General features: G+C 37.8%; 4 protein-coding genes across 8 annotated transcripts in view; all 4 read right to left on the minus strand.

Moving 5' to 3' along the window:
* Positions 1-222: 222 nt before the first annotated feature.
* Positions 223-36,849, minus strand: rapgefl1 (Rap guanine nucleotide exchange factor (GEF)-like 1). Its single transcript, XM_079874800.1, has 15 exons — positions 36,357-36,849; positions 21,244-21,322; positions 18,401-18,551; positions 18,119-18,216; positions 17,326-17,438; positions 15,809-15,976; positions 15,510-15,607; positions 14,523-14,645; positions 13,295-13,473; positions 12,587-12,677; positions 12,156-12,206; positions 10,956-11,043; positions 6,949-7,013; positions 5,321-5,375; positions 223-477 (listed from the first exon to the last, which is right to left on the minus strand). Exons 1-15 carry the CDS (start codon positions 36,736-36,738, stop codon positions 353-355), a joined length of 1,866 nt encoding a protein of 621 aa, XP_079730926.1. The 5' UTR covers positions 36,739-36,849; the 3' UTR covers positions 223-352.
* Positions 36,850-53,587: 16,738 nt separating this feature from the next.
* casc3 (casc3 exon junction complex subunit) lies at positions 53,588-65,673 on the minus strand. Of its 3 annotated transcripts, none has more exons than XM_079852591.1 (13): positions 65,458-65,673; positions 64,570-64,594; positions 64,276-64,328; positions 62,535-62,729; positions 60,453-60,598; positions 60,117-60,293; positions 58,109-58,944; positions 57,961-58,022; positions 57,114-57,222; positions 56,841-56,957; positions 55,993-56,198; positions 53,926-54,087; positions 53,588-53,659 (listed from the first exon to the last, which is right to left on the minus strand). In XM_079852591.1, the coding sequence occupies exons 1-13, from the start codon at positions 65,641-65,643 to the stop codon at positions 53,621-53,623; spliced, it is 2,313 nt and encodes a 770-aa protein (XP_079708717.1). In that variant the 5' UTR covers positions 65,644-65,673; the 3' UTR covers positions 53,588-53,620. The 3 variants fall into 3 exon arrangements, with proteins under 3 accessions (XP_079708717.1, XP_079708718.1, XP_079708716.1); XM_079852592.1 differs by having other exon boundaries at positions 53,965-54,087; positions 64,276-64,331; XM_079852590.1 differs by having other exon boundaries at positions 64,276-64,331.
* A 1,136-nt stretch (positions 65,674-66,809) lies between these two features.
* Positions 66,810-71,444, minus strand: msl1a (MSL complex subunit 1a). The gene is made up of 9 exons (XM_079865858.1): positions 71,312-71,444; positions 69,947-70,684; positions 69,572-69,771; positions 68,991-69,235; positions 68,838-68,902; positions 67,862-67,929; positions 67,641-67,765; positions 67,487-67,559; positions 66,810-67,380 (listed from the first exon to the last, which is right to left on the minus strand). The coding sequence occupies exons 2-9, from the start codon at positions 70,568-70,570 to the stop codon at positions 67,290-67,292; spliced, it is 1,491 nt and encodes a 496-aa protein (XP_079721984.1). The 5' UTR covers positions 70,571-70,684; positions 71,312-71,444; the 3' UTR covers positions 66,810-67,289.
* The window catches only part of LOC307155298 (major histocompatibility complex class I-related gene protein), a 3,434-nt gene continuing 2,656 nt past the window's right edge, over positions 71,312-72,089 (minus strand). The window contains exon 6 of one of the 3 annotated variants that reach the window (XM_079865881.1): positions 71,312-72,089. This exon is cut by the window's right edge and continues 3 nt beyond it. Coding sequence is in view for 2 of the 3 variants with exons in the window: in XM_079865879.1 (XP_079722005.1) it covers positions 72,058-72,089 (32 nt within the window). In the remaining variant the exon portion in view is untranslated. The other 2 variants (XM_079865879.1, XM_079865880.1) reach the window with 2 other exon arrangements.

Raw genomic sequence — 72,089 nt, forward strand, 5'->3', positions numbered from 1 at the left:
TCTGAAGGCCCGGATGAAAAGCTTATTTCGGTTTGGTTCAGTTCAACTGATGGCAGTGCAATCAGGACAGGTTTCCCTTCAGTCGTGAACGGCGAAAAAAATAAAAGCAGAAATGAATCCAGATCCCTATGCGTGGTCATAATTAACATTGACACAGAATCACTCAAAAGCACAATTCACACCATTTTCATGAGCAAATGTCCTCGTTCAGTGATTCGGAGGCGCAGCCTGAGATGATTGACAGACCAGCTGGGTTGATCTGTGACAATGGAGAATGAAGGGTTGGGTGTCTGGGTTTATTGGAGGGAACAAGAGGTTTTGTAGATATGGCTTGTAGGTACGCTTGGTCCCTTCACATGTCTTTTGGCTCCAGCTTGCTGGACATCTCAAAAAGCAGGTTCTGATTGTCGATGACCTGCAGCTGCCGAACATACGCTTTCGTCTGGAGGTGAGAGGGGGACGGCTCGGCCTCCATTGCTGTGAGGAGGAAAGAAAGAGAGACAAAAAGAAATCAATTAAAGTCACTGGAAGAAAGAAATCTAAAGAAACAGACAGAAGTCGTAAAATCTCAAATTCGAATTTGTAAAACCTTATAATTATTTATCAAAATAAATGTATGTAATATTTATACATTGGAGGTCAAAAGTTTGGAATAATTGCGATTTTTTTTTTTTTTTATGTTATGTTTAGTCTCTTATGCTCACCATGGCCATTTATTTGATCAGAAATACAGTAAAAACTGAAATATTGTGACATATTTTTACCGTTTAAAATAACTGTTTACTATTTGAATATATTCTAAAATGTGATTTACTTCTGTGATGCAAAGCTCAATTTTCTGCATCAGTACTCTTATCCTTCATTGTCACATGATCTTTCAGAAATCATTCTAATATGCTGATTTGAAGCTCTATTATTGGTGTTCAGTTAATAATAATGGTTCTTATTATTGTCAATATTGAACAATTATTTTTTAAATAAATGAAACCTGTTAAAAACTAGCTAAAAAAATGCAATCAAACAATCAGGAGTTTAATATTCAGACATATTTTGAGAACAGGGATGCAAAAAAATGAAGCTAGTAAACAGCATCAACCTGCTCTTTTGCAAAACATCTGTGTTCCGCTGAAGAAATGATCTGTATTGAGTATGGGGTGATACTGTGGCTGACCACATGGTGGCGTGGTAGAGCTGAGATCCCGGCATTCACGTGCTCAGCTCACAAACGCTCATGTCCAGCTGACCTGACTTTACACACACAGCATCCGTTGCTAAGACACTTTTTAAAAAGAAAGAGCGAAAAAAAAATTCCAAGAACAGAGAGCGAGAGCGAGAGAGAGAAAGGAAAGCAAGCTCTTTCAGTAGCTATGAATAGCTGCACTTTGTCCTCTCTGATCTCAAGAAAAAAAAAACGGTCTCTCTGACTCTGCATCAGATTCTATGGGAGGCGTTTTCTGCCTAAATGAAAAATAAAAACTGTATGCAAAATATGTGCCAAAATTGAGGCAAGACCACCAATATTAAAATGAACAGGCAAACGTGAAAAAGAAACTGCAAATAATCTTTTTTTACCAAGCTTACAATGCCCTACTCTCATGTAAAAGTACATGACTATCTCTTTCGGAAGGTAATCCGTGGCACTGTCCACTCACCATAATATATGTATTAGCATACGTATTAGCAAAATTTTACTGTATATTTTTTATTAAATAAATGCAGCCTTGGTCAGTATGAGCCCTCTTTCAAAAGAGTATTCCAGTAGTGTAGGCTACATTAATCTTATGTTGAGGATGTTAAAATATTTTTTTGGTACAAAACCAGACAAGAATATTGACTAGCAAGATCAATTTTGCAATATCTTGAAAAACCTTTTCATAGCTCAGGAGATTTAATCATGTTTAATGTATCACTGTAAAAAGTGTTCAGTTCACTCACTTAAAAAAAATGAGTAAACCCGTTGCCTTCAAATTTTTAAGTAAATAAACTTAATGCTTAATTGAAAAAAAGCATGAAGTTTATTTACTTAATAATTTTAAAGTAACTTAATTTTTTTAAGTTAAGTCAACTTATCACTTTTACAGTGATGCAATGCAACTCAGATTTTCTCAGATGTTTCATAAAGGAACTTGATATAAACAAAAATTAAATGTAGATAGCAGAACCCTGCCGATAATGTGGTCTTGGACAATTTTACAGGCTATAGAATTTCAAATTGAAATATGAGCATTTGCTTGAGCGTCTCATTGATGCCTTGGAGCAGCATTTGAGATTCTAAAATAATTTCCTTGGTGATTTGTCTTCCCTAACAGTAAAAACAGATGACAGAACTGATCTGAGATCATCAGCTGTGGGCTGCAGCATCCTTCCTTTGACACGTTGACAGCAGGAGAGCATTAGAGACAATTACAGAGTCATTAAGTCTCGCATCCGAGCAGCTCCCCCAAAGTTCAAACCCGCTCTGAGGGAAATGGAGTTGTGCATGGTCTAACAAATGTCAATGGCTGCAATTTGTCCATAGAAATTGATGCCCTCTGGCCTCGGCACGTCACCCAATGAGCCTCAGCCACCTTATAGAAATGTCATTGCAAATGGGGTCCGGTTACGTGGGTGACAGATGGAATGTCACGCAACACCTGCATAAATTAACAGCGTCTGATGAGATATTATCTCACAATGTAGTTTTTTTTATGAATGTGCGCTGATAAAGATAATGGGCTGCTGTTTTTGGTGCATCTAAATGCTGCGCATAGAGAAAAAAAAAAAGATTGTTTTAAAAAACTGAAAAAGTGGCTGGGCATCAATCCCTCTAATGGGAATGGATGAGGGCAATCCACTCAGGTAGATGGAGGGAGAATGAGCCCTGATAATTACAGAGGAAGAGTCAGGGAAATAAGTGCCCTGACGCACGAGACCTGCTGCTCGACTTCAACAGCCTGACAAACTCCAGAACAAAGAATAATACTAACATAATAGCTGAAAATAGAGCATATTTTTCTTAGTGATTCATTTCAAAAACCGAGCTGACTCATAATGCTGCTAAACTATGGTGCAACATTAACAAAAACCCTTTGAGGGAAGCCGAAGCGACTCCAAGGCCATATTGGCAATAAATACACTTCCATTTAAAAGATTGTGGTTGGTAAGATTTTTTAATTTGTGGGAAAAGAAGTCTCTTCTGCTCACCAGGACTGCATTTATTTGATTAAAAAAAAAATACAGTAATATTGTGAATTATTATTACAATTTAAAACAAATGTTTTCAATTTGAATGTATTTTAAACTAATTTGTTCCTGTGATGGTAAAGCTGAATTTTCTTTGATTTCCAGTCAGATTTGATGGTTAAGAAACATTTCTGATTATAATCAATGTTGAAAACAGTTGTCCTGCTTAATATTTTTGAAGAAACCGTCATACTTCTACTTCAAGATTCTTTGATGAACTCTAGTAAAAAAAAAAATATATATACCAAAATGTATTTTAAATACATTTATTTCACACTAAGTATAATACAAATCCATTAACATATTTACTGATATATCGCTTGAGACTTACTGATATAAATATTATAATTAAAGATTATTTGGAGTACTTCTTTATTGTACAATGCCCATTTCTTAATATTGAGCCTAAAATGTGTTTAAATATATGAAGCCCTGAAGTTTTAAAGATTTAATATCACTATTAGTAAGGATAGTATGATCTCTGTAGAAAGTCAGACAAGTCGATTATTAGTGGATGTCATGATTATTTTGAGAACTATTCACTACTATTATAAAAATTCAATCACTATTATTTTTATGAAAATAAAAACATTTTAGAGGAGTCTCAATCCAAAAATCCCATCTAAATCTCTTTTTAAATAATAAATCGTCTTTGAAGCCATTACCAACCATATCTGTTTGTTTGTGTGTTAACCACTTGATGATCATAGAAATGATGGTTTGAAATGATGGTGATGATACAATTATGCATGACAACCTCAAAACAAACTTCGCATAGAGAGGAAGGGGAAGAGAATCTTTTGCAGGGCGTGATGGTGCAGATGCTCTTTAAAGGCACGCCAGATGATGCAGCATGACACCAATCAAAAACTGTGTGGGTGCGTACGGATTCACGACTTCTCAACCTCACGCAACGTCATGCTTACCATGGAAACCATGTTTTGTTTGTGTGATTGTTAAGATTTGAATCTAGGGAGTCTTGAATCTCCTAAAAATAATTGTAAAATAGAAACTGACATTCAACTAATCTGAGCTTCAAGAAAACCCCAAGAGTAAAAGAGCTCAAAGGTCAGCACAAAAAGGTACCTAGTGCACATTTTGAACACCCAATGACAGCATCAACACAAATAAAGCAGAGTTATTAAAGTTCATTAAAACTAAGGTTACGTTTGCACGACAAAAACGTTTTTAAAAAGTTTTTCCTTTGCGTTTTTCGTGTACGGATGACAACATTTTCAAAATGATCGAAGAATGATTTCAAGAATGGCTAAGTATGAGCCAGTATTTGCCGATGTTCTTGTAAAGAAACGCTACACACTTATAGACTGAACACGTAATACGCATGTGCATGACGTCACCGTTTTCACAAATTTACGTTTTTGTAGTTTGAGACGACAACGGTAAAATTTGCATTTTCAGCATTGTCATGTAAATGAATGGCCAAAATGCATACAATTTTAAACGGCCCCTAAAATAGAAATAAAAATGAATAAAAACCCATAAACACAAATTATAAAACTAGTAAAAATTACAAACAGCACACAACAAACTTTTTTAAAACACTAAATGTAAAAAGAAAGAAATAATAATAATCATAAAAATAATTCAAACCATTAAAAAAAAAAAACTATAATAGTATCTCAGTGATTATAAATAACATTGCATTAGTGAATGTTATTACTCATAATGCACATGCAAACACATGTACAACAGCAAATCGTACTGTCTGTGAACATAAATAGTTTGAAGTGCTGTCCAGCTGTTGCATGTTTGTGTATACACACGCTGTGGGCATGGGCATGTGCCTTTGTGCTTGTGTGTGTGTGTGTGTGTGTGTGTGTTTGAAGTGGTGCCCTGTGGCTCGTGGCCCCGAGGGCTGTGCTGTCCTAGACAGATGGGCTGTGGCAGGGTGGAGCAGCAGTCTCCTAGAACTAATCCACTCAGACAGGTGTGTGTGTGTGTGTGTGTGTGTGTGTGTGTGTGTGTGTGTGTGTGTGTGTATGTGTGTGTGTGTGTGTGTGTGTGTGTGTGTGTGTGTGTGTGTGCGTGCGTGCGTGCGCACGTGTGTGTGTGTGTGTGTGTGCAGAAATACACATACCTAGCTGAGTGCTCCTGTACCGCCTGATGCTTCGTACCATCTCAGCCACTTTGTGCTTGGTAGAGAAAAGGAGACGGAGATATGATTGACACTCATTCATTAATGATATACAATGACAAAATAATGTACTTGTGGCCACTAATTAGCTGTACAGGATATCTTGATCAGGGCTTCATATAGTTCATTAGATTCTTTTTTAACGATTCGACACGGGGTGAGGGACGGGATACACAATGTTTGGAAAACAATTCTTATTGCACTCACTGGCCACATACACACTGTAAAATTCAGGAGTGACAACCACATTTAAATAAGGGACTGAAAACAATAAATGATCGTTGTGTGTGTACTGTGTACAGAAAACGGCCCGAAATTTCGATGATTGACAGCATGGTAACCATAGTCTCGTGTGATTGGTATCCACTATTTTGACAAAAGTAATAATACACGACCAAAAACTTGTTATGCAATTTGAACTAAACCACCGTTCACAGCAGCCCAGGCTCATTTGAAAAACATATCTGTGGCAACATTTTTGCAAAACGCAAAATACATTGCATCGTGCACATTTCACGAGTGTCAAAGTGAAATGTCCAATGAGTATTTGTCCGGGACAGATGGACGTAAATATGGAAACATTTTATCACGTTGGAGTTTGTACTTCTCACCGCAGTTCTGAATTGAAATGTACGGTAAGTGGCGCTAAAAGCTTAATGCCCCATCACTTTTTTTAAATAACGTACACCAACACTAAACCCTTAACTTACCCGATAGTGTTAACAAAATCAAATGTGACATAAAAACGCAATCTGAACCATTGCACTTTTTGAGCTCTTTTATCGTGACTCGTCTTTCGCGGGATTCGTACCCGAACATGTGGAGTTGGTAAAGTGATGCAAGCTCCAAAATAAAGATTATTTGTTTACAAATCATGCACTATGGTAAAAAGTGTTTGAGGTCATAACATAATATTGTGCAAAGAGTCGCATGAAAACAAGTCATTAATCCATAATCTGCCCCTGTAATCATAATTGTGTGTGAAAACGATTAAAAGTGCTTGCTGTTTTACTTCCTAGTGTTCGTTTCTGTTGGAAACTGCAGTGATATGTAGCTACATATTGGTAGTGGTACGTATTTTGCTTTTTGCAAAAATGTTGCCACAGGTATGCCAACATTTTTCCATTGAGCCTGTGAAGGTTTACACAGGCGTCATGTTTTGTTTCTGTTTGTAAGGGTGCTTCAGAGCGCGCTCTCAAAGTGTTGCCATGACCACTTATTCTACGCGTTTTGGGGCTTGTTTGGGTTCGATTCATTAAACGATCAAGTTTGTGAGGATATTAAAGTGGGAAGATGTGGGTCACGATATTTTGGTATTCTTTTCAATATATTTAGATTTATCTTGGTTTATTATGGGCTTGTTCTTGTTCGCAATTTCTCGAATTTGAAAAGGTTCCTTTTAGCAGAAGGGATCAGGTTAGAGCTAGTCTGTAGAAAATATAATTAAAATAATTACAGCTTTTTTTAATCAAAACAGAATTCTGTGGTTTGCCCTCGTTTAGGTAGCTAGGCAAATATGTGTGTGCATTAATGTAAGCACATCATTACTTCCATTATATGTGCCAACTCACCATCTTTTCAAAATTAACCAGCTCCCCATGGAAAGACTTACAGCTCTCATGAAGGAAGGTCAGATCTGCAGAGAGAGAGAGAGAGAGAGAGAGTGAATGCATAATAAAGGGAACTGTTATGTAATGACATGCCATCATGCCATCACTCGTTCAGCCAGGCGTCTTCTTTCTGGCTGAGCTGAACTGAAGCTTGACGCTCACACGCAAGAAAAGAGAAAAGAGAGAGAGAGAGAAAGCGAGCGAGAAGGAGACGGAGAAGTGAACAGTCATCATGTCATGATGGGTGATCTGTCAGTACCTTGGCCAGGTCTGGTGAAAAAAGAGAGATAGAGAGACAGCGAACATGAGAGAAAAGGAGAATGTTAGAGACACTACATGCTGTCAGGATGAGTGTATTGAATACAGATGTGATTGTGTAAAGAGAGAGAGAGGCCGTATCGGCCAATAAAAGTTGTTATCTGCACACGACTGTTTGAGCCCTGCTGTTCAGCTGTTCTGTCTGCGCGTTTCACAACTGTGCAGCCCTACTATATGGCGGTTTTGTTGATAACTGAGACCAGTTCGGACTTAAGGAGGTGTATAGTGAACACTGCTGTTTTAAATTGTTATACTATTTCACAGATAAGTCAAATAAAATGCAGCTTTGGCAAGCAAAAGAGACTTCTGTCAAAAACATTTAAAAAATCTTACCAAACGGTAGATTATATGTACACTCCCAAACTGAGTGATTTGCGGATCGATTCAAATCAATCATTGAAACGAATCAGTTCAAGAGTTATTTGAATGAGACATCACTAATGTAAAGAAGGACGACCTAAAAAACTTAGATTGGTGTTTTCCTTTAGCATGCTTTCTGACTGCAATCCTTTCTGAAATGAATTAAGGATGCAGTATATTATATAGTAAAACGTTTTCAGTACGTTTTTTTCTTGCTGACAATATTTACAGTATGCAACCAGTTTATTGCTCATGGACTGTTGCCTACAATATTGCATTATATTGTGTCTGAGTCCAAACATTTAGAAAAGTCTTGTAAATTCTTTTTTAAGGTTTGTGATGCTCATAGCATGGCTTCATCTGTAGTCTGACGGTGTTTAACGGATTTGAACACTGTTTCCTCGATGGCCTGCAAGGAGCTGTGAAAGTGTGAATTGTTATGTGTCTGCTTGGATAAAGATGTTAGAATGATGTTAGTAGTTGACAGACAGTGTTATTTGTGTTCAGAAATGTCATCTGATCTGAAATCCTTTCAATGTGAATACAGCAGGAGTTGTATATGTATATGTTCATGTGTAATATTAATGCATCCAGTGTATTAGGTTATGCTCATTATGCTGTATGCCTGAGGACAGTAGCCACGTTTTATGTTCATCATAAATTTAGATGGATAATATGTTAAAAAAAATCTTCTCAAATGATTTGGGTGATATTTCAGACTAGGCGATACAATTGTGACCTTGGAAAGAAAGCTGAAGAAGTCGTTTGGGATGTTTGTTTGTGATGGCGGGGCGAAATGTGACACGTGTTGCATTTTTTATGCTTGGCTTTTTGTTGAAACCGCCTCAGAGAAGCAGGTCAGGAGGTGAAGCGTGATGAACTCCTACTCCTCTTTCGCTCCTCCTCTCTTTCTTAAGATTTAAGAAGCTATATTGGCATTTAAAATACTTTTTTATATCAATTTAAAAAAAAAAGGAAAATGATAATAATAATTAATTTTGTATACAATTTTTGGAATAATAATAATAATAAACTGAGCAGTTCTAATAGGGTCCTCAGGCTATAATAATAAAAATATTGGTTTATTTTCACAGTTGAAATAATGTGCTAATTGATTTGTATTTGACAGACAAAAATAAGTCAATTATTGTAATGTTTAATATCATTTATATACTATTTATATTATTTTTTTCAAATTTCATTTTAATTTGTGTTTTAGTAAGTTAATTTTGTGCTTTTGTCTTTTTTATGATTATTTTTTTAAAAAAATGATATAGCATTAGTTTTTAGCAACATTTTTAGTAATTTTAGTACTTCAACTTTTCATTTGGTTGCAACATTTTAATTTTCATTGAAATTTTTAATACTTAATTCATAGAGATCTAATACTTATATTTTATTTTATTTCAGGTTTACCTACCGAAAACATTTGTAATAGTTTTAGTTTTGGATAACAATAATAACCATTTTCTACATTCATATATTTTAATATGTAATTTATTCATGTGATGTCAAAGCTGAATTTTCAGCATCATTACTTCTTGTAATGAAAATCTTCAACGTCACATGTTATGTAAAAAAAATAAATAAATAATAATAATTATATATATATATATATATATATATATATATATATATATATATATATATATATAAATATTTTTTTCAGAATTATTTGATAGATAGAAAGTAAAAAAAAAAAACAGCTTTTATTTGAAATAGAATCTTTTGTAATATTATAAATGCCTTTACTGTCACTTTTGATCAATTTGACGAATTCCTATTAAATATTAAAATGTTGCGAGGGAACTTCTGAGAACACTTCAGTATTTTATTAAACATATCAGTGTTTTGATCAAAATGAATCAGTCTGCTAAATATGAATTCGAGTTTTCAAATTGCTGGTCCTGTGTTCATTGTTCTTGAGCCTGTTTTTCCTAACTGTAAATCAAAATGGTTTGTATTCTGAAGCCTGTGTGTCTCGTGATAGAGATGTGTGTGTCAGACTGAAACGCAGAGCAATGCTCAGCAAAGACTTTGATGCTCAACTGATCCTGACAGGCTTGAGTCATGAGCACCTACAGGGAAGGAGACCGGGAGTGAAAAGACATGGAGAGAGACTACAGATATGAGAGAGGACAGATTGGACAGGACGTGTGTGTGTGTGTGTGTGTGTGTGTGTGTGTGTGTGTGTGTGTGTGTGTGTGTGTGTGTGTGTGTGTGTGTGTGTGTGTGTGTGTGTGTGTGTGTGTTATATATATATATATGTACTGTATAATTGACAGTGAAGACTTGTACATTGCTATAAAATGAATCCTGAAAAAAGGACCCATGGTTTCCACCAAAAAAATTTGAAAAAAATAAATGTTTCTTGAGCATCAAATCATATAATGATTTCTGAAGGATCATGAGACACTAAAGACTGGAGTAATGATGCTGAAAATGCTAAATGCTTTTGTCATCACTGGAATAAATTACAAGCTAAAATATATTACATAGAAAACGGAAAAAAATATTTCACAATATTTAAATTTTTACTGTATTTTTGATCAAATGAATACAGCCTGGGTGAGGACTTATTTAAAAAAAAAAATTTTTAAGAATGTAAGAGAAACATTGTAGTATAAGATGCTAAAATGTGTCAATACATTTCCTGTTTTAGCCATTACTGTTTGAGAAAATGTGCTTTGGGCCTTCATCACAAGACCTTTGTGTAATTATATGTGTGCTTTTCGGGCAACAATTTGTGCATATAATGAAACTTTTTAATGAATTGCAGCAACAAAGTGTGGGTCAGGTTTTGCTTTTATTGTGGAGACCAAATATCCCCTTAAGCATGGTAAAATGACACAAATCCTATATTGTGGGTGCACAAGGAAACCCATAAAGGAGCTAAATAATGTCTTAATGGCAATCTAAAAATGCTACAATGTTTCCGTAAGGGTTAAGTTTAGGGTTAGAGAAGAGAAAATAGAAAATATGATTAGCTCAGTAAAATAAAAACAACAGAAGTTCTGTCATAAATACACATGTTTGTGTGTAGGCGTATCACTAATGTGTTTGCATGCATGTTGATCGCTGCTGTATGTTTGGCTGCGGGGGGTCTGCAATCCTGCATGTAAAGATCTGCACAACAGAGGGGCGTTAATTAATGAGGCGGGGCCTTTCAGACCCACTTCAAATCACAGAGGCCGCCGCGGCAGGAGGCCACTTTATAGGAACACATATGGACAACAGCTGAAGGAAGAGACGAGAGCACACTGGCGCTACTGTACATGCGAGGGACTCACCCTTTAGCAGCAGTGGAGTGAAGGGTATGAGTGGGGCTCTCAGGCTTGCTAGAAGGTCTCGGTAGGACTTGTGGTTCCTCGAAGGGTCCTGTGGCAAACATAAACAACATCAGCATTACAAATGCTGTCAAACATGTAATGTCACACCAGCATTCAGAGTGACGAAATAATGCATCGCTCTTTCAGAGCTCAAGAGACTTCATGGAGTTAACAATTATGCTGCATTCAAGTGCTAACTTAGAAATAAAGTATTTATATAAAGTCATACAAGTATTTACTTTATTATAAGTACTGAGTAGAATAAGGATGCAAATAGATCAAAAGTGACAGTAAAGTCTTGTACATTGCAACACATATTTTAGTAACACTAACCTTTATGTAGCCTATAATGCATTATAAAAGTATTCATAATGTATGTTTTAATGCATTATATCTTTTCAGAAATAATTGTAACCATGCATTATAAAATTTGCAGATTCATTGATACAGCTGAAATTGGTTGTTTGTCATGTGTTTTAATGGATTTTAATTTCTAAAGGTGTGTTCAATGAATAGACAAGCATTATAATGGCATAATTAACAAGGCATAACAAGGCATAATTAATGCTTTAAAAATACTTTTATAATGCATTACATATACGGACTTGTAGTAAAGTGTTACCAAAATTTCTATTTCAAATAAATGTTGTTCTTTTTAATTTTAATCAAAGAGTCCTGACAACAGTTTCCACAGCAAGCACAACTGTTTTCAATTTGATAATAACAAGAAATGTTTCTTGAGCAGCAAATCATCATATTAGAATGATTTCTGAAGGGTCATGTGACACTTAAGACTGGAGTAATGATGCTGAAAATTCAGATTTGATCACAGGAATAAATTACATTTAAAATAGATTAAAAGAGAAAATAGCTATTTTAAATTGGAGTAATATTTGACAATATTACTGGTTTTACTGAGAAATCAATGAGAAACAATTGAGCTCATTATGAGATCTCTAACTTTTGATCTTTGCAAATCTGAGCACAGTTCAAGACATTATTCAAATCTGTTCAGAAACTCTAGAGGAGTCTTTTTTTTCCCAAGAGAATGTCAGAGACCAAAGCAAAAGTCAATGTTTGCTCTCCATTTAATCTCATTGCTGTCTAGGAGAAACAATTGAGATATTAAAGACATTGCATTGGTGATTTTTCTTCGCTTACCGCAAGGCTCTCAAACTGCTGAAACTGCTTTCGGAACTTTCCTGGCAAACCCTGCCAAAACACACATACATATGCAATTAGTAACCAACACATTTCAATTGGCAATTGAATCTCTATTCGGAATCGGATGGATGAAAACCAACACATATGCAACACATATGAGGCAAAAAAAAAAACAGGATTTAGGGGTTTTTGATTTTATTTAAAAAAGCATGATCGAGGACAGGTGGACATGGAAATATTTCCTTCGGAACGGCAGAAGCTAATTCAGATCCGTTGCCATGGCAACTGATAATAACCTCCTGCCAAGAATAACACTCGGCGGTTCTTGGGAACGAGAGTAGGCAGAGGTGCTAAGAGACTGTGTGTGAGTGTGAGAGAGAAAGAGAAGTGAAAAAGAAAGCGGGAGATTAACAAACAAATGCACTCACTTCCCAGGTCAGACGTAGGCGGCTGACTGCAGGGTTGTCCAGTCCCAGAACCAGCGCCAGGAACGACAGCAGATCCTGCTGCTGTTTACATCTAAAACACACACACACAGGAATGAGGCAGTGTTACTTGGATAAAACATAATAAATGTTAGGTGAAAAACTTAAAAACTAAGAAGTCAATAGTATTAAAATCAGCATTAAAAATTATTAAACTGACTAAAACTGACATAAAAAAAACAAGTTGAAGCAATGTAGAAGTGGTAAACCATGACAAAGCACATAAGGACTATAATAGTAGATTAAAAAAAATCCTTAAATAACACTAGAATGTGAATAAGAGGTGAATAAACTTGAAAAAGCAAGTACACTTCAGGGAACTTTAGTCAAGTTTTCTTTCACCAAAAACAGATTAATTTAATTTTACATTCAGCATCTTTCCAGTGACTCTTAGAATAAAGCAGATATTTATTTGCTACTGCACCTTTAAGACTATATGCAAATTAACTCTGCTATGATTGGCTAACCTCTTTGTATGTGAAATCACTGCTCGCACACCCTTCTTCAAGTAGCTGAATACTGAACAGGTGTTGATATACGTGGGTGGTCACATGTTAACGTTCACGGTTCTGACGATTCCTGAATAATTCATTTTTGTCACCTTCATAAGCGGATTTAGCTTGTACTCTGCACAAACACATATACACTCACAAGGCTGCAATCTTTATGAACTTTCGCAGTAGCTGTATCCTCTTTGGAAGCGACTGGCACTGCAGGATCTCTGTGGCGACCCAGTGCTGCACTTCACTGCATCGCTGCAGGATCAGCTCCAGGTTAAGGGGGCGCCAGCGAGCCTGTTCCCCGTGGAACACGTAACACACAAACTCCACCTGTTCAAACAACAACAATAAAAATCAAACCAGAACAGGAACTAAGACACTGGGAAACAGAGAAAACATTGCATAACGTGCCATAAAGTTTTGTTGCTTTTACATGAACTTTGCTATGCGACTAGCCTTGAACTTAAAGCCAGTTTCCTAAGGCACACATTTGATTGCATTGGAAAACTAAAGAGTGTGTATTGTAGCTCTCTAGACAAGCCTTGATCAGACTTGTAGTAACCCAGCCTGTAGGGATATAAGGATATACTAATTAAAAATATGCATACTGACAAATAACGATATATTGTTGATCATTTTAGGACAGTGTTATTTCAGAATTATGAATTTATTATTATAGCATTTATTCATATTTTTTCTATTTTTCTATTTATATTTTCATTGTATTCTATTCATATGTATTTTTTTATGTGCTTTTGTAATTTTTATTAGTTTTTGTTTTAGATCGCTTTAAATAATTTATTTCTGTTTTGGTGATTTTAGTACTTCAACTTCAGTTTTTTGAACTTTTGTTCAAGGTTAATATTTATATTTTATTTAATTTCAGCTTTATTTCAACTCCTGAAAAAACATTTTTAATATTTTTATTTTTAGGTAACAATAACAACACTGTTTTAGAAATTTTACAACCTCTAAAATCTGAAAATCTTAGACTCACATTTATTTGTGCAAAAACCTAAAAAGTAAATAAATAAATGTTACTAATTTTAAAATGACAAATTAATTGTAGCTCAACTGGAAGAGCGTGATACTGGAAAAAAGAGTTGTGAGTCTGATTCCCACATTCAAATAAAATTGACCTTGAATGCACTGTAAGTTGCTTTGGATAAAAGCCGCTGCCATGCACACAAAAAACCAACAACTAATAACCAGTTTAATGCACAGGACGCAAAGAATTTGTCCTTTGAGAATGAATCTCCTGATATCTGGCTGGAAGCATGAAATGTTTTGATATTATTATGTGCACAATGCAATACAATAGCTGTCTGCTAGACTGTCAGCGTGTGGTGAAACAGTGCTGAATGCCGTAGCGTCCTGACCTCGTGCACACAGCTGAAGAGTTCCCAGTCGAACACCACCAGCTGATTGGCCACCTCCTCTGCACTCATGTCATGGAGTTTGCTGTCGCCTGGTGACCAGTGGATCTCCTCAGGGAGAGGTATCTGACCAACAAAGAAATGTGGATGAGGACCAGACTCACCAAAAGACACTGAGGGGGACAAGTCAATATGGGTTTTTAATAACTTCTACATTTAGTGCCCCCAAGCCTTGAATATTTGCTTACATCCTTGGGTTTCTAACTGCATTTTCTCTCACACAGCGAAGCTGAAATACAAAGTTCTGTCATGAAACTCTAGATGGTGCAGGCTAATCCTTAACTCAATTTGCTTGCAATCACATTATTCTCTATTAGGTGCAGCTGATTGGGTCATGCTGTATCAGTAGCCAATCAGCTCAGTACCCTTAAATACTTGGTTAGCATTTGCCTTAGCAGTGCAGAGCGTTTTCAGAAATCCTCCACCTTCCCCAGCTCCACCTGTATAGATCTGCTACCGGTAATTCATGCATGCTATATAGTACAGCAGCAGCGTGTTGTGTATGTGTTGGCAGTAGCAAATCCTGTCCTTGCTCTGCAGCAGCAGCAGTGCAGCAGATCTATTCCGCCAAGACCAAGCATATCATCACTGTCATACCCATTAGCATGCCAAACACACAAAGAGTTTTCATGACACAACTACAATTTAAGATTTTAAATAACTGTGACACTGTGATACTACTTTCAGTTTGTGTTTGAATAAAAAGAGATTTTGATGGCAGTCGAATGCCTTTAATAATTTCTAAACCACTGTATAAAGTCCTCAACACTATTGTGGATAACACCTTCACTGAACATTGTAATTCATGGTGTTTGACACATGATCATCATAAGTGAGCAATCCAGTGTGGGCATTAATGGGTGCTATTTATGAAGGCATGGCAGCACCACTCCCCCCACCCAACATGAATGTCTCGCCCACGGTTCTCACCAAGCTCTCGAGCTCTGAGGCCTCGCAGGCGAACAGGTGGGTGTTGACGCCCAGGGTGGTGAAAACGGCCTCGTCGCTGGGACGGAACACAGCCTTCTCTGAACAAACACAGATTAGATTGTGATGTTAAAGCAGATGATCGAAGACATTCTGAAAAATGTTGTGACCCCAAGCAGTGAATCAAGGTCTGGATCATTATAAACTTGGCCGTTTTGTACACAAATGATGCTGTGTTTGAGGTTTTAGTTTAGTCTTGGTGTTTGCATGGTGTTTATGGGTACAAACTTTAATGCTTTTACCTCCAGCTGAGGTGACAGCCACCAGTATAAGGTTGGCAGGTTGGGTGGGCTGGTCCTCGCTATACTGGAGCTTCTCTTTCACCAGAGCCAAGATCTCCCCGACCCGGCATGAAAGACGGCTCCGAATGGTCACGTACGAATGATCTGGTGTGTAAACCCTGCAGAAGACTAAACATGGACCAAACAGTCAATCCTGCTATCCAACACAAAGTCAACAGAGATTTCAGGCAACAGTATCACATGCTTTTATAATAATAATAATAATAATACAACATTTTATTTATTAACCAACAGGTTATTATTTGGCAAAAATAGGTTTAGGTGGCTCAATACATTTGCTCATTACATATAGATAAGATATATATATATATATATTAGGGCTGTCAAACGATTAATCGCGATTAATCGCATCCAAAATAAAAGTTTGTGTTTACGTAATATATGTGTGTGTATGGAGTATAATTATTTTCTCTATATAAATACACACACATGCATATATATATATTTAAGAAAAATGTGTTATTTATATATAAAATATTTATATATAATATAAATTATATATAATATAAATATATATACACAGTATATACATGCAAATATTTCTTAAATATATACATGCATGTGTGTGTATTTATATATAGAAAATAATTATACACCGTACACACACATATATTATGTAAAAACAAACTTTTATTTTGGATGCGATTAATCGCGATTAATCGTTTGACAGCCCTAATATATATATATAAAGATATATAAATACTATAATAATAGTAATAATAATAGAATTTTCAGCATCATTACTCCAGTATGAAACCTGCTCAAGAAACATTTCTTATTATTATCAATGTTGAAAACAGTTGTGCTGCTTAATATTTGTGCTCCTTAGGATTTTTTGATGAACAGTAAGTTCAAAAGAACAGCATTTATAGAATAAAGCAAAATAATAGAGATGTTTTGTAATGTCTTACTTGTATACATACATATGTATATATATTTCAGTCTATATATTTCAGACTTTCCAGATATCAGTATCAGCGTCACCATCACCCATTTATACTGAATCATTTTATCACGAGTTAAATGAAAGATCCAAAACTTTGAATAGTATTATGTACAGTATTGACTTCCTCTCCATTAGCCAGTCACAGCTCTGACAAAAGCAGAAACTGGGTCACTGGAGGCTTCAGGGTAGCAGCGTTTTGTACTGTCAGATTGCCTATTGATTAAGGTCTGGGAAATCACTTAGCTTGGCTTGAGCCACTGGCCCAACAAAGAGTCCCATTCCATCAGATGAGCTCATTGCATCTATAAAACTTGGCAGACGCTACCCCGTGACCTGATTTGTCATCCTGGTTTCAATGAAGTGGAAGCAGACTGGCACTTTTACAAAAAAAGGATGAATAAGATGATTCACTAACGGTATTCTCATAGGCGTTATTGCGAAGCTAAGCAAACGCAAAGTTAATAAACTGTGGTCAGTCTGTGCAATATTTATGCATTCTATTAAAACGTACTCTCGTCTGAGCCACGGAAAGCCTCTCGGGGCTGCAGGCAGGCGTCGATGCGTCTGAAGTGTCGGAAGAGCGGGCGGACTTGCTTCTTGCGACTTTCCTTGTCTTCCTCGGCTCTGTCGGATAGGAGGGGAAAACAAGTCAGGTAGCTATTCAAGTGTAAATATCTAAATAAGTTATTTGTCTCCAAAAGACGAATATCACCCTAAAATTAGTTTGGTAATGGCATCAGGGATGGAAAATGCTCTATGCATGGGCAAGATATTTGAGGACCAGTCATGGCAGGCTCTTAAACTATTTGTTATGACTGGACTGCAAGAAATTTTAAACTCCAATATGCCAGTGGAAATGACATTATGTTTACATGGCAACTTTATAATTTAAAGAAGCAGAAAGACCAAACATGCCATTGCCAATTTAATGTCAACCAGATAATATATAGGCCTATTTTTATAAACTGAGATACAGAAATAAACTGTTTAAGGGTTTATGAAAAGACTGCTGCCCCGTTGAGAGGCTTTTAATGACACAATCGAAATTGAACACAACACATTAAAGTATTAATCTCTGCACATTAATTCTTCATCTGCTTCTAAAGCTCTTAATGTGCAACTACATACGCCTCATTTAATACTTTACAACTCATGATGTACGTAAACTAAGAGGCTCTGTTTCTTCATGTATTAAATGATTTCATGTTCCTCTATGATTTCTGCAGCCATTATAGCTCATAAAAAAAACATTTATAGCTTAAAATAATATTCCACTGTGAGGATGAAGAGGATTTGATGCTTACGGGCTGTGTAATATCTCAGTCCAGCGCTGAAGTTTCAGGACGTCTTCCACCAGTTCAGGAAAGCGACTGAGCTCCTGAACGGCGCGCAAATACAGCTCCTGAAACCATAGGTTGCATTATTATTAAAACCAGGAGTGACTAAATTGTTTTAATATTTTAATAATAATGAAATGGCAATGTGAAAACAAAAAGTTGCAGTTTATGGTCTGACACTGATTTGCGTGTGTTAGAAAAAACACTTATGAGCATTCCTTTGAGGTTTTTTACACACGTGTGCAGTACCTTTGGGAAGGTGTTGGAGCGATCTCCCTCCTCCTGCAGTAAGTCTCTGTATGTGTCCAGATAGCGGAAGGCCACAGTCAGAACTGCAAGTTTCCGCTCAGCTCCCTCCCAGCCAGGCCAGCCCTCACCCTGCTTACCCTCTGAGCTGAATCTGAGCCAGGAGTTAAGAAACAACACACTCGCGAGCCAACACATACACACCTGCGCTCACTAAATACACTGAATACAAATGTACACACATCTGAACCTGTACAGACAGGCAGACAGACAGACAGATAGTTAGACTTTTGCCTTGTAGCCTAAAACACAATATAAAGCTGGTGATTTTCAGCACAGATATTGTGTCGAGTGGGTTTGAGGAGTGCATGCGGATAAACACATACTCAGACAGCCGCTGTCCGATCACCTGACACAGATGCCGCACTGGAAAAACAAAATCTATGCCTCTGTGGCCAGACAGCCAGAATAATTACAACCTTTGAAAAGTATTGAGGGCGATGGAACACACCCATCACACCCACACACACTCACATACACACACGCTACAACATAAGCACACACGGAATGGATTTTTTCGTTACTCACACACTTACATAAGTCAAGTTGGTGAAACATTACATAAGCATTTAAGCAGAGACATAGTTTTTCGGCAGGTAAAAATGACCTAAAATCTGCAAAGACTCCCTGTCCCCAATCCTACCACTCATATGCGCAGGAAACCTGAAAGGCGGACTAAATTAAAACTGGAGTATCCTTGAGCCTCTCTGTCTATAATTAAAGAGTCCCCGACACCCCGTCTAAAATTGACACAACTATTCCCGTACATAAAAAGGCCCAAGAGGAGCTTCTCCAAATGGCATCCCAGATCTAGTAAATCTATATCCAGAGCCGTCACCTCTGCTTGGGTGCCCAAAAAACAGCAGCAGTCTGAGCCGCTGGACAGCTGCAAAACATGAACTCTGTTCCCTTGCACGAGTCCTGGATCGCGGTTTGGAGCCCAGCCAGGCCGAGTCCGCCGAGAGTGTGTGTCAACGTGTGAAGGGCTGAAAGCACTATCAGTCCTGATGAAAAGGAATCATCCTGCTTTGAAATCTTTTTTATTAAACCCCTTAAATGAGCCCTGACTAGTGGGAAGTGTAGGAGACGGGTCTTTTCTAAGCAGGAAGCAGACATGTTGCCACAACAAAAAGATCTGATTAGGCCTGGATTAGGTCAAGTCAAAGACCAGGAAAAAAAGGTGTGGAAAGTAGAAAGATAAATGGCTCAGGAGGAGGGAGAGGAAAGAGAAAGAGAGGAGTGGATCATAAGGCGAGGTGGTGACGGAAGATTAGCAAGGGTCACTGATTCCCGCAGAGGATCCGCAGCAGACACGCTGCATTAGGAGCGCTGAGGCATGCAGACGGGCCTCCCCAGGAATACCTTTGTGCTCAAAGTCTGCAGACAAGCCCCTCAGACGCCATTATGGTCTGGATGGGGGGGGCTATGGCACTCACAGAAGGAATGTAGGTCACCAAATAAGAGGGGACTTATGGAGAGAGAGAGGGGTGTCCTCTGCACACACACACACACACACGTATACACACTCTGCCTAAAGCTAACAAAACAAACACATTCCCCACATTGCAGTCTTCTTATCTGAATTTCGGCAACCTCGATGGATGGACGGGGGGGGGGGGGGTAGGGGGGTTGGCTGCAGAGACTGATAGAGGTAGGTTAGCATTGTGGCTAATTGGTATGTCATTTTGACCCAAATCTTAAGCAGCATGTGCGACTGCTCTTAGCCCCCTGCGGTAGACAGACGCTGGGATTCTCGGCTATGTTTGTTGGCTGTTTTTAGCAGATAATTCGGTTCGTTTTGGAAGTGTTTTGAAGACTGACAAGTGTTCCGTTTTCTTGAGTGTTACTAAGTAAACAAACTGATTGGAGAACATGTTGTGCACTAGCATAGCTTTCACTGCAATAATTCAATTTCAAAGACAGTAACATAAACAAACAAAACGTAATAATAATAAAGTTTTAACGTTTATTGTTGCACGACGAAATTTCACCAGAAATACAATTAGTAACTTAGACGTGATTTAACCAGTTCTGGGTCGAGATGGTAACCTTTGGACTGGAAAACCATAAAGCATGGTCATGCTAGACTTTGATTATGTGAAATTTCTTCGGATAAAGACAACAGGATATGATATCACATGATAGTAAGGAGCCACTAACTAAGGGGACATAATGATGGGAAAAAATTAGATGGGAGGAGAAATTATAATTCAATGCTTTTGTGTTTAATCACAAAAACTTGCGTCCTCTTGCAAAAGTATCGCATTCCGGAAGAAAAAAAAAGCACTGCACTGAAATATAGTTTTTCCTCCCATATTACAAGTTTTGCGAGTGAATGCAAAGTTTCTCAGGGGAACGAGGGCTTCTGTTTTTTAATAATTAATCAAATACAAAGAACAAATTATGTAATCAAAATGAATTAAATTCAAGTTAAACATTCAATTGTTTAATAAAAGTTCAATATAATAACTTTTATTAAATAATATAATAACTTTTCCGCAAGAGAGGGCAACATTGCGTTGATCCTGATGCAAGATTCCCAACATAAATGGTAGGCTAACCCTTATTCCTAATGCTAATGCGAACCAAAATTGATTGATGAGACCCTTATCCTAGCCCGCCCCCCATAAAACTAACTGGCTAATAGAAGCATTGATCCAAAGATGATGATCCAGGTCCATATTCTAGTTGTATAAATCACCTTATGATAGGATTACGGTCGCCCGTTGAAGAGTTTCAGAATTGAAGAGGTTGACACTTATGGTTCTGGCGAGAAGAAAGGATACTGCTGAAGCAAGACCTGCTGGAACTTGTCTGAGGCCAAGAAGATTGGGTGTGTCAGCATGAAATCATCCAGGAGTATTTCTGCAAAGAGAGAGAGAAGAACACAACCTCATTAGTGACGTCACAACTGAACAAAATGTTCATGTTTGTCTGAAACAAACGGTTGCAGAGATTGACACGAGGAGGACGGATTAATGAAAGAGAAGGAAGCCGAGAAAATGATATCTTTAGCGCAGACTTCGTCATAGCTGTTCGGCAGGTTGTGAACACTCGTTCAGTGAGTATGAAGTTGAACCTGACGGCACAAGCCTTCACCTCTGCTAGCTCATCTCAAGGACATGCAGTGGGTTTGTGGGTAGAATAAATCACGGTGCTTTCTGGCCCACTTTGGATCACAGACACTCCCAAAGGCTGCAGTGATGTACTGTACAAGCATGTCTGCCTCTACAATATGAGCCTGAACAGTAGCAGACGAAAGTAAAGAGCGTGAAAAAAAAACGTCAACAGTGAAAAGGGAATCGTAAGCAGCATTACGAATGAACGAGACTTTGAAAAACTGAAATGCTCAAAAAAAGATTAGAAATGTGTATCATATCTTTCGTTCTGGGGCACATCTTGACAGTGAGGTTTTCAGGGACTGTATTTTGGCTGATTTGAGGACATGATGCTGATTATGTATCTGGGTTATATCAATGTGGAGCACATAAATCATTGATACCTAACTATTTAAAACGTGATCGCCTAGAGGAACGAGAAAAGAGTCAGTAGCACAAAATGAATATGTCAGTTCAGTTCAAAATGCTAGAGCGTTCGCGTGCCATGTGAAACAATTAACACATTCCCTTTTCAGAGCAGTAGCTTAGACACAGAATCAACTTGTATCACTGGTTCAGTGAGACCATGAGTTTAACTAAGATGAACTGTCAGTTGAATTTCCTTAGTTGAATGAATCATCTGAACAGAAAAGATTCCCACAATCATCCTCTGCTTTACCTACTGATTTGCAGGCAACAACTGATCACTGATTGGTGCAGATGTGCTTGTTTCAGTTCCTGACTGTTATTATCGAAAAATGACGCGCACGTCCTCCTGCACACGGTGCACTCAGGGCGTCCTAATGTGCATATTAGAAACATGCTCAGACCTGCATACTTCACACCTCTGTGCATGTTTTTGTGAAGTCGCACCTCTTCTGAGAGTCACAGGTGAGGCGCAATGGAAGCTTGGGGAAGATAAGGTCACATGCACACCTCTCTCTCTCTTTTCTTTTGAATCTGAAATTCGTGCTAGTGTCTTCCATAGAGGCTGCTTAATATGTTGTTGATGTATGTGACATCGTGCCGTAAAGCAAGTCGTGATTCTTGCGAGATTTGTCGGGGCGCCACCTTTCAAACTTGCATTGCTGGTTTTGCCAGCGGCGTCCCCCCCCCTGCTTTGCTATCGGGATAATTCACCCTACTACGAGTTCGTTTACCATCGAAATGATTTCGAAGCTGTTATATTATGGTACAAATCTTGCATAGTGTGCCTTTATAAGGTGGGCATGCGAGTTAGTTTCCTTCCACATCTTTGGAGCTGCAGATCTCTTGCGGTTGCCACGGCAACGCTGACTTTAGAGGCTGCATGTTGAGTAAGGAGAAATAAAATAGATTAGAGACAGAGAGCGAGACACACAGACAAAATACAGACAGATGTACGCATACAGACAGATGCAAAAATAATCAAGGTAAAACCAACAAAAAAAAGCAAATGGGATGCAAAGCCAGAAACGACGGCAAGGCAGGCAGCCAGGTCAGGCGAGTCAGTGAGAAAAACAGGAACGGAATGACTGGAGGAGGAGTCAACTGGGTTAATTACCACCTCTGATAGCTGCAAGTCCCTCTCGGGCACGTGTTAGCAACCGAACAGAAGACACGCGACGGACAACCTCTACTGAAGTCGATGAGGAATTTATAAGGTTTTGTTTCAGAGCTGAGGGTGTAGAAGATTAAAGCAACTTAACTTTTAGTCACCGTATGAGCGTGTGCGATTGTGAGGGCTGACTGGACCCCCTCCGGTCAGATGTATGTAAGCATTACATTCTAGGGCAATGACCATCTCTCTTCATTAGAATTTGTCATGGCTGTTGAGATTAAATTAGGGTGGGAGTTTATAATTCTCGATAACTTGTACTGCAGCCGTAATTGAGCCATGTGTTATGTCAGCGTGTGGGTCTGTTTGCCTCCCTCAGGCATATAATGCTTAGCAGAGAGCATCAAAACTGCTCTGAGGAGCCAAGTAAATTCCTGAATCACGTTAACAACCAGCGCATCACGCACATTTAATGCATCCAGCTGTCCTTACTCAACACTTTTAACTCGGACTTAACAGCTTTGAGGCAAATTTAAGGGTTTTATGCAAATAAAACTTTACCACATCAAGTTAAATCAAAGGAATAAAACAGGAAACTGCATATATTTCTCATAACTGCGACTTTATATCTCTCAGTTGTGACTATCTTTTAAGTTTGACTTTATATCTTACAGATGCAAATTTATTTCTTATTATTGCGACTTTATATCTTATATCTCTCAATTGCGACTTTATATCTTACAAATCCAACTTTCTTTCTTATAATTGTGACTTTGTATTTTTAAATTGTGACTTTACGTCTTACAACTGCAACTTTATATCTTACGATGCAACTTAGGCTTCCATAAGAAACTGTCAAAGCAGCTTAACCGTGTAAATGTTTGATATCCACATTTAGTGGTAAATTAGTCAGTGCTGATGTTTAGCTTGGAAATACAAATCAGCATGAAGATGAGGCACAGAAGACGCAAATATGACACCTTTCCGCCTCGCACGCTTTTTCTCTATTTAATCCCTTCTTTCACTGACGGCCCCCACATTCTCCAGTGTTCTTTCATCCATTTTCCTCTTTCGACTCACTAGTTTACATTATGATAGAGCTAAAAGTGTAGCAAATCTCCTGCCCAGATTGGCACAAAACGCATCTCTTTAAATGACAAGAGTGGGAATAGAGTAAAATCCAACAGCCACCCTGATACCCACACAAGCACATGCACACACACACATCACACACACACACAGACACATAATCATTGTCAAATATAGAAACTGCACATGTATTCTCCACAGCAGCGCATGATCTCGCACTGTGAGGACCAAACTGAGCAGATGCAGCAGGGAGTTCAGACGGACACCCATTACACGTACAGAACACCCATCGTTCAGACAAGTGAAAATCACTCCCTTTCTTTTCATCTTAAGGTCAAGAGAAGCTCCTGCCAAAAGAAAACACCATAATCCTGCTGTCTTTAGATGGAGGGAGGTAACGGGGTGTGTGCAACTGAAGGCCGTCTCAAAGAATTTCAGTTTCAGCAAAAACAACCTTGATGAGACTAAACTAGGATCATTTCATGTGTCACTTCATGTCTCTCTAGAGTTTCAGAAGAGTTCTCATTCTCAGCCACATCTTAAACTGTGCCCAGAATTTCAAAGATACCAAGTTTGCAATCAAAAGTCAGTGAAAAGACACTTCCACCCTTTTAGGGCCAATTTCAATCAATCAATCAATCAATCAATCAATCAATCAATCAATCAAAACTTTTATTACAAACTCAGGGTCCAATTTTTAAAACACACCCAACATGCACAACAACAATAACAACAACAACAACAACAAAAACATTAATGCTTAAAGTTTCTAATGCTTTTGTATCTCAGAATAAATGAATATAAATATAAGTAAAATGCATATAAATAACATTTATAAGCTATTTTCTGTGAATGTGTGAGACTTCCGGTTAATTATAGGTTAATAACTTGAAAAATAAATCAGTGTGTTTCTGATTACAATAATAAATGCTAGTTAATCACGCAGCATAACAGACTGTTTTTGTTCAGCTAAAATAACTGGACATCTGAAGCCTCGCACATTCAAGTTACAAATGGCCGAACCCGCTCTTACTTTAAAAACACGGTAGATAGTATCATATTAATGCGTTTACATACTTTGTAAACTTCATAAAAAGAGTTTCAAAAATTATAATTGGTCGACCCCTTGGAAGACTGCCAGGGGTTGCGGACCCCCAGCTGCATTTTAACAACTGACATAATTAATAATTAAATGAAGCATAACTAAAAACTCCTCTAGGTTGAAAGAGCAACATTTGAGCAATTTCATTTTCCTCTGTGTCTATACATAAATGTTTTTAGGCATGGGGACACCTCAAGGTTAGGTTCACGCTCAATAAACCGCTGTCGGTGAAAAAGGGCTAAGAATCCAAGCTGCACGGATGTGGTCAATGTATAGACTGTAATCAGCTGTAGATCTGAGATTGGGATTTCAGGAGAGCGTAATGGAGAGGACCAGGGTGGCGTTACATAAACCATGATAGACATTCCGTTACCATGGAGGCCTTATCACATCTAAAACCCCCACTACCCACGCATGCTTTCCTTTCTCTTCCTCGCACCGTCTTTTCTTCATCTCTCCCTCGCTCACGTTGGTGCCTTTTGGCATGACGCACCGTGTGTGTGCATTGGTGTGTGTTTTGAAGGTCTCTGTTCATTCTCTGAGGCTGTACGCGCTTGTTCTTCGTATCTGCTCTATCTCGAACCCCCCCTGCACAAAATTCTTCCATTCTGGGAGGCATTTCACCCTTCAACTCCCATCTTTTCTTTGGATCGTGACACAAAACACCATCATTCACATGCAAATCTGCTCTGGCGGGCCGCCAACTATAAGTAAATACGCGAACGCCACTGGAGGACCGCCGCTATTCTCAAAACAATCCTTTGAAATGAATGCTCGTGGTGAAAACTTCCCATACAGTTTGGAAGGAAGAAAGCAGGTGCAAATGAAAATACGCTACGAGTCTTTCAAAAGCTGACAAAAGCAAGCAAGAGTCTATGTCAAGCCACCAGTCTAGAGAAACACAGCATGTGACTCGAAAAAGAAAAAAAACACCTTACGGCCTTTAAACTAAAAGAGAGTGCTGAATTTAGAAGCATGCCACTTTTTTTTAGGTCTAACCCAGTTCAAACTGGCACCAGGAGAGATTGTTCCTAGAGCAGGGCTCACAAAATGCATTTTTAAAGCCTGGTCTCTGGTCAACCGGGAGAAATGATTTGAAAACTCTGCGACTGGTATTACATAACATGAAAATGAGAGATATTTTAATAGCCGAACAACATCAGTCCAAGATGTGCCCACATGAAAGCACGACACAACTGAACTCCACAATACCAGAGAACAGCACACCCGTGCAAACAAATCCAAACCCATAGCAGAGTTAATGGATTCATTTTGCACCCTTTTGTTTGCCAACAGTGTGCACGAACTTTGAACCTGGCCCTGAAATTATGCATTACCGCTGCAGGCAGTGTGTTGATGCTGCTGTTACTCTGGGAATTTTGCACATTTTCTTGCAACATCGAACTCAAATATGTGCAGTTTTATCACATAATTTCTTTAAAGACGGTGTGCACTAGGGGTTTAATGGTTCTCGCCATTGCCCCAGGAACTAGGGGTGCTGAAATGGAGTTTAAGATGACGAAATAAAGTTTTGTAGCCTACTTCAACAAGTATTACATTTTCCAACTTTATTCATAAAATTACTCCAAAGATGAATTTGTTTTTATATGTTGTCGAATGTAGTTTGTGACTTTGAGAACTTACTATATTTCAACAGCCGATCTCACACGGCGTGAGTGACGTGACTACGCTGGTTGAGGAGCAGCAGAACTCATCTGATACTTATGCATGTTCACCCAGACATCAGTGAAAAGCTAGAGGTCTTGATTAAAGCATTCGTCAGCATTACTCCTAAGCGCTAAACTTCATTTGAGGATAATAACAGCTCCTGTGTAGTGAAATATACAGTGTTTTTAACATTTATAGTTCGTCATTTATTTGCATGTTAATCTGTAAGTGTTGTTTGGGCTGTTTAATTTGAGTTTTTTTGCTGTCAAATAACTCTTGCAGTACTTTGATGTCATACACCGATCGGTCTGGACAGCGCCGCTTCAGGTCAAACACACCTTAAATCTGCAGTGGTCAGGTGGTACAGTGGCCAAGTGCCGGTACACACACTCAAAAAAATTAGGGTACGCTACAGCTCATTGCGTACTGGCCAACTTCGAGTACTGCTCTTGACTGAATAACTTTTGTAACTTTAATAAGGATGAATCATTATTTCATTTATACAGTGAAGATTATATGCAGTGTTATTTTACATTTGATTACTTTATTCAATATCTGTACCTGAAAACTACTGTTAGATCAACCTGAAAAACCTGACAACCTTTATATTATTTGTATCTTGTATTTTCTTTATTTTCATTTGACAGTAGTCCTTTTTTTCCTAATAGCACATACCGCGACCGAGATACAAACTGAACCTAGAGTAATTTGACCCGTTACACCCCTAGTGTGCATATATTCCGACCATAATATACGGTATATATAATTGTCACTATATCACCCTGTTTGGACCATTTCCCGCCACTATTCTTGTCACCCTAGTTACTGATTTCATTCATCATCACTGTCAGCTGTGTATCGTTAATCACCTTGTTTGTCTGGGTATTTAAGCCATGTGTTTTCAGTTCATCCTTGTCTGGTCTTGTTCATGTATGGTTGTGTTTTGCTTGCTCTTCTTCGTTTGACTTTACCTTGTGGATACTATTAAATACAGTATGAACCTTTCCTCTTCATGCCTTCATATGCAGCATAACGTGACAATAGTATATACAATACCATTAAAAATATTTTTTTAGTAAGACGGATCCATTAAATGTACAAAAAGTTAATCTATAATACAAAAGTACAAATGCTGTTCTTTCTATACATAAAACATTCCTAAAAAATGCATAAGGGTTACCAAAAAAAACATTAACCCTCTGATGGTCTTCGTTTAGCAGTCACACTGGGGGCCTTCCCGGTCATAAATGACCGGACACCTAAAAATGAAACTTCCTCCATCCCAGTAAAAACCAATGCAATTTATTTTTGTTCTATAATATTTATTCTTTTTAATTTAGAATTTTGAGACAATTTGATTGAACTTATTAATATTTATGCAATATTTATAGTCCATTTTTTGCCATTGAAAATAATGAATTTTTTTTTTTTTTTTTGATTTAAAAAAACAAACAATTCTATGCAGTATTTTCGGGTAAAATAGAGACTAGGCTTTCAGAAAAAAAAAAAAAAAAAAAAAAATTCATCAATTTATTAATCATAAAATTAAATAAAACATGATATTGCATGGGTTTACCACTAGATGCCTGTATAGCTCTAAATGGAGATGTTTGTGAATTCTAGTTGTTTTTGGACCAAATTACTTACTTTTAAGATGTGGATTGAATGTATTTTTTTAGAAATTCTCAAATAATACTTTTTGCCAAGGTTTATAACATTTTATTAATTATTATTTTAATAATTTTAATAATGATTATATTAATTATATATACATATATTAATTATAATTATTAATTATGTTATGTTTTTCACTCTTGATGTTTTAGAGCTTCACCCCTTCATTTCTGAGCATTTTTTTTCTGCATCGTGGCTGATTTGTAGAGAATTTTTGTGTTTTTGTCAATTTCCCATTCATTTCCTATGGGGGTAATTTTGACCGAAGACCAAAATCATAACTAATTTTTTTACGACCACTTAGCATGCTCGGATCATGAACTCAATTTTTTTGTGTGTTCACATACCTAATGCCAGAAAAGTCACCAAGTTTCGTAACATTCTGATGAAGCTGTGATTTTTAAAAATTCAAAACAGATTTTTGTAATCTGAATTTATTGGTGTGTATGTGTATAAACGTGTGTTTGTATGTGTGTGTGTGTGGGTGGGTGTGAATTTTTTGCACTCTTGATGTTGTAGAGTGTCACCCCTTTACTGCGGTGTACTTTTTTTTAGAATCGTGTCCGATTTGTAGATTGTACAGACAAAAATTCAGAGAATTTTTGTGTTTTTGTAAATTTCCCATTCATTTCCTATGGGTCGGTCATTTTTGACCGAAGACCACGAGTGTGACTCTTTTTGTTTACGACCACTTAGCATGCTCGGATCATGACCTCAATTTTTTTTTGTATTCACATACCTAATGCCAGAAAAGTCACCAAGTTTCATAACCTTCCGATGAAGCTGTGATTTTTAAAATTTCAAAACAGAAAATTATTCGGTCAGAAATGACCGAGGACCATCAGAGGGTTAAGCAGCACAAATATTTATTACGCTCCAACTCAGCATATTAGAATGATTTCTGAAGGATCATGTGACACTGATGATGTCGAAAATTCAGTTTAATAAAGAAAAAACATTTCCTAATGTGCGCTCATGAACAATAAAACCGTAAATGTAGTGAAATTTCACTACCTGTTGCTTTTAAAAGGTTTTCACACCTATAATAGATATCCTCAAGCCAGCTTGTGTTTGTAATACTGCATACGCATAAACTTTCTTCTTTATGAAAAATATGTCACAGTTTCCCACAGGCGAAGAGAGATGAACAGACCCAGCCCATCGTCACAGCGAGAATGGCCCCAATACTTCAAAATAACATCTAACACATGTTTGATTAGGATAAGAAGATCATCAAAGCTAAAAGCTCCTTTATGGCTCTTTTTCTAAACAGTTCTGTATATAATCATCACCCTCCTCCACTAAAGTGAAAGAACTTCATCGCCATTATAGTACGCAGTGATTAATATAACTCATTGCTACGTTTATCACTCTCTGCATTATTGTTTATGCCACTATGTGGTCTAAAAGCATGAATAGCTGTTCGAGGGTTCTGTATGTTCTTTGGTAAGCTGTTTCGGAAGGAGGCTTTCCATGTGCGACTGATTCTTGGTGGGAATGATCACTGTGTGCTAATCACATCCTTCTCTCTAGCGAGCAGGAGGCTGTTTTCAGGCTGTTATTAGGGCTGTCGGTCAAGCCACTGATCCGGGAGCTCCGGGCCATCTGTGTGTGTGTGTGCACGCGTGTGTTTGAGTGTGCAAACTGCGTGGTGAAAAAGAGCAACCTCTGCTGTCACTTCAAAGGGGCGTCACGTGGCGCATTTGCTATGGTTTGATTCAGGCACTGACTCGCAGTGACTGCAATGCTGTTTTTGTGATGCAGAATGAAAAGAGCGGAGAGAGAGAGCGAGAGAGCGAGAGAGAGATCGCTTCAGAAGTGCCGCCTTATAATCGCTTTCAAAAATTGTGTCTACATAGCCTGAGTGTGATTTTCTCCAATAACATCAGGGCATGAATTATGGGGGGTTTGCAAAGGGAATATGATGCCCAAAATAAGGCATGAACCTTAGACCCAGAGAAACTAACGTCGACTGTAGACGTTCAGGGACGCCGATTGTAGACGAGACCCAGGTAGACTTAGGTCAGGTGCGAAATAGGTTTAGGAAAAATCTACCACAAGCATTAGACTTTTTTGAATTAAAAAATAAAATAATGCCAAACTTTTGAATGGTAGTTAGTGTATATATAGACGATACAAAATTATAACAAAAACTTTCAAAAGTATTTAAGAGTCGGTTAACATTTGTCTTATTCTACTAGTGGTGCCGAAAGACAATTTAGCTTGTGCTCATCTGAATATAAATACCAAGAAACATGCACTGAAAGTTATTATATTCTAACACTTGCTCTCCACGTATCCCACAGTTCCAGCCGCCTTCCATTTACCTTATCCTCTTCACCTCCACCTGATCCGAACGCGGCAGTTGCCATGTGAACAGGTGCTGAGTCTGAGAGAGGCTCCTTCTTCACACTGGAGCATTTGTGTTAAGAGGAGCCAACATGCTCACACAAATATCCATTTCAGAACATGGAGAGAATAGCATCCAAAAAGGTCTATTTACAATATATATATACACGTATATATACGCCCAATTCAAAGGCAGTACTACTTGTATCCTTTGCCGGCAATCCCAGAATGCGCAGAATGGCGGATTCCAAATATATTTATTCCAACACTGCAAAGCATTGATAAAAAACTTTAGTAGCTAATTCAAATGAACTATTTTTCCTGTAGCTCAGAGTATGAGCACTATGCAACAACAAAGTCGTGGGTTTAATCCACTTTTGCATCTGCCAAATGCATAATACAACAATTTTGTTTGTTGCTTATTAGAGAATAGCATTATTAGATAGTACTAAACTCTACTGGAATCAGCTGTAAGCGCTATTTGCATAGCGAGTGTCAAGTTGTTGCAATAGTTTTCTAAGTTGCCTATATGCAGGAACAGTGCAAATGAGTCACATATATCACACAATAACACAACCACTTGAAAATACCCTGCTGTATATTAGCACCCACTCCACACATTAATATTGCAGCACTAACATACATCAAAATGCATATTCAAAATGCACAGTCGAGGTGGACACCGTAGCTGCTTTCAGCAGAGCTGCCCAGGTGTGTGGATAAGCAGAAAATGAGTGGGCATAACCATTAAGGATCAAGGAGAAGGGGCGCAAGAGGGTGACAACCACACAGAACGAGAGAGATATCTCGCTTTTCCTCACAACGTTATGTAAAACCCTGCAATGGGAGGCCAGTGAGTGGGCAGTCATTCCACTCTAATCCCTCACTCTTTTCAAAAGAGAAAAAATGCTAGCATTCCTCCTACACAAACACACTCTCTCCGATTGCACTTCTTTCTCTCCCTCCTTGCATTTCTTTCTTTCTCCACACTTGCTCACTTGCCGAAGATTCTTTAAAACACCCTCAGGACAGTTTCGGCCCACAGGAAAGCAGCACATGGAGAGTGGTGTGGTCCTTATACAACCAGGCCTCAGCCTTTAGAGACTATCTACACCTCTAGTTACCTTCATTAACTTCTGATGATAGTACCTGCCGAAATCTTTGGGCATATGACTACAGAAGTTTATCTGAGCTGTAAATGCCATCACTCTGTATAACCACAGGAAAATTACATCTTGACAATGCTGATTGGACACAAGAAACACACAGTCCCAAACCTTTACTATAGCAAAAGTCTTGACGTGATATGAAAGGCAGCAGAAAGGGGAAAATAAGTGCATTTCACTCCTTTAAGAGTATGGCTGGGAATCAAGAACGAGTTTTCATTCATTATTTTTAACAAATACCGAAAACTAATGACACTCGGTTTCATTTACATATGGTTGACCACCAACTAACTGTGAAACTTAAATTGACTTAAATTGACTTAAAGTGAATCCGTGATACAGCAGCATGTAGTTAAAGATTCACTTTATCAGTATTTTATATAAATAAATATATGGCCCTTTTTAATAATATATGTTAAGGGCAATTATTATATTGCATTTGTCACTTCTAAAAAGCCTATGAAAAGACATTAAAAACCCTTTTGCAAAATTTTTAATGTATTTATTTATTATTATTTATTATTCCCATTCATATTGAAGATCCATATATATATGAAGACAGAAATGAACTGCTGACTCATACAAAATGATTTTCGCAATAATATAGATTGAAGTATGTATTAGAACTGCAAAAACTTTTCAGCAAAACCAATTAAGCATGAAGTCCCAAGCATTTCAGCAAAAACAATTAAGCGTGAAGTCCCAAGCCACTCCCCTCCCTCGGCATGTAAGACTGGAGGACATTTTCACAAAATTGGCAACTAACGAATCAGATGGCCGTTGCACTGCTCTTGCTCTGCCCTCTGGGACTTTGTTCTGACACGCCAACCAACAGAACTACTTTTGCCTAGGGCTCACAACTGGAAGGGTTACAGGTAAACAAAGGTATGTAATGATCAACTTGCTAATCTTGGCTCGATGAGCCTTACCAAATCACTCCATTACACACTACCAGTTACTCCACACACTCATGAGGTGTCCATACACATTCCAGAGATAAAGCGGTTTCATGGGTGTGTTGTGTTGTCTTGGAACAGAGCTAATAGCTAATTTCTGGGAATTCTGGATTCCACATAGAAAACTCAAGAGATAAAGTTAACAAAAGTAAACAGAAGTAGATATACCAGGTTTTTTTTATATTTCAAAGTCATTAAATAGATAGTGTACCAGAAACGTAGAAACATCTACAAAGTGCATCTGTCTACAGTTACACATTCGGTCAACAGCTGGGCTGTGTGTCTTCTTAACGCTGATGACTTGACTGCATGTGCATCAGGACTGATATGTAAGCAGTGTCTTATTTCAGTGTGTTACCTCTTGACCCTGGATCAGTGGACTTCCCTCAGTCCATAATCCACAGTCACTCTACGGACAACAACACTAGATGAGACAAATTGCAAGACCATTGTTGGCTAATCCAGGATTAGTGACACATTTTCAAAAAATTCCCGGGCCTCGATAATGACAAATTGTAGAGAAAATGTCAGTCTTATATAGAGGCAAGGCATTCCCCTTTACATAAAAAGAAGAAAAACAGGTTGAGAATAAGGCCAACTGTCTCAGTATGTGACATAAAACTGAAATCTCTCTGATCTGTTCTAGATATAGAGCAGAGGTTCAAGATAAATTGCTTAAAATCACCTCCAAATGAGAAAAAGAGACCTCAGCTGTCAAGCACACTACACGAATGAAAGTTTAGGTCTTGGCATCATTTTAGAGGTTAGAATGTGTTTTGAAAAGAAATTATTAAATTGAATGAACTTTTTATTTTGAATGATTAATGTAATGTTTCAAGTCACAATTTTCAGTCGGTTTAAGAAAGTTTAAAGGTTTATGTGCTTGAGGTAGATTGTATGTTTAAAGCGATAGTCCCCCGAAAAATGAAAATTCTGTCATTACTCACCATTTCGTTCATTTTCGAAACACAAATGAAGATCTTTTCGTAGAGATAAGAAGATTAGATGTTCAGAAAATTTGGACTAAACCGCTCAATTGATATGGATTAGTTTTACGACCTCTTTATGAACTTTTCGAAGCATCAAAGTGGTAGTTGCACAGACTGTCAATGGAGGGACAGAAATCTCTCAGATTTCATTAAAAAGATCTTCATTTGTGTTTCGAAGATGAACGAAAGTCTTACAGGTTTGGAACGACATGATGGTGAGTAATAACAGAATTTTCATTTTTCGCTATCACTTTCACTTTAAACATACAATCTACCTCAAGCATATAAACCTTTCCTCGCCTTTCTATACTGTTCAAAACAGTCCAATGAAAAATAACAAAACTAGCCTATCCGTCGTCATAATTTACCTAGTCTACAAAAAGGGACATTTTATTAGTTACCATACATCCTGTCAACGCACTGAACCACGGCAAATGGCCCATCTGCCCATTGATTTCGCATCGAACATAATTCTCTCTTTATGCACCGGCATACTGTAGAAATCCCTGCAGTTTCCATGGTTACTTCACAAAAACACTCTAATGCACATGTGCAGTGCAAACTGCTGCACTATGGCTGCAAAGCATCACTGCTAATAAACGTGTGGGAGAGCCATTCTTCATAAAAGTCCTGGAACTTACAGGAACAGGTAACATGTATGCACTTGTTACAGACAACCCATTCCCATCACAACACAACACAATTCGTCATTTCCCTGTAAAAAGTCCTTTGTCTGAGACCAAAATAGAAATCCCCTCACTTCACACATGCATGAACTGATTGGTTGGTGGTGTTTTCTACATACAGGTGCTCAGTGCTGTATGTGGGTGTCAGGTGTGGGTGGTAGCTGCTTGTGCGATCATGAAACATCCATAACACCAATTTGAGGAAAAACACACAGGAAAGCACCATGGGAACATTTAATAATTTCATTCGATTGTCATAAGCTTTCCCATAGCCGAGGAAATACCCTAGTTGAAGATATTTCCCAGCCAGTTCCTCATTTAGTGATAGGATCTGTTATCGACAAATGTGAAGGCACTTTGTTTTATGACATCACTCTCTGTGACCTTTTGATGTGACCTTTTAAATGTTGCCAGTGCTCAATATAATCTCAAGGTTTATGACTAGCCTTGACTGCCTTCCTAAAATACGGTGGTCCACTGTCATGCCACATCTCTGTGAAATAAAGAGTTCCTCTGTCTAAAAAAATGACCTTGTTTACCCAAATTAATATGGCACTACATATGACTTATTCATACAACAGCTTACAGAAGCGGTCTTTTTTTTTTGGTCTTTATGACCAAATTATTCTTGCAATAGCAGTGAATCTGTAACCATAGAGAGATAGCAACTAAAGTAAATAACAGAATGGCTACTGCACTATATGACTTAACTGACAACTAGTTGTCGAGTGTAATTCGGTTTACCTAGCACAGGTTTTTCCCGAAAATGCAGTCGTGAGGCAAGACAATTTAAGGGAGCCAGTTTGGTTACATTAATTTAAACTTTATGGTCTGGTTCCATTTTGGTACAACACACCCACTTTTCATGATTTAATCAATTCCTGATAAAATTAAGTCATGCCCTACAAATTTACTCAGAAATATATCATATTCCCAAAGTAAAATGTTCTGCAAATGCTCTTTCACGTTGATTTTTTCATGTTTAAGTTTGTCTTGAAAACAAAATTATCAAGGAATGACACAAAAAGACAAAAAATATATATATATTTTAAAAATAGCAAGAGACAAAACAATTTAAACTTAGTGTATAAACGTTATTGATACGGCACCAAGACATGACAAAACGTCCAACAATTTAAACTTCTTGTATAAAAGTTATTGAGGAGCTCAATATCGGAACTAGCGCGATTGAGATCATGAACATTTATTTGACAATTCATTTTCATAAATAAATAATAATAATAGGCTAATGATTTACAATGTTATTGTTTATTCCCCGTGTGCCTGCACTAAATTAATATCGTGCAATCCGCAAACCACAACGGATAAAAATATTTGCCATTAAGCGAAAATTAACATAACGTGAAAGTGCATTTAAAGTGCACGGTAACCGCGGTTATTGCAACAAAAAATGGCGATAAATTGATAATCGTGACAAGCCTTGTGGAAACGATTATTTATTGTAACCCACTACTACAACACAGCCGTGCACCATAAACACGGTTGTAAACGACCTGCTCTTCAAACATCCACCAAGAATATCTGTCAGTGGAGCACGAACGGTGGGAAAAGAGACTCATCTCACCTGTGCAGTTGCCGTATCGCTTTCCAGCCACACTATCCAGCAGCGCCAGCGCTAGATTGTCCGGAGTGTCCGCGGGCAGCGGGGTCCAGTTCGTGTCCAGGCTCGCCTCTGAGCTCTGCTCATCACTGGACAGCGACGGGCTCCTGATGTCCGCAGTGGCGGATGGCCAGCACGGCGCTTCTTCGGTCTCCGGGCTGAACACCTCTCTCGCCGGGCCGCTTTCAGGAGATGTCTCCCTGAAGAACGGCACCACACGGGACAGGCTGGCCCGCCGCCTGGATGCCCCTGTGCCGGTGGCCTTCTCCCCAAAACCACCCGCCCGAGTGAGTGCATTGGTCTGTTTCTTCAAGAATTTTTCAAGAGGCTTCATTCCAGCCGGCATTTTGATGACAGAAATCACAAGAAGGCCCTGGGTTGATTCTAATTAATACTCAATAATGAACACTGATGATAACCGTATTGACGTGCGCGTGTAGGCTACATCATAGCTGGATAATGCTGGAACCCAACTCTGATTGGAAAATGCCTGAAGAATATCTTCCTCGCTGCGTTAAGGTGTCAAGAATTAAATACGGCCATTTTCAATGTTCCTTTTACACAAGTGGATGCTGATGATCGAGTCCTTACTACCCTCAGAATAATAATGATACAAAAAGAAAAAATCCAAACGTATCCCAGGGAAACCCGTCCTGCACTGCAGTCCTTCAGCTCGAGAAGAAGGCTATGTCAGTATGTGTAGGCTATACTGTCAACGAAGCCTTGATCGATGAGTCAATTAGACGAATACTCAGACACAAAAAATGAAAATAGCAGCAGGTAGCACTTAATAATGCGTATACATGTATAAATCAGTCTCTGCCAAGATGCTGGACCATAAATGAATCGTTTACCGCAGCAGGTCTGAGGGAAACGGGCTTTCGTCGCAGGCGAGACAGGAGACTCGATACTGAAGATTATTCCGTGTCTGTAGATCCCTGACTGGTTCGGTGGTAGGCTATATCCGTATTTATTTTTCTCTCACGGTACCGAATGTCTCTGCGTCTCTGAGTCCGCACAAATACTGCGCTCCGTCGCTCTCACGTACAGTATACAGACTACACACACCCTCTCTCTCTCTCTCTCTCTCTCTCTCTCTCTCGCTCTCTCTCTCTCTCTCTCTCTCAATCTCTCACTCTCTCTCCACCCGCCTTCTCTGCAGCTGAGTGCGGGTTATTGGCGGTGTGAAGAGATATTGCTCAATTGCTTTGAATCGCAGCAATTGCAGTCACAAGCTCATATTGACGCTGAAGAACCCACGTGTGCGCCAAAGGCTGAACATTTATTTGATAGGCTTTTTCATTTTTTTCTAATCCTGCACCCCGAAATATTGAATAACTGTTCCATCATGTGGCAACTGGTACAATACCACTATGTTTGTGTGTTTCAACGTTTGCTATAATATTCTGAGATATGAATGCTTCAGAATGTATACTTCTAAACGGTTCAAATTAATGTAAAGTACAAAGAATTCCCACTGCTGAACCTTGGTTGTAACACTAACGAAAAACTTTTTTTCATTAATTTTGTGAATTATTATTATTATTATTATTATTATTTTTTTTGTGATAATCAAACTTACAGTTTCAAAAGAATTTGAATTCCAGCACTTGGTAAATTTTAAATATTTTAATTAATTATTACAAAGGAAATAAATATGAATACATAAAACTTTATTATGGTATCGGTGACTAATACTATTATATAATCAAAATATTATTCACACAAAGCAAAGAAGAAGTTATTTTAAGAACTGTTGACTGAAAGATTCTTTGGAGAACCCACAATGGTTCTTCTATGGCACTGCAGAAACTTCTTTTTAGAACCTTTATTTTTAAATGACATTTTTGTAAGGAATGACAAAGAACATTACATATATTTTGTGTGTTTCCATTAGCTCTATTACAGTAGAAATAGTGGAAATAATGTGAACACATAATAAGAACAGGGCAAAGTAGAATCAAGAAAATAAAAAAAGAACATCTATTTTACATAGACTTTTGTCTATCTTTTAAAGCATAAAGACAACAGCAGCGACATTCATTAATGAAGAACCTGACTCAGACTAAAGTTCTGTGCTGTATCAATTACATTTGTCATGTGTCTTGTTCTCCGTAAGGTCTACAGTTAGCCAGCTGTATGGTTTCAAATTGCCCAGCTGGAAAGCACAAAAGGGGTTATCTTTTTCAAAACCACTTCATGAACACACACACTGCATTTAAGTGTCTTATTTATCAAAGGCACTTATTAGTAGACACATGCCGACACCATCAGACCTCAGGCCTGCATGGTCGAGGTACGAGTGGCTTATAGTTGTGAGCCAATAGAGTAAGCAACTTCATTATCAGTATTAAGTTACGTTTGGCAGGCCATGGTGTCTTGTTCAAACGTCTGTCAGGAAACAGTATCCCAAGACACCTATGAGGGGTAAATATGGGATCCGGTGACCATCGGTGACCGCACTATGCTGCAGCACTTAATTGAATACAGAATCATTGTAACACATGGATACTAATTAATTTGCTTAAAAGTAAAATGCTTGAAAAATTAATGAGGTCTATGTGGTTTATAAAACACGTAAAACTATTATATGACCTTACTTTCTTTAATAAAACTCACAAAACAAATAAAATATTGCATCAAACATTTTTTTATGCTAGGCAGAAAAAAGGTTTAATGGGTTCTATATAGAACTCTATGGTTCTTGACTCAATTTTAAAGAACCCTTTATGCCATTCAGGTTCTAAATTGGCAGAAATGTCTTAAATTACTGCATAATGCTTTCATGTATAACAGTTGTTGTTTTTCTAGTGACAGTCTTTTTATGTTTATAAATTTAAACTAAATCCATAAAATTATTCCATGATGGGAAATTAAAAGGTTCAATGTATGTAGCGCTTGATAGAACCATTTATCTCTATAAAAGCATATATCTGCATTTATTTTCTATTGTGGAAATGGTCCCTGATCAACAGAAGAGGGAATCATCTTGATGCCTGATATAAGATGTCAACTGTCAACTGTGGTTAGAGCTTCTTCCGCACATCATATGTGATGTCTGGCCACACCTCAGAATGGGAATTTCCGCCCATCACACAAACAAAACATGTTCAAGTTAGGCTGGGTGTAATGAACCTCAGATAAATTCTACATGATCCTATTGAATTTTGAGCATTGTGTGTGTGACTTCACTTAGTCATGTCTGCAAGCTCAAAACTGCAGGCGGGAAAAGGTATAAATTTAGCTCTGCGTCAGTAGAGGTCCTCGTTGTCACCATGGAAATGAGAGTGAGACCATGCTGCAGAGCGGTGGAAATCACACATGGGGTGAACCACCGCAGTCATCCGCCGGTCACAGAACACACTCAATCTCTCCACCGTTATAAACTTAGTGGCTTCCCCCGTTTATCTCACGGCAGGACGTTCCTCTTTTTATCCCACATCAACCTCTGTGGTTTCTGTGGTCCCTTGAATGGGGAAGTACACTGCATTAGGGCCGTGGTCAGATGTGGATGTGTGTGAGTGTCAACAGAATGACAGTCAAGTGTTTGTCATACCATTTAGTCATATGACCTTCTCTGAAGATGACTGACATGATGTCGACATGCATAGTCTGTGACTTCATCACAAGAACCCCCATAAAACCCTTAGACTTGCCATCAAAGTGCTGTAAATGGCTGCATAATGTTTTCTGTTCTCTCAACAAGAGAATTTAAGGGGTAATGAACCCATAAATAAATTCACTCTAAAGCCAGATGAGGTCCTGCAACTGGGAATGACATTAATGCATGTCAAAATTAGGAATGTACAGACAAAATTGGTCTATACACTGAGTACTGTATCGTCGGTCGATACAGAAACATTGGTCGATACTTGTGAGTGATAACTGATTATATTATACATGTTTATTTATTGTTTTATATAATGTTTCAGCTGAAGCTGAATTATAGTATGTAAATTTATATATTTGTTTTTTATATATTTGATATGATATAGTATATTGAAAAAAAAATTAATAACTATATATATATACACACTATATATATAGACAAGCATACACACAAATCTATTTCACACTTGTGTACTATATTAAAATGATCTTTAAAAAGTATAAAAAAAAGTAGAACACATATTTGATATTATATTTGAAATATAATAAAAATAGAATACAATAACAATTATTTACAAATTATATATACAGTATAGTGTATAATAAAAAAAAGTGCGCGAGAGAGAGAGAGAGAGAGAGAGAGAGAGAGAGAGAGAGAGAGAGAGAGAGAGAGAGAGAGAGAGAGAGAGAGAGAGAGTGTATTGTTGTAAAGTTCACCAGAACATAATGTAAAAAGTTATAATAACTCTTTAGCACTTTTGAAACCTGGCATAGAAAAAGTTACTGTTTGAACTGGGTGAAATAAGTCCTAATATTATCAGCTTCAAATATCAGTGTTTTCAGAAAAAAATATAATAAAAAAAAAGAAAATGGTTGCAATTGGCCAATATAGAGTTACATATTGTATATCCCTACTCATAAACCATTTTGTGTCTACATGTTTATATTAGTTTCCTCCTAGAAATCCAACAAAAACAGAGCAGTATTTCCACAAAAGCGAAAGAAGCCATTACCATGGTAATTCCATAAGCAGATTTGTCTTTGTAATGAACATGACTCTCTAATATGTTTGCCTGGCAGTGAAGCCCACCAGCCCTCATAAGACTACATAAACCCACCCACCCACACACACTCAGATGATGGATGACCTCAGGAGCCTAACGCACTTGCCCTGGAGTGAGGAGAACAGAGCTCACATCTGCGATGACTCATTAAATACATCCCCCCATCACCCCTCCCTGCTGACACAACGCCATCCTTATGACATGCGTTATCGTTATCGTACACCACGCAAACACACAAGCTCAAGCACACACGCTCGCTATGTTGTCATTCTTCGTGAAAAGGATTGTAATGTATTGCACGGGCGAATAAACAACAAAACGCCAATGTCCTTAGTCAGAATACTGAGACAGAGCCTTTTATTTTCACAATAAACAATAGATCCATCATGTCCAACACTTTACTAAACTGGGAACCCCTTTAAATCTAGACAGAAGCCTTTCATGTGGAAACACACTCACTCTTTCATACACACATACACACAAAAACTAAGATGAATGTTGAAGGCCTCTAGAGTGCAGGATCGTTGTGTGTGTGTGTCTGTGTGTGTGTGTGTGTGTGTGTGTGTGTGTGTGTGTGTGTGTGTGTGTGTGTGTGTGTGTGTGTGTGTGTGTGTGTGTGTGTGTGTGTGTGTGTGTAATTTGTGCCGTAAGGAGATTATCTTTAACTCATTAAACAGACCCACTTTTAAGCACTATGATATACAAAACCCCCCTTCTTATCCCGGTACACAACCAAACGCATAATTTAATGAGGAGAGCCGTTTGTCTTACCCCAGCGCAGACGCCCTCCTCCCAGTCAGTCTGGCAGATTAAGATGGTAATGTGCCCCCTGAAGAACATTTTCAAAAACACACTTTTATGGGACTATTATTTCACTGTGATCCTCAGACTTCACATCATTTAGCTTGGCATCAATTGGGAAGCATGATATGCTACATGTCTTAATGTGTATACTGTTTAAGACCTGACACCAGATAGGTGACTTATCTTAACAACTCTTTTGAATTTGAGAAATATTTGGAAAACAGAAAAGCAATTCGGTTGCCAAATGCTGGGATCAACTTCAATAAAGGTCTAAAACAAAACAAAAATGTTGCAACATCTTTTGCTCTTTATTTTACAGTCCTGTTCTCGATGTACTTATAGTAATTACAAGAACTGGTTAAATATCTAGGTACCAACCTTAACCCATGTAATATTAACTAGCACTTTCTTAGGTAAGTGCACAAGTGCACAAATTAAAATCAAGTGCAACCCTTAAAATGAAAATTATCCCATAATTTATTAACCCTCAAGCCATAGGTTTATATGACTTTCTTCTTTCAGCCAAACACAGTGTTATATTTAAAAATATCAGGTCAGGTCACCTTTCCACCAGAACTCGACTCTCTATGCACGTACGGTGTTACCGAAAACCAGTGATTATAGTTTATACAGTTTTAAATATGGATATTTTTCTTACAAAAACCCACTGCTTTGCTTTAGAAGGCATTTATCAACCCACTGGAGTCATATGGATGACTGTTATGATGGATGGATGGATGGATGGATGGATGGATGGATGCGCCTTTTGGAGCTTCAAAAACTCGGGCACTATTCAATGCCATTATAAAGCTGGGAAGAGCTAGGATATTATTTAACCCTTTAAGTGTCACCCCCCTTTTTTTAAATATACATGAAAATGCACATTTCGACTTTAAATGGTTGTAATTAAAGAATGCTTTGGAGTATAGACGTAAAATTGGTCTTGTTTTAAAGAAGACATTTGGCAGATTTTTGTTGAAGTGAAATAAATTAAGAAAGTGAAACAAAAAAAAAGTTATATAAGTTTGTGTTTATATAAATGTACAATTTAAAAAAATTAATTATTCATATTTTATATAAAATATATATTTTTAAAACCTGGCCGACTCTAAAACTGCTAGAAAATCAAAGCCAAAAATCTGAATAAGTTGTGTTTCAAATTTTAGGTTGATATCTCAAAAAATGAGCTTTCAGTGAGATTTTGTTTGGGCGCAGTACCAAACATTTTCACTAGGTGACAACCAGACTCCATTACTGCCCATATAAGGGCGCCTTCATTTCCATATGTGTTATTAAAAACATATTAATATATTTTTTTCTAAAATAATTGAATGGATGATATCTTTTGAACTCTTGGCATGAAAACAAACTGAGGTTTCATCCATTCTTTCATGATTTTTCATGTTCATTGCTATTTCAAAATAAAGGTCTGAACACGCCTTATAAATATGAAAATATTCTTGTTGCAAATTGATAAATTACAGCTCCTCTCTAATTTATTTTGGAAATCATTCACCAAATATGAAAACTAGAGTTTGTAAGCTTTCAAATGATATATAGTTTGTCAAGATTAGTTTATGTTTATTATAGGATATTACTGTTTTAAATATGTAATGATTTTGGGCCCACCGGTGGGCCGGTGACACTTAAGAGGTTAACATAACTGACTCTGATTGTGTTCGACTGAAATAAGAAAGTCATACACCTTGGATGGCTTGAGGTGAGTAAATTGTGAGAATTTCAATTTTTAAGTGAACTATTCCTTTAATCGGCTTGAGTCGTTTGTTTGTTTGCGAATCAGCCTTCGCTGGTCGCACTGCATATTTCAGATACACTAAAAAAAGAACCTGGCCCGTTCACACCAAGAACGATAACTATAAAGACAGTAACGATGACTAGTGTCCACACCAGTGGGCGATATTAGGCTAATCTGTTAAAGTTGTGTCGTCTGCCGATTTAAATGCTCGACCTCTTTAAAGCAGGATGAATTCTGATTGGCTGTCAATGTTTTTTATCATTCATCAGCGGGAAAAAAATAACTGAACGTGACTCCAACCATATGGTTTCTCTGTGCCGTTATCGTTATAGTTACGGTGTGGAGTCTGGTAGCGTCGCAAGAGTAGGCTACGTGCGCGAAAATCGCAATACACTAGTCTTGCTGTATGTGTTTGATACATAATAGAAAGGACTCATAAAAATAATTCGCCAGTGAATCTGATTGTACTTATCGCACTAGTAATCTAGGAAACACTCTTTTACAGTATTTTAGTGTTAAGTCTGCACTGACGCAAAATGCACGTGCGCAAACTGTTAATGGGATCGAATGTCATAAAAAATCATTCAGTTCCGGAAGGGTAACAGCTTCTTATTTCCAACACTAATGACAGCGTTTTTATTTTTGGGCGAGAGAGAAGGAGTGGGGGAAGAGGGAAAGAGATGTATTCTGAGGTGAGACTTGCATCTCAAATGGTAATGCTAACTTAACAAGAGAGAGTTCAAATGTTAATTTCTTCTCTTCCAGATCTTCCAGTCTTACAGGTGAAGTATTCCTTTAATAAACACAAATTAAATATAAAAAGAACATTGTTTTTAATGTAGCCTTCTCTTTGAAAGAAAGAAGCAAAAAAGAGAGAGAACAGAATAGCCAGAAAGAGTGCGACTCCTTTCTTAAACAACAACTGTGGAGAACAAGGGCACATTAGACACACTCTCTTCTTGCATTCATCTAGGGATGCATGCAGGTTAAAGCAATTTCCTTGGCTGTGATATCACACCTCTGTGCTGCTCTCAGCTGTGAAGAGAATGTGAGAAAAAGACATCATGAACAAAGAAAGTGAGGAAAACGAAAAGAGAGAAAATAAATCAAAAGAAATGACAGCGTGTATGGGTTTCAGATGCCTGAGTTAGTGTGAGTGAGCATCTTTACTTGAGCGTTACACAAATACACATCCACTTCTCATTTCACATGCACATCATTTGTCTCAATGCATGGATGCTCCCTAACTGCTCCCATGAATCATGTGAAAGTTTAATGACACCCACATAAACACACTCTGTCCTGGCCCTTGCTGGGGGATGGAGACCCAAAATGACATCATCATCCTGAGAGACAGGGGGCTTTGTTTGGTTACTGTCACTCAGACAAAGAGCCAGAGGGGGAGACCCCACCTCGGCCATGTGCATCTCTACTACAAAACAATGGATGAGAGAAGAGACACGTTAAATATGCAGAGACCGCCAACTTAAAGCATTAAAAATGCATTGGTGACAAAAGCTCTCAAAGAAGGCTCGCTAATTGTGCAGACTTCACGAGTTTTAAATGTATGTGAGATTTAGGGCAATTCAACTTTTTCAAGGTTGTTCTGAGTTCTTCAGTTTGTCTGAATCTTTGAAATCCTAAAGTTTGGGTTCAGTTTAGGGTCATTTTCTCGAGTTTACAAAGATTCATCCACGGCTAAGTTCTTCCATGAATACTAATAGGAACGGTTTGTGCTGCAGAAAATAAAATGCTATTGTAATTTATTCACCCTCATGTAGTTCTAAAACCATGTTTTTTTTCAGAAACACAACATGACGATTTATCTATCTATCTACACACACACACACACACACATACATATACACACACATACATATACACACACATATACATATACATATACACACACACAAGTACATATGCACATACATACATATACACATAATCACACATATTATTTCTCACAAAAGAGAGTACACCCCTCACATTTCAGCAAACATTTTAGTATATCTTCACAAGGGACAATACTATAGAAATGAAACTTGGATATATTTTAGAGTAGTCAGTGTGCTGCTTGTATAGCAGTATATATTTACTGTCCTCTGAAAATAACTCAACATACAGCCATTAATGTCAAAATAGCTGGCAACAAAAGTGAGTACACCATAAGTGAACATGTCAAAACTGTGTCCAAAGTGTCAATATTTTGTGTGAGCACCATTGTTATCTAGCACTGCCTCAATCCTCCTAGGCATGTTCACAAGAGCTGCACAGTTTGTTGCTGGGATCCTCTTCCACTCCTCCATAAAGACATCATGGAGCTGCTGGATGTTAGACACATGGCGCTTCTCCACCTTCCGCTTGAGGACGCCCCACTGGTGCTCAATAGGGTTCAGGTCTGGAGACATACTTGGCCACTCCAACTCCATTACCTTCACCTTCAGCTTCCTCAGCAAGGCAGTTGTCATCTTGGCTGTATGTTTGGGGTCGTTATCATGCCGTTCGCCCCAGTCTCTGAAGGGAGGACATCATGTTCTGCTTCAGAATGTCGCAGTACATGCTGGAATCCATGTTTCCAGCAGCAGCACTCATGCAGCCCTAGATCATGATGTTACCACCACCATGCTTGACTGTAGACACAATTTTCTTGGTACTCCTTACCAGGGCGTCACCACACATGCTGGACACCATCTAAGCCAAACAAGTTTATCTTAAGTCTCATCAGGCCACAGGACATGGTTCCAGTAATTCATGTTCTTGGACAGGTTGCTTTCAGCAAACTGTTTGCAGGCTTTCTTGTGAGCCATGCAAACCGACTTGTTGCAGCACTGTAAAAAAATTCTAACCCTCCCAAATCAAAAATTTCAAGTGACCGATAACATCTAATTTTTTCACTTGGCCCAAGTGAAATTCTGTAAATTATAAAATTAAATTCACAGATTTTCACTTGGGCCAATTGAAATTTACAGAATTTCACTTGGGCCAATTGAAAAATTTAGATGTTATCGGTCACTTGAAATTTTTGATTTGGGAGGGTTAGAAATTTTTTACAGTGAGTGTGCGGTGTATGGTCTGAGCACTGACAAGCTGACCTTCCACTTCTACAACATCTAAAGCAATGCTGGCAGGACTCATGCGTCTGTTTTTTGAAACCTGACACACAGCAAGAGGACTCAACTTCTTTGATTGACCCTTGCGAGGCCTGTTCCGAGTGGAACCCGTCTCGGAAGACCTCTGTTTGACCCTGGCCTGTACTGTAACTCAGTTTCAGGGTGTTACCAATCTTCTTATAGCATTGGCCATCTTTGTGGAGAGCAGCAATTCTAATTCTCAAATCCTTAGAGAGTTCTTTGCCATGAGGTGCCATGTTGAACATCCAGTGGTCAGTATGAGAGAACTGTACTCCCAAGCACAAATTTTAACTGCTCTAATACAAGATACACAAATTTGTATGGTCCTGTCAAGCAGACAAAAACATGAACATGATGAATAGGACATGTGGCTTTGCATGGTTAAACGACATACAGCTATTATCAATTAGAGTGTACTCACTTTTGTTGCCAGCTATTTAGACAATAATGGCTGTATGTTGAGTTATTTTCAGAGGACAGTAATACAAGCAGCACATTGACTACTCTAAAATATATCCAAGTTTCATTTCTTGAGAAGATACTAAAATGTTTGCTGAAATGTGAGGGGTGTACTCACTTTTGTGAGATACTGCACATATACATACATACACATATACATACATATACACACATATAAATATACATACATATACGTACATACATGTACATACACACACACACGTACATACACACACACACACACAAACATATATATATATATATATATATATATATATATATATATATATATATATATATACACTGTAAATATCTATAATACATACACACACATATACAGTATATAATTGTCTATAATATATACACACATAAACAAACTTAATTTCGGTACCATTCAGTACATTCCAAAATATTTAACCTGAAAAAAACTAAATAGATGTTTTGATATGTAGAAAAATAATAACATATTTAAGCAAATATGGTCCTGCTTAATGTTTACCCCACGACAACTTGGAATGAGTTTCTGCAGGTCATCTGCGGCCTGAAGCCAAAATCAGGCCACGTTTCAGTGAACCCAGATGCAGCGTACAAACAAATTCAGCCACGTGATCAGCATCATTCATGTGCTGTGGGAAAGCATTGCTGCGAGTGTGTTTGTACACTGCATCAGTCTGGCAGGAAAAATATCAAGGCTTATTGTTTAGCAAAAATAAATCAATAAAAAAATAAAATAAAAAGGGAACCCTTCAGAACTTGAGGCCCCATCACATTTGGCTAGTCTGTGCAAGTCACCGCTGACAGAATGAGAGATTCCATACATAATAGATGAGGAGACGAGGTCAGTCGATGAAGATGTATGCATGTGGGTCGCTGTCAATGAAAGAGTGGGAAACAGGAGGAGAGGGATGAAAAAAGAACTTTAATAGTAATAATCTTAAATATTTTGATCTCTATAGTTGCTCTATGGCTCGGGTCTATCTTTCAATGCAAGACAATATTTTCTGCGGGGTAAAAGTCATATAAGAGCATTTTTCCTGCTGATCCAACCTGGTTTAAGGTATCACTGAATTTATAGTTAAAGTTTAATACTGGTTTAAAACAAATCCTCATTCTATAATATAAGAAACGCGCGTCGTGGCGAGAGTGCAACCCTCACTCTCAGTCTTCTCTTACATCAACAGGATTTTTAGTGACCTGGGTCACATACGCTATATTCATACATGCACCTTGGTAAATTAAGCAATCTGGTTGGCCTAACTCAAAACCCTTGACTTCCTGTTTTACCCTTTCAGCAGTGACACAGTGTTTTGCAGCACGAGCCTAAACACTTACATAAGTAGGTCAGTGAGACTTTCACTGTTCCTTTCACCTACTGTGCATAATAATCACATTATGATTATTCACAAAACACAAGGCAGAAGAGGGCATTTTCTGCTGGGGTGTTACAGTCAAGATGATCCAGCTGCCATATTGCTTCAACCAGTCGGCTCATCACAATTTGATCGCTTTTAATATAATTGTTGCCCCAAACTGAGTTCCTTAGCAAGTGTGATTTGGTTTAGCGAGGCAGTTGATGGTTTCAGAAAGCAGAGTGTGAATACAGAAACTCCATGTGAGGTTGACACTCTGGTAAAGGCCATGGGTTATTCAGAAATGTGTCTATTTATAGACTTCTAGTGAAGCTGAATCTTTTTAAGCTGATAACTTTCATGTAGAGTACAAGTCAAAGGTTCAAACCTACTCAGTTTTTCTGACATAGCCTACACCTTGCAGAATCTGCAAAATGTTAATTATGTTACCAAAATAAGAGGGATCATACAAAATGCATGTTATTAGCAGACAAGCACTGAAAGTGCATAGGCACCTCTTGAAATCATTGGCATTCTTATTCTTTTTCCGCCATGGAAATCTATGGCAGCCCATAGAACCGAAGTTATGAAATTTGGCACACTGATAGAGGATAGACTGAACTGTCACCATAGCAAATTTGGAGTCTTTAACTCAATCCCTTTAGGGCCACCAACTGTCCAAATTTTCACACGTTTATGCTAATAACTTTTGAACCGTAAGGGCTAGAAACAAAAAATCTTGTTTCATCTGATTCCTTTGCTCAAACCGATTCGATTGCGTCATTTGGCGTCCATTAATCCATTAAATCATATTTTGCATAAAAGAGTTATATGTAGTCCACAAGACAAAAAAAGAAGAAGCTGAATTTATAAAAAAAAATGACCCTGTTCAAAAGTTTACATAGCCTACCCTTGATTCTTAATACCGTGTGTCGTTACCTGGATGATCCATGGCTGTTTTTGTTTTATGATGGTTGTTCTTGAGTCCCTTGTTGGGCCTGAGCAGTTAAACTGCCCAATGTTCTTCAGAAAAATCCTTCAGGTCCTGCAAATTCGTCAGTTTTCCAGCAGTGACTATGATTTTGAGATCCATCTTTTCATACTGAGGACAATTGAGGGACTCGAACACAACTATTAAAAAAAGTTTCCAGAAGGAAATGATGCATTAAGAGCCAGGGGGATGAAAACTTTTTGAATTTGAAGATCGAGATAAATTGTACTAAATTTGTCTTCTGGGAAACAAGTATCTTCTGTTGCTTCCAGGGCAGTACTAAATATATATATAAACAAAATTTGGACATCATCCTGTTGTATGTAAACTTTTGAGCATGACTGTATATTGTTACTAACTCACATTTACGAAGATCAATAAATGCTTTAAAAATGTACAGTACTGTGCAAATGTGCAAATTAGGCATGTTAATATCCATGTTAAAATGGTTTTAAGTCAGTTTTTTATATCTTTTACTGTAGTGTGTCAGTAGGAAATATCAGTTTACATTTCCAAACATTCTTTTTGCCATTAATTGTAATAATCCAGTGAGATGTGTGTATGCACAAGGAGTCTGACAACAGCCGGTATGATCTGATCTCACCATCATCGAGTCCGTCTGTGATTACATGAAGAAACAGAAAAAACTGAGACAGACTAAATCCAGAAGAACTGCGGGAACGTCTCCAAAATGTATATTAACATGCCTAAGACTTTTGCACAGTACTGTATACTCAGTTACTTAATTCATTTGTAACATTTTACAGTAAGGTCTCATTTGTTTACATGAGTTAATACACTAAATAAAATGTAAATTTAATGCAAAGATGATTATCAAACATACACCAAGAACCCGGCTTTAGATGAATAGATTGTTAGGCTCATTGACAGCAGTGTTATTTTATTGATTTATATAGTATTCATATTTTGAATTAGCTTTTATTTTATATAATAATTTTTATATTTATATAAAACTTAAGTTTTCATAAATTTTTGCTTTTGTCATTTTTATTCATTTCTTTAAAATATTTCTAGCTTATTTCAGTTTTAGTGATTTTAGTACTTCAACTTAATTTGATTTCAGTTAGTTGCTTTTAAAAGTTAGTTTTTCCCCCCCATTTTATATTTATATAATTTCAGCTTTATTTCGAATAATGACAATTTTGAATAGTTTGAGTTTACAATTTAAACTTTCAATTTCATTTTGACTACGCTACCTTAAAACTCATATTTGAGTAGCCTACTACATTTGTTAAAACATTCTACAAAATTAATAAATATAAGTTATATAAGCAAATATATAAAAAGGATTTAAGAGGGAAAAAACAAACGTTCAGGCAGCTACTGCAGTATTTATTTTAGGTCTGAAGACTGCTGTGAGTGCGGTTTGTGTGTGGAGAAGTGTGGCAGCACTGAAGAATAAAGCCATTAGTTCCCTCAAGTGGACATTCTGAAGCACTGACAACGACGCCATGCACTAAACTTTTTCTGTGGGGGAAAAAAACTCTTGGTTTGGTTTCACATTCTCCTGCTGAAATGGTCTATGATTAAGTCTTTCTCGTATATTTAAAAAAAGGCTATGCATGTTTACTGGTGAAGACAAACAGTCTAGGCCGTCTGATTTCGCACAGGCGTTGTTACGGCCTGTGGAAAACAGACGTTTTATTTGGCATTTCTCTAAATAACAGTTGCAAAAGCGACAATGGCAAGTTAAATACAATAAATCCAAAGGAAAATGTCAAATGAACTCAACGAATATTAAAGTTACGGTCTGACTATGGCGCTCGTACTGGCTGAAGTGTAGTTTTGAGGCGCGCTGTTCTAGAAGAGTTTAAGCGGAAGCAGCATCACTCACACACACACACACACACACTCACCGTCTCACTTACACTCTTCTCTTGGCAGGGTTGGATGCGGCAGAAGGCGACGCTTCGCTTTTGGCAAAGTCAGAGTTTAGCACACAACCACAGGCGGCAACTCAGACAAACACAGGGTGCACCGTTCTCTGTCTTTACAAACTAGAATGCTTTATACCACTAATAATATTGCTCATATTTGATTTGGGTTACTCTTCATTTTAGGGTGTCATTGTTACACTGTAATTATATATTTAAGTACGGAGTAATTTTAATTAACTACATGTACTTAGTATAGGGTTAGTAAGAATTAGGGTTTGGTTGAGGGTTAGTTGCATGTAATTATGCATAATTTACTGTTATTACTATGGTGAGTACATGTAACAAGGACACTAAAATAATGCGTTACCTTGATTTTTAAATGTCTTTGAAAATTTAATGTAAAATGGAGACATTTATCAGGAGAATGTAACAGAAGCTGCATAAAGGAACAATTAAGCAAAACTATGTACATTGATAATTATGGACAAAACAAATAAACAGACAATAAAATTGTAAAATTATTGTCCAAATAAATACAAATTAATTTGTAATATTTAAAAGTTATTGGTTTCTAATCATTTTCAAATGCTACAAGTGAATTTAAGTATTATACAATTTCAGACACTGCTTAAATTAAACCCTAAAAAACCCAATATGGTATTCAATATATATTGTGCATCCCGAGTTACAGAAAATAAATAAATCACGATTAACAAACCAAATAGTCAGGACAAGTTGAACGTTATATTCAGTTCTTGTTTAATTTCATCTCCTGACATTGCTCCACAAAACAAATTTGAAAAAAATGAAACACTTAATATTATTCAAACATCTATGAAACATACAAGCCCTCACAGTGTTGTCAGGTCTAATCAAACAAAAACAGATATGTCAAACCAATGAACTCTTTAAGGCATAGAAAGTAATACAACATCTTCTAATAGTCTTTACAAGCCAGGTCTAAACAACGCTGGGAACAACGAGATCTCAGTTATACTGTTAGGTTTAATTTGGGAAACAATCATAAAGGGAACGATTGAAAAAGATGCATCCATAGCACTCCCACAGTGGGGCAAAGAATAACAGCTCACAGCCAAAGTTGCCATCTAGAATTGCTTTCACAAAGAAATATATCTATAAAACCATGCATGCCTGTACAGTGTGCCTCAAAGGAAACAATTGCAAACATAACTATTTATAAAAACAAAAAAAAAAACAAATGAATAACTGCAAATTTATTTTAAAATTTTTAATTCAAAGTCAAAGAGGCTTGGCTAGGTTTCCCTGCTTGCTTTGTTCATATTGACAGCATTTCGTAAATGACTAGTTCTTAGTATTATTCGTTAAACCACTGGCTTTAATATACTTTAATATGTACACTTACAATAGAAAGCTAATCAAGCGAGTTTCACTGTCAAGTAGGTCAGTATCTGGCAAGGTCAACGGTTCGCTTCGATAGAATTACAGTAATGAATTCAACAGTACAATGGTAAAGATCCAAGGGACAGCCAGACAGACGGGGAAAGAGGAGGTTTGAGGGGTTCAGGCCCAGTTTGAAGTGGGACTAGCACCATCACGGCAAGTTAAGCAGTCAGAACGATAACAGCGGTCTTAAACTGACAAACATGCGAAAAGGGATTTGTGCATTTGAAGGTGTACGACAGATGTCCGCTGGCTGATTTCAGACTCTCTTAACCGCTGGTTCAGAATTAAAAACGCGGGTCCATCTTTTCACATCCTCAAGTTTGTTGTAGTGCTTTTCTCCTTTTTTAATTAAAACATTCGCACAACAGAGCAAAAGGCAATTTAAAAGTAAGAGAACCAACTAAACCACTCGATTCAAAAGTCCAGCCGCCTAGTACAATTTCAATTAGCCTGTCAGCAGAGACATCAGGGATACAGGAGCTAATGAAAAATGAAATGTCTCTCCGTTTAAGACTGCATATTTCATTCCTAGCTGAACAACGGTAAAACACTTTGTCGGTTATGAATGGAAGTACAACAGGAAGGAACCACCTGCAAACAGAACCTTGGATGAAGACAGTGAAACTAAGCAAGGCGGAAAAATAATAATAAAACAACTAAAGGTAAAACCTAAATGATGAATTTAATTTATACAAAAGCGGTGCTGGTCCTGACACGTTGCCTCCTCGCCCCCTGGCAGCTAGGAGTGGATTTCCTCAGCGGGATTTCTGCTCTGGTCCTGATGGATGGAACATCAGCTGTTAATATAATACTCTACAGAAATGCAATGTAAACTGGCAACTCTAAGTAATTCATTAATAAATATACATGAATATAAAATAGTTATTAGTAGTTTATCTTGGTGCAAGCAAACACAATTGTATTTTGTGACTGAAATGTACAGTATGAAAAACGTATATTCATTTTAAGTCATCTAAGCAGAGGAAATAATCATTAATTAAATATTCAATACTGAACAAATTATTGTGCATTATTAGAAATCACCTGATTGAGCTCTCCTTGCTGAATGTAATATGCTGTTACCTCAGGAGGGGGAGGTCTGACTGTAACGGGATGAGAGGAACGTCGCGGCGGCGAGCGTTTGGGTTGAGCTTGCTGCTGCATCGTGTCGTAGTACGTCACACCACCGTAGACCTGTGACTGAGCCTGAAGAGAGAGACGCACAGAAGGAAGTCAAGCACGCAGAGATGCACAACAATCTAGATATTTACTAGGAGTATCACAGGCAGTGACCGATTACATGTAATCAGATTACAAAAGAAAATACTTGTAATTAGTCTACGTTTTAAAATGATCATAAGACTAGTTACTTTTTATTGATTTAATATTCACAAATTTACGTAAATTATTCAGAATTGATTTTATCCCCCAAATTTTTCTGTTTTAATTGTTCCTCTCTCTCTAAAAAAAAAAAAAAAAGAAAAAGAAAAAGTCTAAATTTATGTTTGAAATGGCACAAAGACCGCCTCTAGTCAGACGGCTATAATTACACAATTGAGAAGCCACAGCATAAATAAAATATTTCATACTTTTAGTAAAGCATTTTATTTTGATTGTCTTTATTTTAATTTATCATTTGAGATTTCATTTATTTTAAGATTTTCATCAATTTACAAACCCCCTGCAGTTCCTTCTCAAATCCCAGTTTGGGAAACCCTGACATAATTTTGTTTAATACACCTCGTGTTGTTAATAAAGAATGGAATAAATGTTCTGTCTCGTTGTATTTTTATATAGTACAGTTTTTCTGAAATGCTAAAACACATTTCTCAAAACCTTAAACACAAAACCAAATCTTCAAACTACATCTGATTCTTCTGGCAAAATAAAACAATTGCCTCAAAACCATTTTATCTGCACTCAAAATCAAATTATGCTTTCAGATCTTACACACAGCCAGTCAATATTTAAACACTACAGATCACTCCCTAGACACTACATACAATTTTAGAACAGCATCCAAAGCATGCGGTCACAGAAAAAAAAAGTATTTTGTAAACAAATTTTGCAATTTCATAAAACAGTATAGTAAATCACAACTTACAGTAGTAAGGTTAATAAATTGTATACACCGCAAGTATAGTATTGTACTGAATATTACTGAATGTCTATATTCAGAACTTAACATAACATACTGTAAAAATACAGTAGTCCAACTGCAAAAGTCAAAGTTAAAAAAAATAAATAAAAAAAAACCTCTAAATGAAAAGCATGTTACAGTACACTCAAAAGAATTGTGCAACTACAAAATCAAAATCATTGAGAAATTCATTCTGCCTCAGCATCACGTCTTCATGCTGGGTCCGGCCTGAGGACTTTGTCCACATCACAGGTAATGTTATCTCTTGTCAGGTTAAGGGAAAAACCCTCTGCTGTGTTGGATTAACACTGTCCCGCTCTCAGATTGTTTTTATCAACATTCAGTGCAACTGTACACTTTGTACAGTTGTTTTGATGACATCATTAGAAATAAGTGTGAACTATTTTGAGTCGTTGTGTGTAAACGATGACAACTGTTGTAGTAGTTTAACTTTTGCCTGTCTGTTTATCGTTTTGCAACAAGTGCATATCAGTGTGATATGTGTTTTAGTGAGTGAGAATTTAGAGTGAATGTGATTTGCAAATGGTGTCTAACTGCCTGAACTTGTTTAAAATTTTGCTAAACACCATTCTCTGAACCAAATTCTCAATAGCCTAAACCAATTTGTCGAATAAATCACTCTTTCTGTAAAATTTTAAACAAGTTCAGGCAGTTAGACACCATTTGCAAATCACATTCACTCTAAATTCTCACTTTAGAGTGAGAATTTAAATTCTGACTACTTTTGGATTGATTTTAGATTATCCTATTCAAATTTGTGTGATAAAATAGGTTAAACAATCTAAAATCAATCCAAAAGTAGTCAGATTATATATTACCTAAAAATGTGTAATAGATTACTACAATTTGTATGTAATTTTTATTCAGTAATGGACAACAATTTGTAAGTAATTCACCCAGCACTGATCACAGGAAGCAAATAACACTTATTTATAGTCAAACAGGCTCACCTGGGGGTTGGGGTACATTGGAGGTAGCGTAGCTCCGGCTGGATACGGGTAGTTGGTGTTCCCAAAGGTCATGACACCTGGTGGAGGGTAGAAGGGTGGGGGTAGCAGCTGCTGTGGAGGCGGTTGCCCGGGTGACATAGAAACGGGTGGGGCAGCGTAAAGAGCCGGGTTGGGAATGGGCCCTCCCGACTGGTGCGGATGCAAGCCTGAAACGGAAAATATTTGAAATGTTAATGTTGAAATTATCATATAATATATTCACAAAATATCATATATTAATCCTTTTGGGGTATTAAAATCAACACAAATGAGGAATCATACATAAATGACAGAGACAGACAAATGTAAATGTATGGGCTTGGTTCTATCCGTTGGTTGTTTGGATGAAGGCAGATCTGAATGCGAGCTTGCTGTCGATTGTAAGAAAGGGGCAGGGTTTAAGCAGACAATTATTTGAGAAGTCCTGTATACATCACCAGAGAGAAGTCAGTAATTTCAAGATCAAGTTTGACATTTTGAATAATAATTTCATGAATATGCTAATTAGCCCCACCTCCCCTCACTCATACAGGTTCTGCACAGCCGCGCTTTCCACGCATTTTTAGACGCGATATGTGAACTAAGGTCTACGGGCGATGTGCGCGCATTTTAATGAAAATATCTAATCTTTTTTTATATTGTTACCAACAATGGTGTATCGTCGATAAATACCGATACCGTGTTATCGCAGCCCTAACTTTAAGTCAAAATTATCAAGAAATAACATGGATGGACGAATTGTTCCCAATAAGATCAGTAACACGCTTTTAGCAAAAAGTCAACTTTAAGCAGAAGTTCACATCTCTCACCTGGGTGTCCGGGGTGGGTGGGGTGTGGCAGGTGCATTTCAGGTTGAACAAGCATGCCTTGAGGGGGCAGGGCTGCTGGACTGTCCCCATGCGTGTAGATTGGTCCCTGGAAAGACACTGCACGAAGACATGATAGTTATCTTGCATGTATGATCATCATCATAAAAATAAATCAATTAATATTACTACATTCAGTAGGTGAATTTAGGACACACAAGTGACCCAATTAACTTAGAACTGCCCTCTACAGGCCAAAAGGAGTACTGTACTCACTGGGATCATAATAATGGCCCTCCATGACTCCTATGTGCATGGGCGCAGGCTCAGGAACTGGCCTCTGGCGCTGTGATGAATACCGCTTAGCCCGGCCACCACCAACACCCTGAGAACAAGAAATAACTGATGAAATGCAAGGCTGTTTTTATTTCATAAAAAATTACATTTTAATGAATCCCCTTAATGACACACCACATGCAAAGTGTGCATTCACCCTGCAACATTCTTTTAATTGTACTCTATAATTTAGGTCCTTTGTACATTTCAGCTGTGAATCATTTCCATGTACTTTGAAATTAGTTGCTAAACACATTTGCTGAATTGGCCTTTACTGAGGAACATCTAGGATCAGTGGTAAAGTGGTGATGAAATGGAAACCGAGACCGATCTTTTCTTCTGTATTGTGATGTTCATTTGAGTGCAACAGACATTTTGAAAAAGAAACAAATTTTGAGATGTAGGCGTTGCACTCAAAATGGACGCAGATAAACGCAGGTTTGCAGCTGTGTGGTACGTTTACAAACATTATAAACACTAAACAAAAATTGTGAGTTCCCCTCACTCCACAACAAATCCTTTAAATTTAACAGTATTCAGAATTTAATTAACTATAGTGGCATTCATTAAACACAAAGCCTAAATACATTTATTTGCATTGAAACAAATCCAACTGTGTGCGCTTTGCACACGTTTTGCGTACTTGACAAATTATTATTTTTGGAATGAAAGTTGCAGCACCTTTAGATGATAAAAAAAAAAAACTTATATTCCAGAAAATATGGTACATGGATTTTTAATTCTATTTAGTCTTTGTAGGCAATTATCAATGGACCAGCTGACTCACTATATCCTCCATGTTCCCGTACTGTGGAGGGCCTCCTGCCATGTGCATAGAACCACGGATGCCTGTTAGGGACAAAAATGCAGGAATTGTCGAACCACTCTTCTTATAAATGGTTGTAAAACATAATTATAGAAAAAGTAATTATTACCTCTCATCTCAGCCTGCAGGTAGGAGGGTGGGCTCTGGGCCCAGTTCTGCCCTGCCAGGCTGAGGCGGGCCAGGTCCTGGTCGAGCCCTGTTAGTCCACCTTGTGTTCCTGCATCACCTTGCTCTTGCCACGACTCGCTCTTCGCTGGCGCTGGGGTTTGCTGGACCGTGGGCGAAGAGTCATCTAATGACGCCTGCTTACTGAGATCAGAAGTTCGCGTTCGCGTCGCCCTCCGCCCAAGTGAGTACGATTTCTTCTCCACCTGCCTCTCCTGAGGCGGAGACGATTCTCGCACCTGACCGGCTGCACTGCCCCCGTCCATCGCTGGGCCTGGATCTTGCTTTCGTGGTGACGGAACCCTTTCTCTCTCCGTCTTGTAGTGGTGAGCGGTGTATGTGGTCGTGGCTGTTGGAATCTCACCCTCTTCCTCTTCTTCCTCACTGCGGATGTCCTCCACCACCACGGCTGGGCTACGGTCAGCATGAACCGCATGTGAGCCACGGCCCCTGAGCCTCGGGCCCCTTTCACCCTCCACAGGCTGTGGCCGCACACCTCGAGGTGGCGGGCCGTCTAGACTGGGCTTCGGGTATCCTCGACCTTCTGTCCTGTGGGGGGCCGACGAGGCTCGACTGCCCTGGAAGCTGCGCTGCGGAGGTTGAGTCGAGGGTCGCCCGGAGGGTTTGGGTGCTGCAGGAGGAGCAGGAGGTGGACCTGACTGTAGGGTAACAGACTGAGGGCTATTGCGGTGGCCGGGTGGAGGCCCCTGCCATGTTGTACGCACAGACTTCTCTCCGTCACGGTAGCGTCTAGGCTCCCGACTGGGTGAACCACCATATCTGCAATGAAATATGAAAAAAAAAAAAAAAAAAAATTATATTGTAAAAATATTAATTTAAAACAACTTTTTTCAGCACCAAACACCAAAAGCTGAATTTTCAGCACCATTAATCTTCAGTGTTACATGATGCTTCAGAAATCATTCTAATATGCTGAAAACAGTTGTGCTAATTATTTATTTTTAATTTTTTTAAACCCTGATACTTTTTAGGACAGAATAGAAAGTTTAAAAAGATCACCTTTGAAATGTGAAATAGAAATCTTGTTTTAATATTGTTACTGGCACTTTACTTGACCAATTTAATGCATACTTAATAGATAAAGTATTAAGTCACTTAAAAAAAAATTATAATCTTACTGACCTCTGAATCTTACTGACCTTTTTATGTACAAATGATATGTATATAAAATTGAAATATTAGTATATAAATATTAGGGGTGCAACGATATTTAAACCGAACGGAAAAAACGCAATGCACCACCCACGGTACGCATCGCGATACTCTCATGTCGTGTAATCGCTCAGTGTTTCAACTGCGGAAAGACATCAGTAAAACAGCTTGTAAACAATATCCCACGTAGCATTATATTAACCCCTGGCAACTCATGTGTCCACAGCTTATTCAGCTATAGAAATTAACTCTTTCATTAAATATGCACTATATTAGCCCAAATAATTATATTTTACTTAACCTGTAAGTGATGTCTTTGTTATTAAATGTACGTTTAAAATTCTGTCATTAAAATGACAGCCAGTGTGTAAATTATATTTCAACAACGAATTGGAGTAAAAACAATTAAGTTTAGAAGTTGAACTGCCTTATGTTCAGTTTACAGTTGAACTGCCTTATGTTCAGTAAACATGTTTGCAAACAATTTGTTATTTGAGTGTTGAATTTATCTAAAAATAAATAGCAACTGAAGCAAATAAGATTAAAAAAAAAAAATCTCTCTGCTAATGCTGTAAACTATATAGGGAGCATAAAGTTTACAGCATTAGCAGAGATCTTTTTTTAACCTTAAGAAACTTTTCATTATAACTGAATTAATTTAAAGACAGACACAATTTGTTCAGGAAACCACTGTTTAATAATAATAATAATAAAAAAAAAATAAAAAATAAAGTGTTACCACCAAATACCAAACGGCAAAGAAATAAACATGACCTCACCTGGGTTTTCGGGAGCGGTAAGATCGTCCATCATTCTGCCCTGAGCCGTTGCGGATGTCATAACCGTAAAGAGCGATAAGCTCTTCGCGGGATTTCGGCGCCTGCTCCTCTTCACGGAACTTGTCGTGTTCCCATCGGCCCTCGTCCTTCCACAACTTCCTGTGTCTGCCTTTAGGCCTGGTGACAGATGGGTGCATAGAAAAAGAGAGAATTACCAACCATTTGCGTCAGATTCAACACTTGAAACTCATCTTAAACTAATTCCAGTCATTAAAATATGATTTTATAGTAGCAAAGATATGTTTTCCCTGAAAGATAATCCATCTGGTCTCTCACCTCTCCTCCTCTGTAGCCTGGCCTCTCACGTCATGCTCAAAGAAAAGGCCTTTTCGGGGGATGTAGGCTGGATTCTTCCTGTCCTCATCATCATCCAGCTTCTGGCCTTTACTTCCCGATTTATTCTCAGGGTCTTCTGTGCTTTCCTGTAATCATTTAGGAGTCTTAACTTAAGTATTGGCTTAAAAATAATTTACAATCAAGAACATCAGTGAGATTTAGCATTGTCTTGGTCCAGCCTGTGGCATTGTGTGCAAGAACTGTTTTAATTATTTGTTTCAAACTAGAGGCTCTTGCTAATACAGAGTTTAAATGTCATTCCTGCCACACAAGCTGAAACTGGACCCTGACAGAAATTTAGCTTAGGAAAAGATAGGGCTGGACAACATGACCAAAAAAAAAAACACGTATCTCTCTATATTATTGTGGTTGATATACGGTATCTCTCTCTCTCTCTATATATATATATATATATATATATATATATATACTCTCCCTTAGATATACGGTATATCTCTCTCTCTCTCTATATATATATATATATATATATATATATATATATATATATATATATATATATATATATATATATATATATATATATATATATATATATATATATATATATATATATATATATATATATATATATATATATATATATTCTCTCCCTTATTCTCTAAGGGTGTAATGATAATCTCATGTCATGATTCGATACATATCACGATACCGAACTCACAATACAATATTATTGCAACGCTCCAAGACATATGGTAAATGGTTAACAAATTTGTGTTACAGTTGATTAAAATGCTACATTTGGTATTACATTGGGGTCGGGTGGAAATGAATAGGCTTGAACTTGGTGATGGAAACCCAATGCACATGACAATAGTGACACCAGAATAAAATTATTCATGATTCTGAAGCTGAAAATACAGAATTGTTGTAGACGAATATGCTTGCACTCTGCCACTGACTAGATACATTTAAAATAATATAAGCCACTTTTTACAGGTAACATAAGACATTTGGCATTCCACAAATATTCCCGCATTGCATTATTCTACATTATGTATAGTAGTTTAATGTAGTACAGACTAAAACTCTGTAAATTTGAATTGTTTCCCACACATTAATTTTCATTTTCTCACTATCTACGGTACATATTGTTGCATTTTTGTATTGCTTTTAAATTGTGACACGATATATTGTTACACCCCTAATATTCTCCTTTTCTAGTATTCAGATTAAAAAAAAAAAAAAATCTGCATTTAAAAAAATAAAACAAAAAGTTATGACATTCTGCCCAATATTGTCCTACAAACAAAGTTTATATGGAAGGCTATGAAAGCAAATATAGTGAATGTAACCATCTATGCTATGCTATATGTGCAAAAAAGGGTTAAAATCACATTACATTCTATTTTAACAACATTACAATCTAAAAAAAAAAAAAAAAAAAAAAGGCATTTTAAAGCAAAAGTTAGAATCACTAAACTAAAACTGACACTAAAAACAAACACACAGACTAAATGTTAACATTTACTCATCTGAGCCTAGTAATATTAGCCTACATTTCATTATCCCATTACATTAGTTACTGCTGTCATAAAAATACACTTACTTGTAGGTTTACAATTCTACATATGGCACATTTATTTATTTTACTTATTACATTTATTTTTATTAATTTGTCTAACAACAAATATGGCGCTCGTTCACTAAAGTCTATGAAGTTTAGTGGAGACTTTAACATTTAAAGATGGAGAATCTACCTGTGAAATGCAAGTTATGCACCGAGGAAAACACCACATCTCAAACGCATAGCACATGTATTTGTCAGAGAATCTGACGGGGCAAGCCGCGTTAAACTACACATTAACTATATCTTATGAGTTATTTTGAAGGCCTTGGCCGCCTTGATATAAAGCATGTTTCATGTTTAGGACAAATCGGATTGTGCACTTTCCCTGCAACAGCTTACTCTGTGTCCTTCGCTAGGCTACTGTATATTAACATAAACGATATTGCCTCATCCTATATAGTTTATAAAAAATGCAACGTTCTGTTCTACCATACCTGTCCATCCCCACTCTGTCGCTCCCCGGCTAGATTCTCCTTCTCGTCTGTTTTAACTTCCTTGACCCCTTCTTCTCTCTCCTCCGCTTCAACAAGCTCTTCTGTCGGGGCATCTGCAGCGGGCTTGGGTTCAGCAGCAGGACGTGAGGCTTCGTCGTCACTAAAATGCTCTCCTTCCTCCTCATCCTCTCCTCCCTGAGAGGAACACAAATGCCAAATAACAGCAAATTCCCAGGTCAGGAAAGACAAACCAAAATGCTCACACTGCACATCAATCTCCATTTGAGTGCATTCACAATTTTTAGAACCACAAAGCTATAAAACTACAAGAATAAATGGTAACACTTTATTTCACAGTGTGCTTGTTACACGTTACATGTACTTGCAAGAGAAACAACAGTAAATTATAAATAATTACAAGCAACTTACCCTAAAGAACACATTGTCAATTAATATTACTCTGTACTTGGTGCAATTACACTGTAACAAGCGAAACCTTAAAATAAAGTATAACAGAAGAAAAATATCAGCATATTTGAACCAGAACTTAAAATAAATAAAAAATTCCATTAGAAAAACAAAAACCTATTTAAAATGGTTGTGTTAACTGAACAAGGCTGAAATTAAATAAATATAAAAAACTAAATTAGAAATGTTGCCTAAATTTGAATATAATGATGGATTTAAAAGTACCAAAATTACTAAAACTAGAATAAAAATCTAAATAGAAGTGACAAAAGTACTTAAATATATAAAAATAAAAGCTAAACCCTATAAATTCTCAATTTTTTTGAGAAATACTATCATCAATTGATTTCACTGAATCATATACATTTATATATATATATATATATAGGCTATAGGAATTTTGTAAATTAAATACACAAACAAAACGTTCTTGATCTCATGCGTTTATTTTCACTATTTATATAGTATCTGCACCACAAGACATGGTATACCGTATGTTATTACAAAACAAAATCATTCCCAACTTAAAAGAATAAATACACATTTTTCATGGTTGTTCCCGTTTTGAAATCTCTCCTAAACACAGCGTTCTGAACCCGTGAGCAGTCTGTGTTAGTCTGCAGTGAATGAAAGCCAGCTTTACGTAGGTCTGAACGATCGGGTTGCTAGGACACCAAACAAAGTGGAGCGAACATCAGCATCCAAGACAGCCCAGACTGAACCCGATGAGCTGAGATCTACAACCCCATCCAAGTCCACTCGGCAGGTGCCACCACCTCACAACCAATGAACCCGAGAGGAAGAGCAGCAAAAAGTGTGGATGGTGCATCATACTAGGTCTACTAAAATTAGAAGAGGACTACAGATGCACTAACAGCATGGGGTTCGACATTGGCAGTACTCATAATGTCCCGAGAGAGGAGCAAACCACATTTAATGCTTACGAAAATCTCCCCAGCTGAGTCTCTTCTAAATCTGTTCTTTCTAAATCATAAATTAGCCAGGTCCATTTCAAGCTTCACATTTAAAATGACTAAATTAAACCATAATCACACTCTCAGCTCCAAATTCTCCTCAAAGAAAGGGTAGTGCTCTCTCACAACGACTGAGCATGAAAACAGATTGCCTGTAATGGAGACATTCTGTACCCCCACACACACACCCCAGCAAGCAGTCCGACAGCCCAGTCTGGATCTGTACGGATTCATCGCCGCATTGTCTTTCACAGAACTGATTGAGTCCCCCCCTAAACTGTGTTGCCATAGAGACTTACCTCGGTGTGCGATCCATTCTCCTCCAGATCAGCACTGTCATAGTCTGATAGCACTGCTGAAGAAAAGAAGTCAGCCATTTCAGCAAGTCTGTTCATTTCTGAGAGCAAATAACATATGACTAGAGAACTAGTCATCAAGAGTGACAGTTAATAACATGAAATCACAGATCCAGACTAAAGTGGTAGCAGTTCATGAAGCTACTGGACTACAGGCATAATTTGAAGGCAGATACTTGCCAGCTTGTGGTCACAAAAAAAAAAAAAAAAAAGAAAAAGTGAAAGATATACACTCACCTTCACCAACGCCATCTTCACTTTCCTTAATAGAAAGAGATCAGAATCAAATATCCAGCCAAACAAAGCACACTTAAATCAACAAAAGCCTAGTCTACATCTCCAACCCAAGAATGACCAACAACAGCAAACTTGATAGTTCATAACATCCCGTTTAAAAACAATGCTGAACTTCCTCTTCACGGTCAGCAGATCTTTCTCTTCTCATTGCAGAACGGCACAGTCAGACTGACAGACCAGATCAGAAGACAAATATCTAGGATTCTCAAATGTCATCCGGTTTGCTTATCGAAAACCTAAAGGTCTTATGCAGCATCTTCAAGCCAACCAGATGTATTTGCCATTACACACAAGTAGAGAGTATCATCAGGTTAGATCAGTGTTTCTCGGGCCTGCTCCTGGAGGTCCTAGACATCTCAGGGGTCTCCTTAACCTGACACACCCAATTCAGTTTAGGGAGCCTGTTTAGTGAGCCTACTGAGCTGATGAGTTAAGTTAGGGGTGTAAGATAGAGGAGAGACATCTAAAACGTGCAGGGCAAGGGGACCTCCGGGGCCAGGATGGAGAACCACCAGGTTAAATGATGGAGTGCTAACTTAGTCATTTTAAGGTCAAAAGAGATCAGCACTAAATTTACATTTAAACAGAAGCACAGACACATCAGAAATTGTACAGGATCCCTGTAAAAACCACTAGGAATAGGCGACTGTTACATACTTGAACATCTACATCAAGGGCTGGAGACGAAAACCCCACCTCATGAAGCGTCTACGCTTATATCACGCCTTAACCCACATTTAAAAGTGTTTAGAGCTATAGAAACACTATAGCCCGCACACACTCAGATCGGCCCTGATTATAAAAGCAGATTTATAGCCACACACTCACACACTCCGACTCATCGTCTCTTTTGGTGACGACGCGCTCCACTGGCACTTCGACCGGCTCGGGATCTCTTCCGCGAGGCTTCCGGCTGGCCGAGGAAGATCTCCCGCTCTCGGAGCCCGAGGCGGACTCGTCCTCCTCCTCGCTGTCCTGAGAGGCGCGCCGTCTCCGTCGCCGCCGGTCCGCCATCTTAACTCTCAAGGAAGGGAAAGCGGATCTGCGCGGGGAATTGTGGGGCTCGTAAGTTCGTCATATCCTCTTGTGCGTCAGAGGAGGAGACGCGCGCAAGTGGGCAGTTCAGTCAGTCACGTGACGAATGAGAAATTCATTTCTGCGCGGTTTCGTTTCATAGACAGTTTAAGAAGTTTCGTTTGTGAACCCACGGGCTGTGATAACAAACACAATGCAGCTCTAAGTCTAAAACCATGTTACATCACTGGTTTCCTTTCATTATGAAATATTTATTCATTCATTGCACTTTTTTGAGGTAAGTACATGATGACAGTAAAGTACCATTTATTGTCAGTCCCTTGAAGTATATCAAGGTCAAAAATTGTGATAATTCAGTACCTTTTTTTGAGGCAAAATACAAAACAAAACAAAAAACCCGAACAAAATACACCACCGCACTGCCTTGATTTGTACTTCAGTATATAGTTATAGTATAGCAATATATAGTTCAGTTATGCTATTTATAGTTTAGACATATAGTTCAGTACCCAGCACATTTTAAGTACCATTTTAGCCTTTTTTTTTTTTTTTTTTAAGGAAAGATCATAAAATACTATTTGGGAAAGGTGCCATTGTGCTCTTTGAAGTTCAATGGAGCATTACAGTACACAAATATGGATACCATTTAGTATGGTATATTTTATTATGCATCATGGTGGTACTATTTGTTTTTTACATTTACATAACTTGCCACAGCTCTTTTTGTTTGGAAAAACTCGCATCTTATTTCACACATACGGTATAGGTTAATACTTTTAAAACTGATGACTACAGTTATGCCATTAGTTTGCATCAGTTTTGCATTTTGAACCAAGACACTGCAGCGGAGCATATGAAATTTATGGGAAAAGGATCATATTTTCTTCTACATAATTTATTGCCTAAAGAACAGCAATCGTTTAAAAATAAATTCAGTGGGTGTCTGGAGGCTCTTAAACTACAAGAATGTCTCTAAAAAGAGGAAACCGCATTGCACCCCTTCTGATCTCATTCCACTGGCTTCCAGTTGCATCCCATTCCAGTACACTTTGTTCTAGCAAAACATAAAGGTCAATTAGAATTCTGTAATTTAGCAATCAGAACATTGAGTCATTAAAAACAAAAGACATGAAGACACAGCACATCCATAATATGACATTTTAATATTTGAAATAATTTCTTTAGCTACAAGTATCTTACACATTTTCTTTGAACAAAACCTTATATTACAACAAATGCTTCAGTAACCGGTTTTCACAATCTTTCCCTCTTTCATTCCCTTTATGTGACAGAGAACTCACACACAATCAACAAAAATGCAGCATGTACAGTTTTGATTTTTTTTTTTTTTACGGCAGCTCTTGATGTGTTAGGGCAAGCTTTGGTCGTGAACGTGAAACACTGAAGTGTTACATTCAGCATCATGATCATGGGTGTGTGGTTAGGAGAGCTTGTTTCTCAGGCATTACAGAGCAAAACACATTTTCTCATGGATACCAAGCAGGGGATTTTAGGGAGATCTTCAGAAGATCCAAAGTGCAATCTATGAGAGATGAGACCACAAGGGCAAGATTTTGTTTCAGCGCACAGGATGGTACAAATGAAGCAGCTTCCTTGTGATGGTTTCATTTGCGACATGTCCGATGAGGGGTCCGTTTCTTGGTCATCTCTGCTCGACATCGACTACGCTCATCCAACCAGGGCAAGTCAAAGTTTCTGTTGAAATACAGCGAAATAATTACTTTTCTATATTGCAATTAAATCAAGATATCAAAATAAACATCATTAGCATTATGCAAAACAAAAACAATTTGTAACTTACTGCTGTTTCAGGTTGGGAAGAGGTCTTCCAAAAGCCACCACTGGCAAAAAGGGTGTCACCATAACAGACTCCACTGAGTAAAATACACAAAAAATAAGCACATTTAAAGAGAGGACCAAATACTTTCAAGGCCAGAATCCATCTGCTGACATACCATCTTCAAGGTCTGGATAGAAGGAGAGCAGCTCTGGTTCGCTTTCCTGAATGACCTTCCTCCTGTTCATCCTCTGCTGCAGGCGCTGAAACATCCTCTGCTCCCGAATACGCTGGATATCCCACCTGAAAAAGATAAATGAGATTAAAGGATAAATAGATTCACAATGCTCTTGTCTACTGGATGCTTCACAGAGAAAAAAGAACAAAAACAAGCATCACCTCTTCCTCCTCTTCTCATCAAGTTCAAGTTTTGAATGTCTCTTCAGAAAGACGTTATCATCCAGACACTGCACGGAAGAAAGGTATGAGTATTTAGATGCATTACTAGGGCTGAATGATTAATTGAAAAAAAAAAATGAAAACAATATGGCTTAGTGCTATTATCAATTCACAAAAGCTGCAATGTAATTAAATGCATGTATGTGCAGCACAAGCAGTTCATGCTTTGGCGTTTTCAGCATCTCACAACGGATCTGTTCGCAGAAAATGCAGCTCCATTTTCATCTGCTCTGAGTTTGGGTTGATTATAATGTGCATTTGGGAACACAGTGCCACAAACCAAACCGAGTGAAAACATGAACACACTGGAGAGCTGCTTTATAGTGGAAAATGAAGTTGTACTGCTGATCAAATGAGACACTGATTAAAATCAAGCTGCTTTACCATATTAAACATGAAAAACAATCTATTGTATAAAGTGCTATATAAATAAACATGACTTTACTAGAGTGCTGAATGAAAAAGAACTTTGCCGTGAGTATATCTCAGCCTCAAGGTTTAAAGTTTGAAAATTAAACATCTGGGACAGCCATACCTATTAGTATTGTAATTTTACAGTTGTGCAGTAAAATATAAAAACTGCTGTAAAAACGCATTATATTATATTATTTTTAGATATACTTTTATAACACTTGACTTTTTTTTAACATTTAAATAGCATTATTGCAATAGTATTATTTTTGTTTTCTTTTGATATACAGTATATACACATTTTTTATCGAATAATAGTGATGATGATGATGATAATAAATCTTTATTATTTTATAGTTATATTGATATATAATTTTTTTTAAAATCTGGCCAAATTGTGCAGCCCTATAAACAAGTAATTTGATTCCCCCCTCCCCAATTTGTGCGGCCCCATGCATCACTGAATGAAACATTGCATATTGGGGTGCTCACAGTTCTTACTAACCTCAGGGATGTCCGACGACTCTTTCTGTCCTAAAGGCTCTAAGATACTCTCCCGCCAGGATGGAACTACATACAGAGAATAATGATAAAATTGAACTAATTTCAATATATCATTCAAATCATTAACAGAGAGATTACATAAATTTCTCCACACCTGCAACTGTGTCCTCATGTACAGGCGAGGATTCTCGCCACGGCGATGGTGGCGGCTGATGCCAGCAGCAGAGGTACATCTCTGTGGTAGCCAGATAGGGCAGTTCCTCCGAATGAGACAATTCAAGCCCTATCTCTTCCTGGGGTTCCTCCTTCAGATCTGGGCCCTCCTGTGGTGGTGGTGGTGGTGATCTGGGCTGCCCACGTCGTGACCTACCCATCCGAGAGTCTTGGAAAAGAAACCTCCTTCAAGAGGGGGAAAAATTAGGATGTATTTAGTTTTATAAATTAATTGCTAAGAACTTCATTAGGTACAGCACATTAGTTTGAACAAATGTTAAAGGAATAGTTCACCCAAAAATGAAAATTCTGTCATCATTTACTCACCCTCATGTAAAATAAGATATTTTGAGTAATATCTCAGTGTTTTTTTGTCCATACAATTGAAGTCAATGGTACCCAAAACTGTTTGGTTACCAATATTCCTCAAAATATCTTCTTTTGTGTTCTGCAGAAGAAAGAAAGTCATACAGGTTTGGAACTTATTCAAATATTTCAACAAAAAAAAATTCATGATCATACCTTTTCAGGTTTTTCCCTCCTCTTCCAAAGTGCATTTGCTTTGGGGTTTGGACCCGCCCCTCAGAATGCTGGACGTCGTCTGAGGCAGTGGCCTCGGCCTCAGGTTCCCTACGACGAGGAGTCTGAGAAGGACGGGATTCTGCTCCATCTTTTTTCACCATCTGCAGCCGGCGCTCCATGCGTTCGATTCGTGCCATTAGCTACAAACACACACCTGTGTTAGGCTGTGTATTAAGCATTGTGTTTAGGTGAACAAGTGAAACAAGTGTTACAAAATAAGAAAAGTGGGAAACTATGAACATGCCCACTTTAACATTTAAATATGCACATGATTTAAGCTTTTATTTCATAATAGGAGAAGAAAAAGTGCAATACCATCTCTTTTTCAGCTTTAAGGTCATCAATCTCTTTGTTCTTGTTGTGCAGTTGCTTCTGCTGCTGTTCAATCAATTGCAGTTGCAGCAGCAGGATCTGTCGGATGCAGCTGGTCTGCGTGTCCACAAGGCCTGAGCCTTTCCTCACATTCCTACGCTTCCCATCGGGACTGTTCTCTGGTGAGGGGATCCCCACGACCGCTCCCACTTGCCCTCCATCTCTCCGCTGATTGCTGCCATTTGATTCCATAGGATCCATATTCCCTACGTGGTTGTGTTTGGCCTGACAAAACAGTGATTTGCTCTTGACCGGGGAACCTTCGGCCCCCATCTGCTTGGTTGACGGGAATGTCAAGGCCTCCGGCTTCTCCCAGTTCTCCTCCTGCCTGAGGTTCCCTGCTGGAGATTGGTCAGGGCAGCTCAACACGCTCTGATGACTGATCTTTGCTTGGCTGTGTAGGTGATGCTTTTGATTTACACTGTTGTGGATTGTGCTCAGCACGTTGGTAGCGATGTCGCGGCTTTCCTTCTTCAGGCCAGCCAGGGATTCATGGGCTCCAGCTGGTTTCTTGCTGAGGCTTGTGTCCAGTCTGTGTCCTCCACTTGTGAACACAGTGGATTGCATAGTCTTTTCGACTTGCTCCAGTTGGAGATATTTTACCAACACCCAGCTCTACAGATGAGGAGGATTTGTGACAGGCTGGATTTGTGTCTTTGAGGCCCCTTTTCTATAGCCATTCTAAGGGAAAATAACAAAATAAGGTATTTTATTTATAAGGTAAGACATCTTATATTAGATAAGACAAATAGGCTGCAAAGCTAAATGGAAAGATAGGCATACAATGAGTGATAAAGGGCTGATGTATTGCTTGAATGTGATTTAATGGTTCTGATAGCTTGACATCCAAGAGTAGAAATGTAATTTAAGAAATATTATGTCTGATCATATTTCCAAAAAATAAATGCATATGGTTAGGATAAGCTATCCTTCTGCACCATCTCTTAAATGTGCAAATGGCATAAATGCATCCCATGCATTATGTTTACTGTTTCAGGGAGGGCATTGTCCAGCTGGGAGTTTTTTCTTATTTTTTTATCTACAATGAAAAACCAGAGTCATGCATTAGCAATTGTTTGGGCACAGGCACTGTCCACCATTTTAAATCTAACGTTACAGCAAAAAAAATGTTTACAATCAATTTAGCAGTTCCCTTCGTCTGCTCTTGAGGGACGATGACGCCATTTTAAGTCATGCAATCATGCTGCATATTTAAATATAGGGAGCATATCGCAACCACCGACCAAATAGTTCATTATCATTTTGCATCGATGTTATTTTAATTGTCCCGACCCCGCCCGAACTCACCTATCGCTTTCCTTTGGCCCACTTTCCGATTTTGTTTGAATGTACGCACGCAGCGCATGCGCGGTGCGTTTGGAATCTGATTGGACGCGTGCAGAACAATATTTCGTGGCGCGCGCGTCTGGCTGGGTTTGAGGGGTTTGCATTATGACATCATGCAGAGATGCACTGCAGATTTACATGCCAGTTGCAAAATTCCGCCAAATATGAGTTAAAGTATGAACCGAGAGATTATAATGAATTCACAGACAAAATATAACAAATGTTTGTTTATAAGCTCAATGTTAAACATTCAAACAGTTAAAAAAAATATATATATAGAGAGAGAGAGTAGCCTACTTACGTTACCTGATTAAATAAATACTGATGAGTTCTGGGGCTGATTAGCAGACAATACACATTCTAGTCATGCTAAAATACACTGCTGGGTGTTAAGTTGCGTTGCATATTCATGCAGTTATTAATATAAATCACATGCATACTTTTGTAAAACTTACACATTGTAAAAATACTTAAATATTCAATACTATAACAGACAAAATGATAAGAATGCAGTGAAAATATTTTTTAAACAAAAAAACAACAACCTTGCAAACCTAAATGAATAATTGAAATGTATAAATGTAGCTAATTAAAACCACATTCTCTTAAAATAAGTCTTATTTTCTTATAATATTTCAGTCAGTTTATCAATACAAAATGTGTCCATTCTGCAAATGTGAACAGATAATGGTGTGCCTCTTCAGATGTCATATCTGCGGTTGTTCTATTGTTTGGTCAG

This window comes from Squalius cephalus, assembly GCF_949319135.1.
Source record: "Squalius cephalus genome assembly, chromosome: 1".
Lineage (NCBI taxonomy): Eukaryota > Metazoa > Chordata > Actinopteri > Cypriniformes > Leuciscidae > Squalius > Squalius cephalus.

What these genes read in the sequence shown, in the direction of transcription:
- rapgefl1 (XM_079874800.1), bottom strand. Translation starts at nt 36,738, where the DNA reads ATGCCGGCTGGAATGAAGCCTCTTGAAAAATTCTTGAAGAAACAGACC. An exon ending in TTTCCGTGGCTCAGACGAGA is followed by an intron (nt 15,977 to 17,325) that starts GTACGTTTTAAT and finishes GTCCATGTTTAG; the next exon opens with TCTTCTGCAGGGTTTACACA. An exon ending in GTACAGGAGCACTCAGCTAG is followed by an intron (nt 478 to 5,320) that starts GTATGTGTATTT and finishes TCCTCCTCACAG; the next exon opens with CAATGGAGGCCGAGCCGTCC.
- casc3 (XM_079852590.1), bottom strand. Translation starts at nt 65,643, where the DNA reads ATGGCGGACCGGCGGCGACGGAGACGGCGCGCCTCTCAGGACAGCGAG. An exon ending in TACCGCTCCCGAAAACCCAG is followed by an intron (nt 58,945 to 60,116) that starts GTGAGGTCATGT and finishes ATTTCATTGCAG; the next exon opens with ATATGGTGGTTCACCCAGTC. An exon ending in AGCAAGGAGAGCTCAATCAG is followed by an intron (nt 53,660 to 53,925) that starts GTGATTTCTAAT and finishes TCCATCCATCAG; the next exon opens with GACCAGAGCAGAAATCCCGC.
- msl1a (XM_079865858.1), bottom strand. Translation starts at nt 70,570, where the DNA reads ATGCAATCCACTGTGTTCACAAGTGGAGGACACAGACTGGACACAAGC. An exon ending in TTAAAGCTGAAAAAGAGATG is followed by an intron (nt 69,772 to 69,946) that starts GTATTGCACTTT and finishes GTGTGTTTGTAG; the next exon opens with CTAATGGCACGAATCGAACG. An exon ending in ACATGAGGACACAGTTGCAG is followed by an intron (nt 68,903 to 68,990) that starts GTGTGGAGAAAT and finishes CTCTGTATGTAG; the next exon opens with TTCCATCCTGGCGGGAGAGT.